Source organism: Homo sapiens, chromosome 19, assembly GCF_000001405.40.
Source record: "Homo sapiens chromosome 19, GRCh38.p14 Primary Assembly".
Taxonomy (NCBI): Eukaryota; Metazoa; Chordata; class Mammalia; order Primates; family Hominidae; genus Homo; species Homo sapiens.
In genome coordinates, this window is record NC_000019.10 from 25,522,449 (window position 1) to 25,594,537 (window position 72,089).

General features: G+C 39.2%; 1 annotated feature.

Moving 5' to 3' along the window:
* Window positions 1-72,089: part of a centromere (Linear centromere model derived predominantly from reads generated in PMID: 17803354. This region does not represent an actual centromere sequence, as long-range ordering of repeats and unmapped WGS contigs is not provided by the model. For details of model production, see http://arxiv.org/abs/1307.0035.) that runs on past both edges of the window.

Sequence of the window (72,089 nt, forward strand, 5' to 3'; positions counted from 1 at the left end):
TAGAAAAGGAAATATCTTCGTAGAAAAACTAGACAGAATGATTCTCAGAAACTCCTTTGTGATGTGTGCGTTCAACACACAGAGTTTAACCTTTCTTTTCATAGAGCAGTTCGGAAACACTCTGTTTGTAAAGTCTGCAAGTGGATATTCAGACTTCTTTGAGGCCTTCGTTGGAAACGGGATTTCTTCTTATTCTGCTAGACAGAAGAATTCTCAGTAACTTCCTTGTGTTGTGTGTATTCAACTCACAGAGTTGAATGATCCTTTACACAGAGCAGACTTGAAACTCTCTTTTTCTGGAATTTGCAAGTGGAGATTTCAGCCGCTTTGAGGTCAATGGTAGAAAAGTAAATATCTTCGTATAAAGACTAGACAGAATGATTCTCAGAAACTCCTTTGTGATGTGTGCGTTCAACTCACAGAGTTTAACTTTTCTTTTCATAGAGCAGTTAGGAAACACTCTGTTTGTAAAGTCTGCAAGTGGATATTCAGACCTCTTTGAAGCCTTCGTTGGAAACGGGATTTCTTCATATTATGCTAGACAGAAGAATTCTCAGTAACTTCCTTGTGTTGTGTGTATTCAACTGACAGAGTTGAACTTTCATTTTGAGAGAGCAGATTTGAAACACTGTTTTTGTGGAATTTGCAAGTGGAGATTTCAAGCGCTTTTGGGCCAAAGGCAGAAAAGGAAATATCTTCGTATAAAAACTAGACAGAATCATTCTCAGAAACTGCTGCGTGATGTGTGCGTTCAACTCTCAGAGTTTAACTTTTCTTTTCATTCAGCGGTTTGGAAACACTCTGTTTGTAAAGTCTGCAAGTGGATATTTTGACCACTTAGAGGCCTTCGTTGGAAACGGGATTTTTTCATGTAAGGCTAGACAGAAGAATTCCCAGTAACTTCCTTGTGTTGTGTGCATTCAACTCACAGAGTTGAACGTTCCCTTAGACAGAGCAGATTTGAAACACTCTATTTGTGCAATTTGCAAGTGTAGATTTCAAGCGCATTAAGGTCAATGGCAGAAAAGGAAATATCTTCGTTTCAAAATTAGACAGAATCATTCCCACAAACTGCGTTGTGATGTGTTCGTTCAACTCACAGAGTTTAACCTTTCCGTTCATAGAGCAGTTAGGAAACACTCTGTTTGTAAAGTCTGTAAGAGGATATTCTGACATCTTGTGGCCTTCGTTGGAAACGGGATTTCTTCATATTCTGCTAGACAGAAGAATTCTCAGTAACTTCCTTCTGTTGTGTGTATTCAACTCACAGAGTTCAACGATCCTTTACACAGAGCAGACTTGAAACACTCTTTTTGTGGAATTTGCAAGTGGAGATTTCAGCCGCTTTGAGGTCAATGGTAGAAAAGGAAATATCTTCGTATAAAAACTAGACAGAATGATTCTCAGAAACTTCTTTGTGATGTGTGTGTTCAACTCACAGAGTTTAACCTTTCTTTTCATAGAGCAGTTAGGAAACACTGTGTTTTTAAACTCTGCAAGTGGATATTCAGACCTATTTGAGGCCTTCGTTGGAAACGGGATTTCTTCATACTGTGCTAGACAGAAGAATTCTCAGTAACTTCCTTGTGTTGTGTGTATTCAACTCACAGAGTTGAACGATCCTTTACACAGAGCAGACTTGAAACACTCTTTTTGTGGAATTTGCAAGTGGAGATTTCAAGCGCTTTGAGGCCAAAGGCAGAAAAGGAAATATCTTCGTTTAAAAACTAGACAGAATCATTCTCAGAAACTGCTCTGCGATGTGTGCGTTCAACTCTCAGAGTTTAACTTTTCTTTTCATTCAGCAGTTTGGAAACACTCTGTTTGTAAAGTCTGCACGTGGATATTTTGACCACTTAGAGGCCTTCGTTGGAAACGGGTGTTTTTCCTGTAAGGCTAGACAGAAGAATTCCCAGTAACTTCCTTGTTTTGTGTACATTCAACTCACAGAGTTGAACGTTCCCTTAGATAGAGCAGATTTGAAACACTCTTTTTGTGCAATTGGCAAGTGGTGATTTCAACCGCTTTGAGGTCAATGGTAGAAAAGGAAATATCTTCGTATAAAAACTAGACAGAATGATTCCCACAAACTGCGTTGTGATGTGTTCGTACAACTCACAGAGTTTAACCTTTCTGTTCATAGAGCAGTTAGGAAACACTCTGTTTGTAAAGTCTGTAAGTGGATATTCAGAACTCTTTGAGGTCTTCGTTGGAAACGGGATTTCTTCATATTCTGCTAGACAGAAGAATTCTCAGTAACTTCCTTGTGTTGTGTGTATTCTACTCACAGAGTTGAACGATCCTTTACACAGAGCAGTCTTGAAACACTCTTTTTGTGGAATTTGCAAGTGGAGATTTCAGCCGCTTTGAGGTCAATAGTAGAAAAGGAAATATCTTCGTAGAAAAACTAGACAGAATGATTCTCAGAAACTCCTTTGTGACGTGTGCGTTCAACTCACAGAGTTTAACCTTTCTTTTCATAGAGCAGTTAGGAAACACTCTGTTTGTAAAGTCTGCAAGTGGATATTCAGACCTCCTTGAGGCCTTCGTTGGAAACGGGATTTCTTCATATTCTGCTAGACAGAAGAATTCCCAGTAACTTCTTTGTGTTGTGTGTGTTCAACTCACAGAGTTGAACTTTCATTTACACAGAGCAGATTTGAAACACTCTTTTTGTGGAATTTGCAAGTGGAGATTTCAAGCGCTTTGAGGCCAAAGGCAGAAAAGGAAATATCTTCGTATAAAAACTAGACAGAATCATTCTCAGAAACTGCTCTGCGATGTGTGCGTTCAACTCTCAGAGTTTAACTTTTCTTTTCATTCAGCAGTTTGGAAACACTCTGTTTGTAAAGTCTGCACGTGGATATTTTGAACACTTAGAGGCCTTCGTTGGAAACGGGTTTTTTTCCTGTAAGGCTAGACAGAAGAATTCCCAGTAACTTCCTTGTGTTGTGTGCATTCAACTCACAGAGTTGAACGTTCCCTTAGACAGAGCAGATTTGAAACACTCTATTTGTTCAATTTGCAAGTGTAGATTTCAAGCGCTTTAAGGTCAATGGCAGAAAAGGAAATATCTTCGTTTCAAAACTAGACAGAATCATTCCCACAAACAGCGTTGTGATGTGTTCGTTCAACTCACAGAGTTTAACCTTTCTGTTCAGAGAGCAGTTAGGAAACACTCTGTTTGTAAAGTCTGAAAGTGGATATTCAGACATCTTGTGGCCTTCGTTGGAAACGGGATTTCTTCATATTCTGCTAGACAGAAGAATTCTCACTAACTTCCTTGTGTTGTGTGTATTCAACTCACAGAGTTGAACGATCCTTTACACAGAGCAGACTTGAAACACTCTTTTTGTGGAATTTGCAAGTGGAGATTTCAGCCGCTTTGAGGTCAATAGTAGAAAAGGAAATATCTTCGTAGAAAAACTAGACAGAATGATTCTCAGAAACTCCTTTGTGATGTGTGTGTTCAACTCACAGAGTTTAACCTTTCTTTTCATAGAGCAGTTAGGAAACACTCTGTTTGTAAAGTCTGCAAGTGGATATTCAGACCTCGTTTGAGGCCTTCGTTGGAAACTGGATTTCTTCATATTCTGCTAGACAGAAGAATTCTCAGTAACTTCCTTGTGTTGTGTGTATTCAACTGACAGAGTTGAACTTTCATTTAGAGAGAGCTGATTTGAAACACTGTTTTTGTGGAATTTGCAAGTGGAGATTTCAAGCGCTTTGGGGCCAAAGGCAGAAAAGGAAATACCTTCGTATAAAAACTAGACAGAATCATTCTCAGAAACTGCTCTGCGATGTGTGTGTTCAACTCTCAGAGTTTAACTTTTCTTTTCATTCAGCAGTTTGGAAACACTCTGTTTGTAAAGTCTGCACGTGGATATTTTGACCACTTAGAGGCCTTCGTTGGAAACGGGTTTTTTTCATGTAAGGCTATACAGAAGAATTCCCAGTAACTTCCTTGTGTTGTGTACATTCAACTCACAGAGTTGAACGTTCCCTTAGACAGAGCAGATTTGAAATACTCTTTTTGTGCAATTGGCAAGTGGAGATTTCAAGCGCTTTAAGGTCAATGGCAGAAAAGGAAATATCTTCGTTTCAAAACTAGACAGAATCATTCCCACAAACTGCGTTGTGATGTGTTCGTTCAACTCACAGAGTTTAACCTTTCTGTTCATGGAGCAGTTAGGAAACACTCTGTTTGTAAAGTCTGTAAGTGGATATTCTGACATCTTGTGGCCTTCGTTGGAAACGGGATTTCTTCATATTCTGCTAGACGGAAGAATTCTCAGTAACTTCCTTGTGTTGTGTGTATTCAACTCACAGAGTTGAACGATCCTTTACACAGAGCAGACTTGAAACACCCTTTTTGTGGAATTTGCAAGTGGAGATTTCAGCCGCTTTGAGGTCAATAGTAGAAAAGGAAATATCTTCGTAGAAAAACTAGACAGAATGATTCTCAGAAACTCCTTAGTGATGTGTGCGTTCAACTCACAGAGTTTAACTTTTCTTTTCATAGAGCAGTTAGGAAACACTCTGTTTGTAAAGTCTGCAAGTGGATATTCAGACCTCTTTGAGGCCTTCGTTGGAAACGGGATTTCTTCATATTCTGCTAGACAGAAGAATTCTCAGTAACTTCCTTGTGTTGTGTGTATTCAACTCACAGAGTTGAACGATCCTTTACACAGAGCAATCTTGAAACATTCTTTTTGTGGAATTTGCAAGTGGAGATTTCAGCCGCTTTGAGGTCAATGGTAGAATAGGAAATATCTTCCTATAGAAACTAGACAGAATCATTCTCAGAAACTGCTCTGCGATGTGTGCGTTCAACTCTCAGAGTTTAACTTTTCTTTTCATTCAGCAGTTTGGAAACACTCTGTTTGTAAAGTCTGCACGTGGATATTTTGACCACTTAGAGGCCTTCGTTGGAAACGGGTTTTCTTCCTGTAAGGCTAGACAGAAGAATTCCCAGTAACTTCCTTGTGTTGTGTACATTCAACTCACAGAGTTGAACGTTCCCTTAGACAGAGCAGATTTGAAACACTCTTTTTGTGCAATTGGCAAGTGGTGATTTCAGCTGCTTTGGGGTCAATGGTAGAAAAGGGAATATCTTCGTATAAAAACTAGACAGAATGATTCTCAGAAACTCCTTTGTGATGTGTGCGTTCAACTCACAGAGTTTAACCTTTCTTTTCATAGAGCAGTTAGGAAACACTCTGTTTGTAAAGTCTGCAAGTGGATATTCAGACCTCTTTGAGGCCTTCGTTGGAAACGGGATTTCTTCATATTCTACTAGACAGAAGAATTCTCAGTAACTTCCTTGTGTTGTGTGTATTCAACTCACAGAGTTGAACGATCCTTTACACAGAGCAAACTTGAAACACTCTTCTTGTGGAATTTGCAAGTGGAGATTTCAGCCGCTTTGAGGTCAATTGTAGAATAGGAAATATCTTCCTATAGAAACTAGACAGAATGATTCTCAGAAACTCCCTTGTGATGTGTGCGTTCAACTCACAGAGTTTTAGCTTTCTTTTCATAGAGCAGTTAGGAAACACTCTGTTTGTAATGTCTGCAAGTGGATATTCAGACCTCTTTGAGGCCTTCATTGGAAACGGGATTTCTTCATATTATGCTAGACACAAGAATTCTCAGTAACTTGCCTTGTGTTGTGTGTATTCAACTCACAGAGTTGAACGATCCTTTACACAGAGCAGACTTGAAACACTCTTTTTGTGGAATTTGCAAGTGGAGATTTCAGCCGCTTTGAGGTCAATGGTAGAATAGGAAATATCTTCCTATTGAAACTAGACAGAATGATTCTCAGAAACGCCTTTGTGATGTGTGTGTTCAACTCACAGAGTTTAACCTTTCTTTTCATAGAGCAGTTAGGAAACACTCTGTTGGTAAAGTCTGCAAGTGGATATTCAGACCTCTTTGAGGCCTTCGTTGGAAACGGGATTTCTTCATACTGTGCTAGACAGAAGAATTCTCAGTAACTTCCTTGTGTTGTGTGTATTCAACTCACAGAGTTGAACGATCCTTTACACAGAGCGGAATTGAAACACTCTTTTTGTGTAATTTGCAAGTGGAGATTTCAGCCGCGTTGAGGTCAATGGTAGAAAAGGAAATCTCTTCGTATAAAAACTAGACAGAATCACTCTCAGAAACTGCTCTGCGATGTGTGCGTTCAACTCTCAGAGTTTAACTTTTCTTTTCATTCAGCAGTTTGGAAACACTCTGTTTGTAAAGTCTGCACGTGGATATTTTGACCTCTCAGAGGTCTTCGTTGGAAACGGGTTTTTTTCCTGTAAGGCTAGACAGAAGAATTCCCAGTAACTTCCTTGTGTTGTGTACATTCAACTCACAGAGTTGAACGTTCCCTTAGACAGAGCAGATTTGAAACACTCTTTTTGTGCAATTGGCAAATGGAGATTTCAAGCGCTTTAAGGTCAATGGCAGGAAAGGAAATATCTTCGTTTCAAAACTAGACAGAATGATTCTCATAAACTCCTTTGTGATGTGTGCATTCAACTCACGGAGTTTCACCTTTCTTTTCATAGAGCAGTTAGGAAACACTCTGTTTGTAAAGTCTGTAAGTGGATATTCTGACATCTTGTGGCCTTCGTTGGAAACGGGATTTCTTCATATTCTGCTAGACAGAAGAATTCTCAGTAACTTCCTTGTGTTGTGTGTATTCAACTCACAGAGTTGAACGATCCTTTACACAGAGCATACTTGAAACACTCTTCTTGTGGAATTTGCAAATGGAGATTTCAGCCGCTTTGAGGTCCATGGTAGAATAGGAAATATCTTCCTATAGAAACTAGACAGAATGATTCTCAGAAACTCCTTTGTGATGTCTGCGTTCAACTCACAGAGTTTAACCTTTCTTTTCATAGAGCAGTTAGGAAACACTCTGTTTGTAAAGTCTGGAAGTGGATATTCAGACCTCCTTGAGGCCTTCGTTGGAAACGGGATTTCTTCATATTATGCTAGATAGAAGAATTCTCAGTAACTTCCTTGTGTTGTGTGTATTCAACTGACAGAGTTGAACTTTCATTTAGAGAGAGCAGATTTGAAACACTGTTTTTGTGGAATTTGCAAGTGGAGATTTCAAGCGCTTTGGGGCCAAAGGCAGAAAAAGAAATATCTTCGTATAAAAACTAGACAGAATCATTCTCAGAAACTGCTCTGTGATGTGTGCGTTCAACTCTCAGAGTTTAACTTTTCTTTTCATTCAGCAGTTTGGAAACAATCTGTTTGTAAAGTCTGCACGTGGATATTTTGACCACTTAGAGGCCTTCGTTGAAAACGGGTTTCTTTCATGTAAGGGGAGACAGAAGAATTCCCAGTAACTTCCTTGTGTTGTGTGCATTCAACTCACAGAGTTGAACGTTCCCTTAGACAGAGCAGATTTGAAACACTCTATTTGTGCATTTTGCAAGTGTAGATTTCAAGCGCTTTAAGGTCAATGGCAGAAAAGGAAATATCTTCGTTTCAAAACTAGACAGAATCATTCCCACAAACTGCGTTGTGATGTGTTCGTTCAACTCACAGAGTTTAACCTTTCTTTTCATAGAGCAGTTAGGAAAAATTCTGTTTGTAAATTCTGTAAGTGGATATTCTGTAATCTTGTGGCCTTCGTTGGAAACGGGCTTTCTTCATATTCTGCTAGACAGAAGAATTCTCAGTAACTTCCTTGTGTTGTGTGTATTCAACTCACAGAGTTGAACGATCCTTTACACAGAGCAGACTTGAAACACTCTTTTTGTGGAATTTGCAAGTGGAGATTTCAGCCGCGTTGAGGTCAATGGTATAAAAGGAAATATCTTCGTATAAAAACTAGACAGAATGATTCTCAGAAACTCCTTTGTGATGTGTGCGTTCAACTCACAGAGTTTAACCTTTCTTTTCATAGAGCAGTTAGGCAACACTCTGTTTGTAAACTCTGCAAGTGGATATTCAGACCTCTTTGAGGCCTTCGATGGAAACGGGATTTCTTCATACTATGCTGGAGAGAAGAATTCTCAGTAACTTCCTTGTGTTGTGTGTATTCAACTCACAGAGTTGAACGATCCTTTACACAGAGCAGACTTGAAACACTCTTTTTGTGGAATTTGCAAGTGGAGATTTCAGCCGCTTTGAGGTCAATGGAAGAAAAGGAAATATCTTCGTATAAAAACTAGACAGAATCATTCTCAGAAACTGCTCTGCGATGTGTGCGTTCAACTCTCAGAGTTTAACTTTTCTTTTCATTCAGCAGTGTGGAAACACTCTGTTTGTAAAGTCTGCACGTGGATATTTTGACCACTTAGAGGCCTTCGTTGGAAAAGGGTTTTTTTCCTGTAAGGCTAGACAGAAGAATTCCCAGTAACTTCCCTTGTGTTGTGTACATTCAACTCACAGAGTTGAACGTTCCCTTAGACAGAGCAGATTTGAAACACTCTTTTTGTGCAATTGGCAAGTGGAGATTACAAGCGCTTTAAGGTCAATGGCAGAAAAGGAAATATCTTCGTTTCAAAACTAGACAGAATCATTCCCACAAACTGCGTTGTGATGTGTTCGTTCAACTCACAGAGTTTAACCTTTCTATTCATAGAGCAGTTAGGAAACACTCTGTTTGTAAAGTCTGTAAGTGGATATTCTGACATCTTGTGGCATTTGTTGGAAACGGGATTTCTTCATATTCTGCTAGACAGAATAATTCTCAGTAACTTCCTTGTGTTGCGTGTATTCAACTCACAGAGTTGAACGATCCTTTACAGAGAGCAGACTTGAAACACTCTTTTTGTGGAATTTGCAAGTGGAGATTTCAGCCGCTTTGAGGTCAATGATAGAATAGGAAATATCTTCCTATAGAAACTAGACAGAATGATTCTCAGAAACTCCTTTGTGTTGTGAGCGTTCAACTCACAGAGTTTAACCTTTCTTTTCATAGAGCAGTTAGGAAACACTCTGTTTATAAAGTCTGCAAGTGGATATTCAGACCCCTTTGAGGCCTTCGTTGGAAACGGGATTTCTTCATATTATGCTAGACAGAAGAATTCTCAGTAACTTCCTTGTGTTGTGTGTATTCAACTGACAGAGTTGAACTTTCATGTAGAGAGAGCAGATTTGAAACACTGTTTTTGTGGAATTTGCAAGTGGAGATTTCAAGCGCTTTGGGGCCAAAGGCAGAAAAGGAAATATCTTCGTATAAAACTAGACAGAATCATTCTCAGAAACTGCTCTGTGATGTGTGCGTTCAACTCTCAGAGTTTAACTTTTCTTTTCATTCAGCAGTTTGGAAACACTCTGTTTGTAAAGTCTGCACGTGGATAATTTGACCACTTAGAGGCCTTCGTTGGAAACGGGTTTTTTTCATGTAAGGCTAGACAGAAGAATTCCCAGTAACTTCCTTGTGTTGTGTGCATTCAACTCACAGAGTTGAACGTTCCCTTAGACAGAGCAGATTTGAAACACTCTATTTGTGCAATTTCCAAGTGTAGTTTTCAAGCTCTTTGAGGTCAACGGCAGAAAAGGAAATATCTTCGTTTCAAAACTAGACAGAATCATTCCCACAAACTGCGTTGTGATGTGTTCGTTCAACTCACAGAGATTAACCTTTCTTTTCATAGAGCAGTTAGGAAACACTCTGTTTGTAAATTCTGTAAGTGGATATTCTGACATCTTGTGGCCTTTGTTGGAAACGGGATTTCTTCATATTCTGCTAGACACAAGAATTCTCAGTAACTTCCTTGTGTTGTGTGTATTCAACTCACAGAGTTGAACGATCCTTTACAGAGGGCAGACTTGAAACACTCTTTTTGTGGAATTTGCAAGTGGAGATTTCAGCCGTTTTGAGGTCAATGGTAGAAAAGGAAATATCTTCGTATAAAGACTAGACAGAATGATTCTCAGAAACTCCTTTGTGATGTGTGCGTTCAACTCACAGAGTTTAACTTTTCTTTTCATAGAGCAGTTAGGAAACACTCTGTTTGTAAAGTCTGCAAGTGGATATTCAGACCTCTTTGAGGCCTTCGATAGAAACGGGATTTCTTCATATTCTGCTAGACAGAGGAATTCTCAGTAACTTCTTTGTGTTGTGTGTATTCAACTCACAGAGTTGAACGATCCTTTACACAGAGCAGACTTGAAACACTCTTTTTGTGGAATTTGCAATTGGAGATTTCAGCCGCTTTGAGTTCAAGGGTAGAATAGGAAATATCTTCCTATAGAAACTAGACAGAATGATTCTCAGAAACTCCTTTGTGATGTGTGCGTTCAACTCACAGAGTTCAACCTTTCTTTTCATAGAGCAGTTGGGAAACACTCTGTTTGTAAAGTCTGCAAGTGGATATTCAGACTTCTTTGAGACCTTCGTTGGAAGCGGGATTTCTTCATATTCTGCTAGACAGAATAATTCTCAGTAACTTCCTTGTGTTGTGTGTATTCAACTCACAGAGTTGAACGATCCTTTACACAGAGCAGACTTGAAACATTCTTTCTGTGGAATTTGCAAGTGGAGATTTCAGCCGCTTTGAGGTCAATGGTAGAATAGGAAATATTTTCCTATAGAAACTAGACAGAATGATTCTCAGAAACTCCTTTGTGATGTGTGCGTTCAACTCACAGAGTTTAACTTTTCTTTTCATAGAGCAGTTAGGAAACACTCTGTTTGTAAAGTCTGCAAGTGGATATTCAGACCTCTTTGAGGCCTTCGTTGGAAACGGGATTTCCTCATATTATGCTAGACAGAAGAATTCTCAGTAACTTCCTTGTGTTGTGTGTATTCAACTGACAGAGTTGAACTTTCATTTAGAGAGAGCAGATTTGAAACACTGTTTTTGTGGAATTTGCAAGTGGAGATTTCATGCGCTTTGGGGCCAAAGGCAGAAAAGGAAATATCTTCGTATAAAAACTAGACAGAATCATTCTCAGAAAGTGCTCTGCGATGTGTGCGTTCAACTCTCAGAGTTTAACTTTGCTTTTCATTCAGCAGTTTGGAAACACTCTGTTTGTAAAGTCTGCACGTGGATAATTTGACCACTTAGAGGCCTTCGTTGGAAACGGGTTTTTTTCATGTAAGGCTAGACAGAAGAATTCCCAGTAACTTCCTTGTGTTGTGTACATTCAACTCACAGAGTTGAACGTTCCCTTAGACAGAGCAGATTTGAAACACTCTTTTTGTGCAATTGGCAAATGGAGATTTCAAGCGCTTTAAGGTCAATGGCAGAAAAGGAAATATATTCGTTTCAAAACTAGACAGAATCATTCCCACAAACTGCGTTGTGATGTGTTCGTTCAACTCACAGAGTTTAACGTTTCCGTTCATAGAGCAGTTAGGAAACACACTGTTTGTAAAGTCTGTAAGTGGATATTCTGACATCTTGTGGCCTTCGTTGGAAACGGGATTTCTTCATATTCTGCTAGACAGAAGAATTCTCAGTAACTTCCTTGTGTTGTGTGTATTCAACTCACAGAGTTGAACGATCCTTTACACAGAGCAGACTTGAAACACTCTTTCTGTGGAATTTGCAAGTGGAGATTTCAGCCGCTTTGAGGTCAATAGTAGAAAAGGAAATGTCTTCGTAGAAAAACTAGACAGAGTGATTCTCAGAAACTCCTTTGTGATGTCTGCGTTTAACTCACAGAGTTTAACCTTTCTTTTCATAGAGCAGTTAGGAAACACTCTGTTTGTAAAGTCTGCAAGTGGATATTCAGACCTCCTTGAGGCCTTCGTTGGAAACGGGATTTCTCCATATTATGCTGGACAGAAGAATTCTCAGTAACTTTCTTGTGTTGTGTGTATTCAACTGACAGAGTTGAACTTTCATTTAGAGAGACCAGATTTGAAACACTGTTTTTGTGGAATTTGCAAGTGGAGATTTCAAGCGCTTTGGGGCCAAAGGCAGAAAAGGAAATATCTTCGTATAAAAACTAGACAGAATCATTCTCAGAAACTGCTGCGTGATGTGTGCGTTCACCTCTCAGAGTTTAACTTTTCTTTTCATTCAGCGGTTTGGAAACACTCTGTTTGTAAAGTCTGCACGTGGAAATTTTGACCACTTAGAGGCCTTCGTTGGAAACGGGTTTTTTTCATGTAAGGCTAGACAGAAGCAATTCCCAGGAACTTCCTTGTGTTGTGTACATTCAACTCACAGCAGTTGAACGTTCCCTTAGACAGAGCAGATTTGAAACACTCTTTTTGTGCAATTGGCAAGTGGTGATTTCAGCCGCTTTGAGGTCAATGGTAGAAAAGGAAATATCTTCGTATAAAAACTAGACAGAATCATTCCCACAAACTGCGTTGTGATGTGTTCGTTCAACTCACAGAGTTTAACCTTTCTGTTCATAGAGCAGTTAGGAAACACTCTGTTTGTAAAGTCTGCCAGTGGATATTCAGACCTCCTTGAGGCCTTCGTTGGAAACGGGATTTCTTCATATTCTGCTAGACAGAAGAATTCTCAGAATCTTCCTTGTGTTGTGTGTATTCAACTCACACAGTTGAACGATGGTTTACACAGAGCAGATTTGAAACACTCTTTTTGTGGAATTTGCAAGTGGAGATTTCAGCCGCTTTGAGGTCAATGGTAGAAAAGGAAATATCTTCGTATAACAACTAGACAGAATGATTCTCATAAACTCCTTTGGGATGTGTGCGTTCAACTCACAGAGTTTAACCTTTCTTTTCATAGAGCAGTTAGGAAACACTCTGTTTGTAAAGTCTGCAAGTGGATATTCAGACCTCTTTGAGGCCTTCGTTGGAAACGGGATTTCTTCATATTCTGCTAGACAGAAGAATTCCCAGTAACTTCCATGTGTTGTGTGTGTTCAACTCACAGAGTTGAACTTTCATTTACACAGAGCAGATTTGAAACACTCTTTTTGTGGAATTTGCAAATGGAGATTTCAAGCGCTTTGAGGCCAGAGGCAGAAAAGGAAATATCTTCGTATAAAAACTAGACAGAATCACTCTCAGAAACTGCTCTGTGATGTGTGCGTTCAACTCTCAGAGTTTAACTTTTCTTTTCATTCAGCAGTTTGGAAACACTCTGTTTGTAAAGTCTGCACGTGGATATTTTGACCACTTAGAGGCCTTCTTTGGAAACGGGTTTTTTTCATGTAAGGATAGACAGAAGAATTCCCAGTAACTTCCTTGTGTTGTGTGCATTCAACTCACAGAGATGAACGTTCCCTTAGACAGAGCAGATTTGAAACACTCTATTTGTGCAATTTGCAAGTGTAGATTTCAAGGGCTTTAAGGTCGATGGCAGAAAAGGAAATATCTTCGTTTCAAAACTAGACAGAATGATTCTCAGAAACTCCTTTGTGATGTGTGCGTTCAACTCACAGAGTTTAACCTTTCTTTTCATAGAGCAGTTAGGAAACACTCTGTTTGTAAAGTCTGCAAGTGGATATTCAGACATCTTTGAGGCCTTCTTTGGAAACGGGATTTCTTCATGTTCTGCTAGACAGAAGAATTCTCAGAAACTTCCTTGTGTTGTGTGTTTTCAACTCACAGAGTTGAACGATGCTTTACACAGAGTAGACTTGAAACACTCTTTTTGTGTAATTTGCAAGTGGAGATTTCAGCCGCTTTGAGAGTCAATGGTAGAAAAGGAAATATCTTCGTATAAAAACTAGGCAGAATGATTCTAAGAAACTTCTTTGTGATGTGTGCGTTCAACTCACAGAGTTTAACCTTTCTTTTCATAGAGCAGTTAGGAAACACTCTGTTTGTAAACTCTGCAAGTGGATATTCAGACCTCTTTGAGGCCTTCGTTGGAAACGGGATTTCTCCATACTGTGCGAGACAGAAGAATTCTCGGTAACTTCCTTGTGTTGTGTGTATTCAACTGACAGAGTTGAAATTTCATTTAGAGAGAGCAGATTTGAAACACTGTTTTTGTGGAATATGCAAGTGGAGATTTCAAGCGCTTTGGGGCCAAGGGCAGAAAAGGAAATATCTTCGTATAAAAACTAGACAGAATCATTCTCAGAAACTGCTGCGTGATGTGTGCGTTCAACTCTCAGAGTTTAACTTTTCTTTTCATTCAGCGGTTTGGAAACACTCTGTTTGTAAAGTCTGCACGTGGATATTTTGACCACTTAGAGGCCTTCGTTGGAAACGGGTTTTTTTTCATGTAAGGCTAGACAGAAGAATTCCCAGTAACTTCCTTGTGTTGTGTACATTCAACTCACAGAGTTGAACGTTCCCTTAGACAGAGCAGATTTGAAACACTCTTTTTGTGCAATTGGCAAGTGGAGATTTCAAGCGCTTTGAGGTCAATGGCAGAAAAGGAAATATCTTCGTTTCAAAACTAGACAGAATCATTCCCACAAACTGCATTGTGATGTGTTCGTTCAACTCACAGAGTTTAACCTTTCTTTTCATAGAGCAGTTAGGAAACAGTCTGTTTGTAAATTCTGTAAGTGGATATTCTGACATCTTGTGGCCTTCGTTGGAAACGGGATTTCTTCATATTCTGCTAGACAGAAGAATTCTCAGTAACTTCCTTGTGTTGTGTGTATTCAACTCACGGAGTTGAACGATCCTTTACACAGAGCAGACTTGAAACACTCTTTTTGTGGAATTTGCAAGTGGAGATTTCAGCCGCTTTGAGGTCTATAGTAGAAAAGGAAATATCTTCATAGAAAAACTAGACAGAATGATTCTCAGAAACTCCTTTGTGATCTGTGCGTTCAACTCACAGAGTTTAACCTTTCTTTTCATAGAGCAGTTAGGAAACACTCTGCTTGTAAAGTCTGCAAGTGGATATTCAGCCCTCTTTGAGGCCTTCGTTGGAAACGGGTTTTTTTCATATAAGGCTAGACAGAAGAATTCTCAGTAACTTCCTTGTGTTGTGTGTATTCAACTCACAGAGTTGAACGATCCTTTACACATAGCAGACTTGAAACACTCTTTTTGTGGAATTTGCAAGTGGAGATTTCAGCCGCTATGGGGTCAATGGTAGAATAGGAAATATCTTCCTATAGAAACTAGACAGAATGATTCTCAGAAACTCCTTTGTGATGTGTGCGTTCAACTCACAGAATTTAACATTTCCTTTCATAGAGCAGTTAGGAAACACTCTGTTTGTAAAGTCTGCAAGTGGATATTCAGACCTCTTTGAGGCCTTCGTTGGAAACGGGATTTCTTCATATTCTGCTAGACAGAAGAATTCCCAGTAACTTCCTTGTGTTGTGTGTGTTCAACTCACAGAGTTGAACTTTCATTTACACAGAGCAGATTTGAAACACTCTTTTTGTGGAATTTGCAAGTGGAGATTTCATGCGCTTTGAGGCCAAAGGCAGAAAAGGAAATATCTTCGTATAAAAACTAGACAGAATCATTCTCAGAAACTGCTCTGCGATGTGTGCGTTCAACTCTCACAGTTTAACTTTTCTTTTCATTCAGCAGTTTGGAAACACTCTGTTTGTAAAGTCTGCACGTGGATAATTTGACCACTTAGAGGCCTTCGTTGGAAACGGGTTTTTTTCATGTAAGGCTAGACAGAAGAATTCCCAGTAACTTCCTTGTGTTGTGTGCATTCAACTCACAGAGTTCAACGTTCCCTTAGACAGAGCAGATTTGAAACACTCTATTTGTGCAATTTGCAAGTGTAGATTTCAAGCGCTTTAAGGTCAACGGCAGAAAAGGAAATATCTTCGTTTCAAAACTAGACAGAATCATTCCCACAAACTGCGTTGTGATGTGTTAGTTCAACTCACAGAGTTTAACCTTTCTTTTCATAGAGCAGTTAGGAAACAGTCTGTTTGTCAATTCTGTAAGTGGATATTCTGACATCTTGTGGCCTTCGTTGGAAACGGGATTTCTTCATATTCTGCTAGACAGAAGAATTCTCAGTAACTTCCTTGTGTTGTGTGTATTCAACTCACAGAGTTGAACGATCCTTTACACAGAGCAGACTTGAAACACTCTTTTTGTGGATTTGCAAGTGGAGATTTCAGCCGCTTTGAGGTCAATGGTAGAATAGTAAATATCTTCCTGTAGAAACAAGAGAGAATGATTCTCAGAAACTCCTTTGTGATGTGTGCGTTCAACTCACAGAGTTTAACCTTTCTTTTCATAGAGCAGTTAGGAAACACTCTGTTTGTAAAGTCTGCAAGTGGATATTCAGACCTCTTTGAGGCCTTCGTTGGAAACGGGAATTCTTCATATTATGCTAGACAGAAGAATTCCCAGTAACTTCCTTGTGTTGTGTGTGTTCAACTCACAGAGTTGAACTTTCATGTACACAGAGCAGATTTGAAACACTCTTTTTGTGGAATTTGCAAGTGGAGATTTCAAGCGCTTTGAGGCCAAAGGCAGAAAAGGAAATATCTTCGTATAAAAACTAGACAGAATCATTCTCAGAAACTGCTCTGCGATGTGTGCGTTCAACTCTAAGAGTTTAACTTTTCTTTTCATTCAGCAGTTTGGAAACACTCTGTTTGTAAAGTCTGTACGTGGATAATTTGACCACTTAGAGGCCTTCGTTGGAAAAGGGTTTTTTTCATGTAAGGATAGACAGAAGAATTCCCAGTAACTTCCTTGTGTTGTGTACATTCAACTCACAGAGTTGAACGTTCCCTTAGACAGAGCAGATTTGAAACACTCTTTTTGTGTAATTGGCAAGTGGAGATTTCAAGCGCTTTAAGGTCAATGGCAGAAAAGGAAATATCTTCGTTTCAAAACTAGACAGAATCATTCCCACAAACTGCGTTGTGATGTGTTCGTTCAACTCACAGAGTTTAACCTTTCTTTTCATAGAGCAGTTAGGAGACACTCTGTTTGTAATGTCTGCAAGTGGATATTCAGACCTCTTTGAGGCCTTCGTTGGAAACGGGATTTCTTCATATTATGCTACACAGAAGAATTCTCAGTAACTTCCTTGTGTTTTGTGAATTCAACTCACAGAGTTGAACGATCCTATACACAGAGCAGACTTGAAACACTCTTTTTGTGGAATTTGCAAGTGGAGATTTCAGCCGCTTTGTGGTCAATAGTAGAATAGGAAATATCTTCCTATAGAAACTAGACAGAATGATTCTCAGAAACTCCTTTGTGATGTGTGCGTTCAACTCACAGAGTTTAACCTTTCTGTTCATAGAGCAGTTAGGAAACACTCTATTTGTAAAGTCTGCAAGTGGATATTCAGACCTCTTTGAGGCCTTCGTTGGAAACGGGATTTCTTCATATTCTGCTAGACAGAAGAATTCTCAGTAACTTCCTTGTGTTGTGTGTATTCAACTGACAAGAGTTGAACTTTCATTTGGAGAGAGCAGATTTGAAACACTGTTTTTGTGGAATTTGCAAGTGGAGATTTCAAGCGCTTTGGGGCCAAAGGCAGAAAAGGAAATATCTTCGTATAAAAACTAGACAGAATCATTCTCAGAAACTGCTCTGCGATGTGTGCGTTCAACTCTCAGAGTTTAACTTTGCTTTTCATTCAGCAGTTTGGAAACACTCTGTTTGTAAAGTCTGCACGTGGATAATTTGACCACTTAGAGGCCTTCGTTGGAAACGGGTTTTTTTCATGTAAGGCTGGACAGAAGAATTCCCAGTAACTTCCTTGTGTTGTGTACATTCAACTCACAGAGTTGAACGTTCCGTTAGACAGAGCAGACTTGTAACACTCTTTTTGTGGAATTTGCAAGTGGAGTTTTCAGCCGCTTTTAAGTCAATGGTAGAAAAGGTAATATCTTCCTATAAAAACTAGACAGAATGATTCTCAGAAACTCCTTTGTGATGTGTGCGTTCAACTCACAGAGTTTAACCTTTCTTTTCATAGAGCAGTTAGGAAACACTCTGTTTGTTAAGTCTGCAAGTGGATATTCAGTCCTCTTTGAGGCCTTCGTTGGAAACGGGATTTCTTCATATTATGCTAGACAGAAGAATTCTCAGTAACTTCATTGTGTTGTGTGTATTCAACTCACAGATTTCAACGATCCTTTACACAGAGCAGACTTGAAACACTCTTTTTGTGGAATTTGCAAGTGGAGATTTCAGCCGCTTTGAGGTCAATGGTAGAATAGGAAATATCTTCCTATAGAAACTAGACAGAATGATTCTCATAAACTCCTTTGTGATGTGTGCGTTCAACTCACAGAGTTTAACCTTTCCTTTCATAGAGCAGTTAGGAAACACTCTGTTTGTAAAGTCTGCAAGTGGATATTCAGACCTCCTTGAGGCCTTCGTTGGAAACGGGATTTCTTCATATTCTGCTAGACAGAAGAATTCCCAGTAACTTCCTTGTGTTGTGTGTGTTCTACTCACAGAGTTGAACTTTGATTTACACAGAGCAGATTTGAAACACTCTTTTTGTGGAATTTGGAAGTGGAGATTTCAAGCGCTTTGAGGCCAAAGGCAGAAAAGGAAATATCTTCGTATAAAAACTAGACAGAATCATTCTCAGAAACTGCTCTGCGATGTGTGCGTTGAACTCTCAGAGTTTAACTTTTCTTTTCATTCAGCAGTTTGGAAACACTCTGTTTGTAAAGTCTGTACGTGGATATTTTGACCACTTAGAGGCCTTCGTTGGAAACGGGTTTTTTTCCTGTAAGGCTAGACAGAAGAATTCCCAGTAACTTCCTTGTGTTGTGTGCATTCAACTCACAGAGTTGAACGTTCCCTTAGACAGAGCAGATTTGAAACACTCTATTTGTGCAATTTGCAAGTGTAGTTTTCAAGCTCTTTAAGGTCAACGGCAGAAAAGCAAATATCTTCGTTTCAAAACTAGACAGAATGATTCTCAGAAACTCCTTTGTGATTTGTGCGTTCAACTCACAGAGTTTAACTTTTCTTTTCATAGATCAGTTAGGAAACACTCTGTTTGTAAAGTCTGCAAGTGGATATTCAGACCTCTTTGATGCCTTCGTTGGAAACGGGATTTCTTCATATTATGCTAGACAGAATAATTCTCAGTAACTTCCTTGTGTTGTGTGTATTCAACTCACAGAGTTGAACGATCCTTTAGAGAGAGCAGACTTGAAACACTCTTTTTGTGGTATTTGCAAGTGGAGATTTCAGCCGCTTTGTGGTCAATGGTAGAAAAGGAAACTATCATCGTATAAAGACTAGACAGAATGATTCTCAGAAACTCCTTTGTGATGTGTGTGTTCAACTCACAGAGTTTAACCTTTCTTTTCATAGAGCAGTTAGGAAACACTCTGTTTGTAAAGTCTGCAAGTGGATATTCAGACCTCTTTGAGGCCTTCGTTGGAAACGGGTTTTTTTCATATAAGGCTAGACAAAAGAATTCCCAGTAACTTCCTTGTGTTGTGTGTGTTCAACTCACAGAGTTGAACTTTCATTTACACAGAGCAGATTTGAAACACTCTTTTTGTGGAATTTGCAAATGGAGATTTCAAGCGCTTTGAGGCCAAAGGCAGAAAAGGAAATATCCTCGTATAAAAACTAGACAGAATCATTCTCAGAAACTGCTCTGCGACGTGTGCGTTCAACTCTCAGAGTTTAACTTTTCTTTTCATTCAGCAGTTTGGAAACACTCTGTTTGTAAAGTCTGCACGTGGATAATTTGACCACTTAGAGGCCTTCGTTGGAAACGGGTTTTTTTCATGTAAGGCTAGACAGAAGAATTCCTAGTAACTTCCTTGTGTTGTGTACATTCAACTCACAGAGTTGAACGTTCCCTTAGACAGAGCAGATTTGAAACACTATTTTTGTGCAATTGGCAAGTGGTGATTTCAGCCGCTTTGAGGTCAATGGTATAAAAGGAAATATCTTCGTATTAAAACTAGACAGAATCATTCCCACAAACTGCGTTGTGATGTGTTCGTTCATCTCACAGAGTTTAACCTTTCTTTTCATAGAGCAGTTAGGAAACAGTCTGTTTGTAAATTCCGTAAGTGGATATTCTGACATCTTGTGGCCTTCGTTGGAAACGGGATTTCTTCATATTCTGCTAGACAGAAGAATTCTCAGAAACTTCCTTTTGTTGTGTGTATTCAACTCACAGAGTTGAACGATCCTTTACACAGAGCAGATTAGAAAAACTCTTTTTGTGGAATTTGCAAGTGGAGATTTCAGCCGCTTTGAGGTCAATGGTAGAAAAGGGAATATCTTCGTATAAAAACTAGACAGAATGATTCTCAGAAACTCCTTTGAGATGTGTGCGTTCAACTCACAGAGTTTAACCTTTCTTTTCATAGAGCAGTTAGGAAACACTCTGTTTGTAAAGTCTGCAAGTGGATATTCAGACCTCTTTGAGGCCTTCGTTGGAAACGGGTTTTTTCATATAAGGCTAGACAGAAGAATTCTCAGTAACTTCCTTGTGTTGTGTGTATTCAACTCACAGAGTTGAACTATCCTTTACACAGAGCAGACTTGAAACACTCTTTTTGTGGAATTTGCAAGTGGAGATTTCAAGCGCTTTGAGGCCAAAAGCAGAAAAGGAAATATCTTCGTATAAAAACTAGACAGAATCATTCTCAGAAACTGCTGCGTGATGTGTGCGTTCAACTCTCAGAGTTTAACTTTTCTTTTCATTCAGCGGTTTGGAAACACTCTGTTTGTAAAGTCTGCACGTGGATATTTTGACCACTTAGAGGCCTTCGTTGGGAAACGGGTTTTTTTCATGTAAGGCTAGACAGAAGAATTCCCAGTAACTTCCTTGTGTTGTGTGTGTTCAACTCACAGAGTTGAACTTTCATTTACACAGAGCAGATTTGAAACACTCTTTTTGTGGAATTTGCAAATGGAGATTTCAAGCGCTTTGAGGCCAAAGGCAGAAAAGGAAATATCTTCGTTTCAAAACTAGACAGAATCATTCCCACAAACTGCGTTGTGATGTGTTCGTTCAACTCACAGAGTTTAACCTTTCTGTTCATAGAGCAGTTAGGAAACACTCTGTTTCTAAAGTCTGTAAGTGGATATTCTGACATCTTGTGGCCTTCGTTGGAAACGGGATTTCTTCATATTCTGCTAGACAGAAGAATTCTCAATAACTTCCTTGTGTTGTGTGTATTCAACTCACAGAGTTGAACGATCCTTTACACAGAGCAGACTTGAAACACTCTTGTTGTGGAATTTGCAAGTGGAGATTTCAGCCGCTTTGAGGTCAATGGTAGAATAGGAAATATCTTCCTATAAAAACTAGACAGAATGATTCTCAGAAACTCCTTTGTGATGTGTGCGTTCAACTCACAGAGTTTAACCTTTCTTTTCATAGAGCAGTTAGGAAACACTCTGCTTCTAAAGTATGCAAGTGGATATTTAGCCCTCTTTGAGGCCTTCGTTGGAAACGGGTTTTTTTCATATAAGGCTAGACAGAAGAATTCCCAGTAACTTCCTTGTGTTGTGTGTGTTCAACTCACAGAGTTGAACTTTCATTTACACAGAGCAGATTTGAAACACTCTTTTTGTGGAATTTGCAAGTGGAGATATCAAGCGCTTTGAGGCCAAAGGCAGAAAAGGAAATATCTTCGTATAAAAACTAGACAGAATCATTCTCAGAAACTGCTCTGCGATGTGTGCGTTGAACTCTCAGAGTTTAACTTTTCTTTTCATTCAGCAGTTTGGAAACACTCTGTTTGTAAAGTCTGCACGTGGATAATTTGACCACTTAGAGGCCTTCGTTGGAAACGGGTTTTTTTCATGTAAGGCTAGACAGAAGAATTCCCAGTAACTTCCTTGTGTTGTGTGCATTCAACTCACAGAGTTGAACGTTCCCTTAGACAGAGCAGATTTGAAACACTCTATTTGTGCAATTTGCAAGTGTAGATTTCAAGCGCTTTAAGGTCAACGGCAGAAAAAGGAAATATCTTCGTTTCAAAACTAGACAGAATCATTCCCACAAACTGCGTTGTGATGTGTTCGTTCAACTCACAGAGTTTAACCTTTCTTTTCATAGAGCAGTTAGGAAACACTCTGTTGGTAAATTCTGTAAGTGGATATTCTGACATCTTGTGGCCTCCGTTGGAAACGGGATTTCTTCATATTCTGCTAGACAGAAGAATTCTCAGTAACTTCCTTGTGTTGTGTGTATTCAACTCACACAGTTGAACGATCCTTTACACAGAGCGGACTTGAAACACTCGTTTTGTGGAATTTGCAAGTGGAGATTTCAGCCGCGTTGAGGTCAATGGTAGAAAAGGAAATATCTTCGTATAAAAACTAGACAGAATGATTCTCAGAAACTCCTTTGTGATGTGTGTGTTCAACTCACAGAGTTTAACCTTTCTTTTCATAGAGCAGTTAGTAAACACTCTGTTTATAAAGTCTGCAAGTGGATATTCAGACCCCTTTGAGGCCTTCGTTGGAAACGGGATTTCTTCATATTCTCCTAGACAGAAGAATTCTCAGTAACTTCCTTGTGTTGTGTGTATTCAACTGACAGAGTTGAACTTTCATTTGGAGAGAGCAGATTTGAAACACTGTTTTTGTGGAATTTGCAAGTGGAGATTTCAAGCGCTTTGGGGCCAAAGGCAGAAAAGGAAATATCTTCGTATAAACACTAGACAGAATCATTCTCAGAAACTGCTCTGCGATGTGTGCGTTCAACTCTCAGAGTTTAACTTTTCTTTTCATTCAGCAGTTTGGAAACACTCTGTTTGTAAAGTCTGCACGTGGATAACTTGACCACTTAGAGGCCTTCGTTGGAAACGGGTTTTTTTCATGTAAGGCTAGACAGAAGAATTCCCAGTAACTTCCTTGTGTTGTGTACATTCAACTCACAGAGTTGAACGTTCCCTTAGACAGAGCAGATTTGAAACACTCTTTTTCTGCAATTGGCAAATGGAGATTTCAAGCGCTTTAAGGTCAATGGCAGAAAAGGAAATATCTTCGTTTCAAAACTAGACAGAATGATTCTCAGAAACTCCTTTGTGATGTGTGCGTTCAACTCACAGAGTTCAACCTTTCTTTTCATAGAGCAGTTGGGATACACTCTGTTTGTAAAGTCTGCAAGTGGATATTCAGACTTCTTTGAGGCCTTCGTTGGAAGCGGGATTTCTTCATATTCTGCTAGACAGAAGAATTCTCAGTAACTTCCTCGTGTTGTGTGTATTCAACTCACAGAGTTGAACGAACCTTTACACAGAGCAGACTTGAAACACTCTTTTTGTGGAATTTGCAAATGGAGATTTCAGCCACTTTGAGGTCAATGGTTGAAAAGGAAATATCTTCATATAAAAATTAGACAGAATGATTCTCAGAAACTCCTTTGTGATGTGTGCGTTCAACTCACAGAGTTCAACCTTTCTTTTCATAGAGCAGTTGGGAAACACTCTGTTTGTAAAGTCTGCAAGTGGATATTCAGACTTCTTTGAGGCCTTCGTTGGAAGCAGGATTTCTTCATGTTCTGCTAGACAGAAGAATTCTCAGTAACTTCCTTGTGTTGTGTGTATTCAACTCACAGAGTTGAACGATCCTTTACACAGAGCAGTCTTGAAACACTCTTTTTGTGGAATTTGCAAGTGGAGATTTCTGACGCTTTGAGGTCAATGGTAGAATAGGAAATATCTTCCTATAGAAACTAGACAGAATGATTCTCAGAAACTTCTTTGTGATGTGTGCGCTCAACTCACAGAGTTTAACCTTTCTTTTCATAGAGCAGTTAGGAAACACTCTGTTTGTAAAGTCAGCAAGTGGATATTCAGACCTCTTTGAGGCCTTCGTAGGAAACGGGATTTCTGCATATTATGCTAGACAGAAGAATTCCCAGTAACTTCCTTGTGTTGTGTGTGTTCAACTCACAGAGTTGAACTTTCATTTACCCAGAGCAGATATGAAACACTCTTTTTGTGGAATTTGCAAGTGGAGATTTCAAGCGCTTTGAGGCCAAAGGCAGAAAAGGAAATATCTTCGTATAAAAACTAGACAGAATCATTCTCAGAAACTGCTCTGTGATGTGTGCGTTCATCTCTCAGAGTTTAACTTTTCTTTTCATTCAGCAGTTTGGAAACACTCTGTTTGTAAAGTCTGCACGTGGATAATTTGATCACTTAGAGGCCTTCGTTGGAAACGGGTTTTTTTCATGTAAGGCTAGACAGAAGAATTCTCAGTAACTTCCTTCTGTTGTGTGTATTCAACTCACAGAGTTGAACGATCCTTTACACAGAGCAGACTTGTAACACTCTTTTTGTGGAATTTGCAAGTGGAGATTTCAGCCGCTTTGAAGTCAAAGGTAGAAAAGGAAATATCTTCCTATAAAAAATAGACAGAATGATTCTCAGAAACTTCTTTGTGATGTGTGCGTTCAACTCACAGAGTTTAACCTTTCTTTTCATAGAGCAGTTAGGAAACACTCTGTTTGTAAACTCTGCAAATGGATGTTCAGACCTCTTTGAGGCCTTCGTTGGAAACGGGATTTCTTCATACTATGCTAGACAGAAGAATTCTCAGTAACTTCCTTGTGTTGTGTGTATTCAACTCACAGAGTTGAACCGATCCTTTACACAGAGCAGACTTGAAACACTCTTTTTGTGGAATTTGCAAGTGGAGATTTCAGCCGCTTTGAGGTCAATGGTAGAAAAGGAAATATCTTCCTATAAAAACTAGACAGAATGATTCTGAGAAACTCCTTTGTGATGTGTGCGTTCAACTCACAGAGTTTAACCTTTCTTTTCATAGAGCAGTTAGGAAACACTCTGTTTGTAAAGTCTGCAAGTGGATATTCAGACCTCCTTGAGGCCTTCGTTGGAAACGGGTTTTCTTCATATTATGCTAGACAGAAGAATTCCCAGTAACTTCCTTGTGTTGTGTGTGTTCAACTCACAGAGTTGAACTTTCATTTACACAGAGCAGATTTGAAACTCTCTTTTTGTGGAATTTACAAATGGAGATTTCAAGCGCTTTGAGGCCAAAGGCAGAAAAGGAAATATCTTCGTATAAAAACTAGACAGAATCATTCTCAGAAACTGCTCTGCGATGTGTGCGTTCAACTCTCAGAGTTCAACTTTTCTTTTCATTCAGCAGTTTGGAAACACTCTGTTTGTAAAGTCTGCACGTGGATAATTTGACTACTTAGAGGCCTTCGTTGGAAACGGGTTTTTTTCATGTAAGGCTAGACAGAAGAATTCCCAGTAACTTCCTTGTGTTGTGTGCGTTCAACTCACAGAGTTGAACTTTCATTTACACAGAGCAGATTTGAAACACTCTTTTTGTGGAATTTGCAAATGGAGATTTCAAGCGCTTTGAGGCCAAAGGCAGAAAAGGAAATGTCTTCGTTTCAAAACTAGACAGAATGATTCTCAGAAAATCTTTTGTGATGTGTGCGTTCAACTCACAGAGTTTAACCTTTCTTTTCATAGAGCAGTTAGGAAACACTCTGTTTGTAAAGTCTGCAAGTGGATATTCAGACCTCCTTGAGGCCTTCGTTGGAAACGGGATTTCTTCATATTCTGCTAGACAGAAGAATTCTCAGTAACTTACCTTGTGTTGTGTGTATTCAACTCACAGGGTTGAACGATCCTTTACACAGAGCAGACTTGAAACACTCTTTTTGTGGAATTTGCAAGTGGCGATTTCAGCCTCTTTGAGGTCAATGGTAGAATAGGAAATATCTTCCTATAGAAACTAGACAGAATGATTTTCATAAACTCCTTAGTGATGTGTGCGTTCAACTCACAGAGTTTAACCTTTCTGTTCATAGAGCAATTAGGAAACACTCTGTTTGTAAAGTCTGCAAGTGGATATTCAGACCCCTTTGAGGCCTTCGTTGGAAACGGGATTTCTTCATATTATGCTAGACAGAAAAATTCTCAGTAACTTCCTTGTGTTGTGTGTATTCAACTGACAGAGTTGAACTTTCATTTAGAGAGAGCAGATTTGAAACACTGTTTTTGTGGAATTTGCAAGTGGAGATTTCAAGCGCTTTGGGGCCAAAGGCAGAAAAGGAAATATCTTCGTATAAAAACTAGACAGAATCATTCTCAGAAACTGCTGCGTGATGTGTGCGTTCAACTCTCAGAGTTCAACTTTTCTTTTCATTCAGCGGTTTGGAAACACTCTGTTTGTAAAGTCTGCACGTGGATATTTTGACCACTTAGAGGCCTTCGTTGGAAACGGGTTTTTTCATGTAAGGCTAGACAGAAGAATTCCCAGTAACTTCCTTGTGTTGTGTGCATTCAACTCACAGAGTTGAACGTTCCCTTAGACAGAGCAGATTTGAAACACTCTATTTGTGCAATTTGCAAGTATAGATTTCAAGCGCTTTAAGGTCAATGGCAGAAAAGGAAATATCTTCGTTTCAAAACTAGACAGAATCATTCCCACAAACTGCGTTGTGATGTGTTCGTTCAACTCACAGAGTTTAACCTTTCTGTTCATAGAGCAGTTAGGAAACACTCTGTTGTAAAGTCTGTAAGTGGATATTCTGACATCTTGTGGCCTTCGTTGGAAACGGGATTTCTTCATATTCTGCTAGACAGAAGAATTCTCAGTAACTTCCTTGTGTTGTGTGAATTCAACTCACAGAGTTGAACGATCCTTTACACAGAGCAGACTTGAAACACTCTTTTTGTGGAATTTGCAGGTGGAGATTTCAGCCGCTTTTTGTTCAATGGTAGAATAGGAAATATCTTCCTATAGAAACTAGACAGAATGATTCTGAGAAACTCCTTTGTGATGTGTGTGTTCAACTCACAGAGTTTAACCTTTGCTTTCATAGAGCAGTTAGTAAACACTCTGTTTATAAAGTCTGCAAGTGAATATTCAGACCCCTTTGAGGCCTTCGTTGGAAACGGGATTTCTTCATATTATGCTGGACAGAAGAATTATCAGTAACTTCCTTGTGTTGTGTGTATTCAACTCACAGAGTTGAACGATCCTTTACACAGAGCAGACTTGAAACACTCTTTTTGTGGAAATTGCAAGTGGAGATTTCAGCCGCTTTGAGGTCAATGGTAGAATAGGAAATATCTTCCTATAGAAACTAGACAGAATGATTCTCAGAAACTCCTTTGTGATGTATGTGTTCAACTCACAGAGTTTAACCTTTCTTTTCATTGAGCAGTTAGGAAACACTCTGTTTGTTAAGTCTGCAAGTGGATATTCAGACCTCTTTGAGGCCTTCGATGGAAACGGGTTTTTTTCATATAAGGCTAGACAGAAGAATTCCCAGTAACTTCCTTGTGTTGTGTGTGTTCAACTCACAGAGTTGAACTCTCATTTACACAGAGCAGATTTGAAACACTCTTTTTGTGGAATTTCCAAGTGGAGATTTCAAGTGCTTTGAGGCCAAAGGCAGAAAAGGAAATATCTTCGTATAAAAACTAGACAGAATCATTCTCAGAAACTGCTCTGCGATGTGTGCGTTCAACTCTCAGAGTTTAACTTTTCTTTTCATTCAGCAGTTTGGAAACACTCTGTTTGTAAAGTCTGCACGTGGATAACTTGACCACTTAGAGGCCTTCGTTGGAAACGGGTTTTTTTCATATAAGGCTAGACAGAAGAATTCCCAGTAACTTCCTTGTGTTGTGTGCATTCAACTCACAGAGTTGAACGTTCCCTTAGACAGAGCAGATTTGAAACACTCTATTTGTGCAATTTGCAAGTGTAGATTTCAAGCGCTTTAAGGTCAATGGCAGAAAAGGAAATATCTTGGTTTCAAAACTAGACAGAATCATTCCCACAAACTGCGTTGTGATGTGTTCGTTCAACTCACAGAGTTTAACCTTTCTTTTCATAGAGCAGTTAGGAAACACTCTGTTTGTAAACTCTGCAAGTGGATATTCAGACCTCTTTGAGGCCTTCGTTGGAAACGGGATTTCTTCATACTATGCTAGACAGAATAATTCTCAGTAACTTCCTTGTTTTGTGTGTATTCAACTCACAGAGTTGAACGATCCTTTACAGAGAGCAGACTTAAAACACTCTTTTTGTGGAATTTGCAAGTGGAGATTTCAGCCGCTTTGAGGTCAATGGTAGAATAGGAAATATCTTCCTATAGAAACTAGACAGAATGATTCTCAGAAACTCCTTTGTGATGTGTGCGTTCAACTCACAGAGTTTACCCTTTCTTTTCATAGAGCAGTTAGGAAACACTCTGTTTGTAAAGTCTGCAAGTGGATATTCAGACATCCTTGAGGCTTTCGTTGGAAACGGGATTTCTTCATATTCTGCTAGAAAGAAGAATTCCCAGTGACTTCCTTGTGTTGTGTGTGTTCAACTCACAGAGTTGAACGTTCCCTTAGACAGAGCAGATTTGAAACACTCTTTTTGTGGAATTTGCAAGTGGAGATTTCAAGCGCTTTGAGGCCAAAGGCAGAAAAGGAAATATCTTCGTATAAAAACTAGACAGAATCATTCTCAGAAACTGCTGCGTGATGTGTGCGTTCAACTCTCAGAGTTTAACTTTTCATTTCATTCAGCGGTTTGGAAACCCTCTGTTTGTAAAGTCTGCACGTGGATATTTTGACCACTTAGAGGCCTTCGTTGGAAACGGGTTTTTTGCATGTAAGGCTAGACAGAAGAATTCCCAGTAACTTCCTTGTGTTGTGTGCATTCAACTCACAGAGTTGAACGTTCCCTTAGACAGAGCAGATTTGAAGCACTCTATTTGTGCAATTTGCAAGTGTAGATTTCAAGCGCTTTAAGGTCAATGGCAGAAAAGGAAATATCTTCATTTCAAAACTAGACAGAATGATTCTCAGAAACTCCTTTGTGATGTGTGCGTTCTACTCACAGAGTTCAACCTTTCTTTTCATAGAGCAGTTGGGAAACACTCTGTTTGTAAAGTCTGCAAGTGGATATTCAGACTTCTTTGAGGCCTTCGTTGGAAGCGGGATTTCTTCATATTCTGCTAGACAGAAGAATTCTCAGAAACTTCCTTGTGTTGTGTGTTTTCAACTCACAGAGTTGAACGATCCTTTACACAGAGCAGACTTGAAACACTCCTTTTGTGGAATTTGCAAGTGGAGATTTCAGCCGCTTTGAGGCCAATGGTAGAATAGGAAATATCTTCCTATAGAAACTAGACAGAATGATTCTCAGAAACTTCTTTGTGATGTGTGCGTTCAACTCACAGAGTTTAACCTTTCTTTTCATAGAGCAGTTAGGAAACACTCTGTTTGTAAAGTCTGCAAGTGGATATTCAGACCTCTTTGAGGCCTTCGTTGGAAACGGGATTTCTTCATACTGTGCTAGACAGAAGAATTCTCAGTAACTTCCTTGTGTTGTGTGTATTCAACTCACAGAGTTGAACGATCCTTTACACAGAGCGGACTTGAAACACACTTTTTGTGGAATTTGCAAGGGGAGATTTCAGCCGCATTGAGGTCAATGGTAGAAAAGGAAATATCTTCGTATAAAAACTAGACAGAATCATTCTCAGAAACTGCTCTGCGATGTGTGCGTTCAACTCTCAGAGTTTAACTTTTCTTTTCATTCAGCAGTTTGGAAACACTCTGTTTGTAAAGTCTGCACGTGGATAAATTGACCACTTAGAGGCCTTCGTTGGAAACGGGTTTTTTTCACGTAAGGCTAGACAGAAGAATTCTCAGTAACTTCCTTGTGTTGTGTGTATTCAACTCACACAGTTGAACGATCCTTTACACAGAGCAGACTTGTAACACTCTTTTTGTGGAATTTGCAATTGGAGATTTCAGCCGCTTTGAAGTCAAATGTAGAAAAGGAAATATCTTCCTATAAAAACTAGACAGAATGATTCTCATAAACTCCTTTGTGATGTGTGCGTTCAACTCACAGAGTTTAACCTTTCTGTTCATAGAGCAGTTAGGAAACACTCTGTTTGTAAAGTCTGCAAGTGGATATTCAGACCTCCTTGAGGCCTTCTTTGGAAACGGGATTTCTTCATATTCTGATAGACAGAAGAATTCTCAGTAACTTCCTTGTGTTGTGTGTATTCAACTCACAGAGTTGAACGATCCTTTACACAGAGCAGACTTGAAACACTCTTTTTGTGGAATTTGCAAGAGGAGATTTCAGCAGCTTTGAGGTCAATGGTAGAAAAGGAAACTATCTTCGTATAAAGACTAGACAGAATGATTCTCAGAAAATCCTTTGTGATGTGTGCGTTCAACTCACAGAGTTTAACTTTTCTTTTCATAGAGCAGTTAGGAAACACTCTGTTTGTAAAGTCTGCAAGTGGATATTCAGACCTCTTTGAGGCCTTCGTTGGAAACGGGATTTCTTCATATTATGCTAGACCGAAGAATTCTCAGTAACTGCCTTGTGTTGTGTGTATTCAACTCACAGAGTTGAACGATCCTTTACACAGAGCAGACTTGAAACACTCTTTTGGTGGAATTTGCAAGTGGAGATTTCAGCCGCTTTGAGGTCAATGGTAGAATAGGAAATATCTTCCTATAGAAACTAGACAGAATGATTCTCAGAAACTCCTTTGTGATGTGTGCATTCAACTCACAGAGTTTAACCTTTCTTTTCATAGAGCAGTTAGGAAACACTCTGTTTGTAAAGTCTGCAAGTGGATATTCAGACCTCTTTGAGGCCTTCGTTGGAAACGGGATTTCTTCATATTATGCTAGACAGAAGAATTCTCAGTAACTTCCTTGTGTTGTGTGTATTCAACTCACAGAGTTGAACGATCCTTTACACAGAGTAGACTTGAAACACTCTTTTTGTGGAATTTGCAAGTGGAGATTTCAACCGCTTTGAGGTCAATGGTAGAAAAGGAAATATCTTCGTATAAAAACTAGACAGAATCATTCTCAGAAACTGCTGCGTGATGTGTGCGTTCAACTCTCAGAGTTTAACTTTTCTTTTCATTCAGCGGTGTGGAAACACTCTGTTTGTAAAGTCTGCACGTGGATATTTTGACCACTTAGAGGCCTTCGTTGGAAACGGGTTTTTTTCATGTAAGGCTAGAGAAAAGAATTCCCAGTAACTTCCTTGTGTTGTGTGCATTCAACTCACAGAGTTGAACGTTCCCTTAGACAGAGCAGATTTCAAACACTCTATTTGTGCAATTTGCAAGTGTAGATTTCAAGCGCTTTAAGGTCAGTGGCAGAAAAGGAAATATCTTCGTTTCAAAACTAGACAGAATGATTCTCATAAACTCCTTTGTGATGTGTGCGTTCAACTCACAAAGTTTAACTTTTCTTTTCATAGAGCAGTTAGGAAACACTCTGTTTGTAAAGTCTGCAAGTGGATATTCAGACCTCTTTGAGACCTTCGTTGGAAACGGGATTTCTTCATATTATGCTAGACAGAATAATTCTCAGTAACTTCCTTGTGTTGTGTGTATTCAACTCACAGAGTTGAACGATGCTTTACACAGAGCAGACTTGAAACATTCTTTTTGTGGAATTTGCAACTGGAGATTTCAGCCGCTTTGAGGTCAATGGTAGAATAGGAAATATCTTCCTATAGAAACTAGACAGAATGATTCTCAGAAACTCCTTTGTGATGTGTGTGTTCAACTCACAGAGTTTAACATTTCTTTTCATAGAGCAGTTAGGAAACACTCTGTTTGTAAAGTCTGCAAGTGGATATTCAGACCTCTTTGAGGCCTTCGTTGGAAACGGGTTTTTTTAATATAAGGCTAGACAGAACAATTCTCAGTAACTTCCTTGTGTTGTGTGTATTCAACTCACAGAGTTGAACGATCCTTTACACAGAGCAGACTTGAAACACTATTTTTGTGGAATTTGCAAGTGGAGATTTCATCCGCTTTGAGGTCAATGGTAGAATAGGAAATATCTTCCTATAGAAAGTAGACAGAATGATTCTCAGAAACTTCTTTGTGATGTGTGCGTTCAACTCACAGAGTTTAACCTTTCTTTTCATAGAGCAGTTAAGAAACACTCTGTTTGTAAAGTCTGCAAGTGGATATTCAGACATCTTTGAGACTCTCGTTGGAAACGGGATTTCTTCATATTCTGCTAGACAGAAGAATTCTCAGTAACTTCCTTGTGTTGTGTGTATTCAACTGACAGAGTTGAACTTTCATTTAGAGAGAGCAGATTTGAAACACTGTTTTTGTGGAATTTGCAAGTGGAGATTTCAAGCGCTTTGGGGCCAAAGGCAGAAAAGGAAATATCTTCCTATAAAAACTAGACAGAATCATTCTCTGAAACTGCTCTGTGATGTGTGCGTTCAACTCTCAGAGTTTAACTTTTCTTTTCATTCAGCAATTTGGAAACACTCTGTTTGTAAAGTCTGCACGTGGATATTTTGACCACTTAGAGGCCTTCGTTGGAAACGGGTTTTTTTCATGTAAGGCTAGACAGAAGAATTCCCAGTAACTTCCTTGTGTTGTGTGCATTCAACTCACAGAGTTGAACGTTCCCTTAGACAGAGCAGATTTGAAACACTCTATTTGTGCAATTTGCAAGTGTAGATTTCAAGCGCTTTAAGGTAATGGCAGAAAAGGAAATATCTTCGTTTCAAAACTAGACAGAATCATTCCCACAAACTGCGTTGTGATGGGTTCGTTCAACTCACAGAGTTTAACCTTTCTGTTCATAGAGCAGTTAGGAAACACTCTGTAAAGTCTGTAAGTGGATATTCTGACATCTTGTGGCCTTCGTTGGAAACGGGATTTCTTCATATTCTGCTAGACAGAAGAATTCTCAGAAACTTCCTTGTGTTGTGTGTTTTCAACTCACAGAGTTGAACGATCCTTTACACAGAGTAGACTTGAAACACTCTTTTTGTGGAATTTGCAAGTGGAGATTTCAGCTGCTTTGAGGTCAATGGTAGAAAAGGAAATATCTTCCTATAGAAACTAGACAGAATGATTCTCAGAAACTCCTTTGTGATGTGTGCGTTCAACTCACAGAGTTTAAACCTTTCTTTTCATAGAGCAGTTAGGAAACACTCTGGTTGTAAAGTCTGCAAGTGGATATTCAGACCTCTTTGAGGCCTTCGTTGGAAACGGGATTTCTTCATATTCTGCTAGACAGAAGAATTCCCAGTAACTTCCTTGTGTTGTGTGTGTTCAACTCACAGAATTGAACTTTCATTTACACAGAGCAGATTTGAAACACTCTTTTTGTGGAATTTGCAAGTGGAGATTTCAAGCGCTTTGAGGCCAAAGGCAGAAAAGGAAATATCTTCGTATAAAAACTAGACAGAATCATTCTCAGAAACTGCTCTGCGATGTGTGCGTTCAACTCTCAGAGTTTAACTTTTCTTTTCATTCAGCAGTTTGGAAACACTCTGTTTGTAAAGTCTGCACGTGGATATTTTGACCACTTAAAGGCCTTCGTTGGAAACGGGTTTTTTTCCTGTAAGGCTAGACAGAAGAATTCCCAGTAACTTCCTTGTGTTGTGTACATTCAACTCACAGAGTTGAACGTTCCCTTAGACAGAGCAGATTTGAAACACTCTTTTTGTGCAATTGGCAAGTGGTGATTTCAGCCGCTTTGTGGTCAATGGTATAAAAGGAAATATCTTCGTATAAAAACTAGACAGAATGATTCTCAGAAACTTCATTGTGACGTGTGCGTTCAACTCACAGAGTTTAACCTTTCTTTTCATAGAGCAGTTAGGAAACACTCTGTTTGTAAACTCTGCAAGTGGATATTCAGACCTCTTTGAGGCCTTCGTTGGAAACGGGATTTCTTCATACTGTGCTAGACAGAAGAATTCTCAGTAACTTCCTTGTGCTGTGTGTATTCAACTCACAGAGTTGAACGATCCTTTACACAGAGCAGACTTGAAACACTCTTTTTGTGGAATTTGCAAGTGGAGATTTCAGCCGCTTTGAGGTCAATAGTAGAAAAGGAAATATCTTCGTAGAAAAACTAGACAGAATGATTCTCAGAAACTCCTTGGTGATGTGTGCGTTCAACTCACAGAGTTTAACTTTTCTTTTCATAGAGCAGTTAGGAAACACTCTGTTTGTAAAGTCTGCAAGTGGATATTCAGACCTCTTTGAGGCCTTCGTTGGAAACGGGATTTCTTCATATTATGCTAGACAGAAGAATTCCCAGTAACTTCCATGTGTTGTGTGTGTTCAACTCACAGAGTTGAACTGTCATTTACACAGAGCAGATTTGAAACACTGTTTTTGTGGAATTTGCAAATGGAGATTTCAAGCGGTTTGAGGCCAAAGGCAGAAAAGGAAATATCTTCGTATAAAAACTAGACAGAAATCATTCTCAGAAACTGCTCTGCGATGTGTGCGTTCAACTCTCAGAGTTTAACTTTTCTTTTCATTCAGAAGTTTGGAAACACTCTGTTTGTAAAGTCTGCACGTGGATAACTTGACCACTTAGAGGCCTTCGTTGGAAACGGGTTTTTTTCCTGTAAGGCTAGACAGAAGAATTCTCAGTAACTTCCCTGTGTTGTGTGTATTCAACTCACAGAGTTGAACGATCCGTTACACAGAGCATACTTGAAACACTCTTCTTGTGGAATTTGCAAGTGGAGATTTCAGCCGCTTTGAGGTCAATGGTAGAATAGGAAATATCTTCCTATAGAAACTAGACAGAATGATTCTCAGAAACTCCTTTCTGATGTGTGCGTTCAACTCAAAGAGTTTAACCTTTCTTTTCGTAGAGCAGCTAGGAAACACTCTGTTTGTAAAGTCTGCAAGTGGATATTCAGACCTCTTTGAGGCCTACGTTGGAAACGGGATTTCTTCATATTATGATAGACAGAAGAATTCTCAGTAACTTCCTTGTGTTGTGTGTATTCAACTGACGGATTTGAACTTTCATTTAGAGAGAGCAGATTTGTAACACTGTTTTTGTGGAATTTGCAAGTGGAGATTTCATGCGCTTTGGGGCCAAAGGCAGAAAAGGAAATATCTTCGTATAAAAACTAGACAGAATCATTCCCAGAAACTGTGTAGTGATGTGTATGTTTAACTCACAGAGTTTAACATTTCTTTTCATAGAGCAGTTGGGAAACGCTCTGTTTGAAAAGTCTGCCTGTGGATATTTGGACCGCCATGAGGCGTTCTTTGGAAATGGTATTTCTTCATTTAAGGCTACACAGAAGAATTCTCAGAATCTTCCCTTGTGTTGTGTGTATTCAACTCACAGAGTTGAACGATCCTTTACACAGAGCAGATTTGAAACACTCTTTTTGTGGAATTTGCAAGTGGAGATTTCAGCCGCTTTGAGGTCAATGGTAGAAAATGAAATATCTTCGTATAAAAACTAGACAGAATGATTCTCAGAAACTCCTTTGTGATGTGTGCGTTGAACTCACAGAGTTTAAGCTTTCTTTTCATAGAGTAGTTAGGAAACACTCTGTTTGTAAAATCTGCAAGTGGATATTCAGACCTCTTTGAGGCCTTCGTTGGAAACGGGATTTCTTCATATTATGCTAGACAGAAGAATTCTCAGAAACTTCGTTGTGTTGTGTGTTTTCAAATCACAGAGTTCAACGATCCTTTACAGAGAGTAGACTTGAAACACTCTTTTTGTGGAATTGGCAGGGTGGAGATTTCAGCCGCTTTGAGGTCAATGGTAGAAAAGGAAATATCTTCGTATAAAAACTAGACAGAATGATTCTCAGAAACTCCTTTGTGATGTGTGTGTTCAACTCACAGAGTTTAACCTTTCTTTTCATAGAGCAGTTAGGAAACACTCTGTTTGTAAAGACTGCAAGTGGATATTCAGGCCTCTTTGAGGCCTTCTTTGGAAACGGGTTTTTTTCATATAAGGCTAGACAGAAGAATTCCCAGTAACTTCCTTGTGTTGTGTGTATTCAACTCACAGAGTTGAACTTTCATTTACACAGAGCAGATTTGAAACACTCTTTTTGTGGAATTTGCAAATGGAGATTTCAAGCCCTTTCAGGCCAAAGGCAGAAAAGGAAATATCTTCGTATAAAAACTAGACAGAATCATTCTCAGAAACTGCTCTGCGATGTGTGCGTTCAACTCTCAGAGTTTAACTTTTCTTTTCATTCAGCAGTTTGGAAACACTCTGTTTGTAAAGTCTGCACGTGGATAACTTGACCACTTAGAGGCCTTCGTTGGAAACGGGTTTTTTTCCTGTAAGGCTAGACAGAAGAATTCCCAGTAACTTCCTTGTGTTGTGTACAATCAACTCACAGAGTTGAACGTTCCCTTAGACAGAGCAGATTTGAAACACTCTTTTTGTGCAATTGGCAAATGGAGATTTCAAGCGCTTTAAGGTCAATGGCAGAAAAGGAAATATCTTCGTTTCAAAACTAGACAGAATCATTCCCACAAACTGCGTTGTGATGTGTTCGTTCAACCTACAGAGTTTAACCTTTCTTTTCATAGAGCAGTTAGGAAACAGTCTGTTTGTAAATTCTGTAAGTGGATATTCTGACATCTTGTGGCCTTGGTTGGAAACGGGATTTCTTCATATTCTGCTAGACAGAAGAATTCTCAGAAACTTCCTTGTGTTGTGTGTTTTCAACTCACAGAGTTGAACGATGCTTTACAGAGAGTAGACTTGAAACACTCTTTTTGTGGAATTTGCAAGTGGAGATTTCAGCCGCTTTGAGGTCAATGGTAGAATAGGAAATATCTTCCTATAGAAACTAGACAGAATGATTCTCAGAAACTCCTTTGTGATGTGTGCGTTCAACTCACAGAGTTTAACCTTTCTTTTCATAGAGCAGTTGGGAAACACTCTGTTTGTAAAGTCTGCAAGTAGATATTCAGACATCCTTGAGGCTTTCGTTGGAAACGGGATTTCTTCATATTCTGCTAGAAAGAAGAATTCTCAGTAACTTCCTTGTGTTGTGGGTATTCAACTCACAGAGTTGAACGATCCTTTACACAGAGCAGACTTGAAACACTCTTTTTGTGGAATTTGCAAGTGGAGATTTCAGCCGCTTTGAGGTCAATGGTAGAATAGGAAATATCTTCCTATAGAAACTAGACAGAATCATTCTCAGAAACTGCTCTGCGATGTGTGCGTTCAACTCTCAGAGTTTAACTTTTCTTTTCATTCAGCAGTTTGGAAACACTCTGTTTGTGAAGTCTGCACGTGGATATTTTGTCCACTTAGAGGCCTTCGTTGGAAACGGGTTTTTTTCCTGTAAGGCTAGACAGAAGAATTCCCAGTAACTTCCTTGTGTTGTGTGCATTCAACTCACAGAGTTGAACGTTCCCTTAGACAGAGCAGATTTGAAACACTCTATTTGTGCAATTTGCGAGTGTAGATTTCAAGCGCTTTAAGGTCAACGGCAGAAAAGGAAATATCTTCGTTTCAAAACTAGACAGAATCATTCCCACAAACTGCGTTGTGATGTGTTCGTTCAACTCACAGAGTTTAACCTTTCTGTTCATAGAGCAGTTAGGAAACACTCTGTTTGTAAAGTCTGCAAGTGGATATTCAGACCTCCTAGAGGCCTTCGTTGGAAACGGGATTTCTTCGTATTCTGCTAGACAGAAGAATTCTCAGTAACTTCCTTGTGTTGTGTGTATGCAACTCACAGAGTTGAACAATCCTTTACACAGAGCAGACTTGAAACACTCCTTTTGTGGAATTTGCAAGTGGAGATTTCAGCCGCTTTGAGGTCAATGGTAGAAAAGGAAACTATCTTCTTATAAAGACTAGACAGAATGATTCTCAGAAACTTCTTTGTGATGTGTGCGTTCAACTCACAGAGTTTAACCTTTCTTTTCATAGAGCAGTTAGGAAACACTTTGTTTGTAAAGTCTGCAAGTGGATATACAGACCTCTTTGAGGCCTTCGTTGGAAACGGGATTTCTTCATACTATGCTAGACAGAAGAATTCCCAGTAACTTCCTTTTGTTGTGTGTGTTCAACTCACAGAGTTGAACTTTCATTTACACAGAGCAGATTGGAAACACTCTTTTTGTGGAATTTGCCAGTGGAGATTTCAAGCGCATTGAGGCCAAAGGCAGAAAAGGAAATATCTTCGTATAAAAACTAGACAGAATCATTCTCAGAAACTGCTGCGTGATGTGTGGGTTCAACTCTCAGAGTTTAACTTTTCTTTTCATTCAGCGGTTTGGAAACACTCTGTTTGTAAAGTCTGCACGTGGATATTTTGACCACTTAGAGGCCTTCGTTGGAAAAGGGTTTTTTTCATGTAAGGCTAGACAGAAGAATTCCCAGTAACTTCCTTGTGTTGTGTACATTCAACTCACACAGTTGAACGTTCCCTTAGACAGAGCAGATTTGAAACACTCTTTTTGTGCAATTGGCAAATGGAGATTTCAAGCGCTTTAAGGTCAATGGCAGGAAAGGAAATATCTTCGTTTCAAAACTAGACAGAATCATTCTCAGAAACTGCTCTGCGATGTGTGCGTTCAACTCTCAGAGTTTAAATTTTCTTTTCATTCAGCAGTTTGGAAACACTCTGTTTGTAAAGTCTGCACGTGGATAACTTGACCACTTAGAGGCCTTCGTTGGAAACGGGTTTTTTTCATGTAAGGCTAGACAGAAGAATTCTCAGTAACTTCCTTGTGTTGTGTGTATTCAACTCACAGAGTTGAACGATCCTTTACACAGAGCAGACTTGTAACACTCTTTTTGTGGAATTTGCAAGTGGAGATTTCAGCCGCTTTGAAGTCAAAGATAGAAAAGGAAATATCTTCCTATAAAAACTAGACAGAATGATTCTCAGAAACTCCTTTGTGATGTGTGCGTTCAACTCACAGAGTTTAACCTTACTTTTCATAGAGCAGTTAGGAAACACTGTGTTTGTAAAGTCTGCAAGTGGATATTCAGACCTCCTTGAGGCCTTCGTTGGAAACGGGATTTCTTCATATTATGCTAGACAGAAGAATTCCCAGTAACTTCCTTGTGTTGTGTGTGTTCAACTCACAGAGTTGAACTTTCATTTACACAGAGCAGATTTGAAACACTCTTTTTGTGGAATTTGCAATTGGAGATTTCAAGCGCTTTGAGGCCAAAGGCAGAAAAGGAAATATCTTCGTATAAAAACTAGACAGAATCATTCTCAGAAACTGCTCTGTGATGTGTCCGTTCAACTCTCAGAGTTTAACTTTTCTTTTCATTCAGCAGTTTGGAAACACTCTGTTTGTAAAGTCTGCACGTGGATAATTTGACCACTTAGAGGCCTTCGTTGGAAACGGGTTTTTTTCATGTAAGGCTAGACAGAAGAATTCCCGGTAACTTCCTTGTGTTGTGTGCATTCAACTCACAGAGTTGAACGTTCCCTTAGTCAGAGCAGATTTGAAACATTCTTTTTGTGCAATTTGCAAGTGGAGAATTCAAGCGCTTTAAGGTCAATGGCAGAAAAGGAAATATCTTAGTTTCAAAACTAGACACAATCATTCCCACAAACTGCGTTGTGATGTGTTCGTTCAACTCACAGAGTTTAACCTTTCTGTTCTTAGAGCAGTTAGGAAACACTCTGTTTGTAAAGTCTGTAAGTGGATATTCTGACATCTTGTGGCCTTCGTTGGAAACGGGATTTCTTCATATTCTGCTAGACAGAAGAATTCTCAGTAACTTCCTTGTGTTGTGTGTATTCAACTCACAGAGTTGAACGATCCTTTACACAGAGCAGACTTGAAACACTCTTTTTGTGGAATTTGCAAGTGGAGATTTCAGCCGCTTTGAGGTCAATGGTAGAAAAGGAAACATCTTCGTATAAAGACTAGACAGAATGATTATCAGAAACTCCTTTGTGATGTGTGCGTTCAACTCACAGAGTTTAACCTTTCTTTTCATAGAGCAGTTAGGAAACACTCTGTTTGTAAAGTCTGCAAGTGGATATTCAGACCTCTTTGAGGCCTTCGTTGGAAACGGGATTTCTTCATATTCTGCTAGACAGAAGAATTCTCAGAGTCTTCCTTGTGTTGTGTGTATTCAACTCACAGAGTTGAACGATCCTTTACACAGAGGAGACTTGAAACACTCTTTTTGTGGAATTTGCAAGTGGAGATTTCAGCCGCTTTGAGGTCCATGGTAGAAAAGGAAATATCTTCGTATAAAAACTAGACAGAATGATTCTTAGAAACTCCTTTGTGATGTGTGCGTTCAACTCACAGAGTTTAACCTTTCTTTTCATAGAGCAGTTAGGAAACACTCTGTTTGTAAAGTCTGCAAGTGGATATTCAGACCTCTTTGAGGCCTTCGTTGGAAACGGGTTTTTTTCATATAAGGCTAGACAGAAGAATTCCCAGTAACTTCCCTTGTGTTGTGTGCATTCAACTCACAGAGTTGAACATTCCCTTAGACAGAGCAGATTTGAAACACTCTATTTGTGCAATTTGCAAGTGTAGATTTCAAGCGCTTTAAGGTCAACGGCAGAAAAGGAAATATCTTCGTTTCAAAACCAGACAGAATCATTCCCACAAACTGCGTTGTGATGTGTACGTTCAACTCACAGAGTTTAACCTTTCTGTTCATAGAGCAGTTAGGAAACACTCTGTTTGTAAAGTCTGTAAGTGGATATTCTGACATCTTGTGGCCTTCGTTGGAAACGGGATTTCTTCATATTCTGCTAGACAGAAGAATTCTCAGTAACTTCCTTGTGTTGTGTGTATTCAACTCACAGAGTTGAACGATCCTTTACACAGAGCAGACTTGAAACACTCTTTTTGTGGAATTTGCAAGTGGAGATTTCAGCCGCTTTGAGGTCAATAGTAGAAAAGGAAATATCTTCGTAGATAAACTAGACAGAATGATTCTCAGAAACTCCTTTGTGATGTGTGCGTTCAACTCACAGAGTTTAACCTTTCTTTTCATAGAGCAGTTAGGAAACACTCTGTTTGTAAAGTCTGCAAGTGGATATTCAGACCTCTTTGAGGCCTTCGTTGGAAACGGGTTTTTTTCATATAAGGCTAGACAGAAGGATTCCCAGTAACTTCCCTTGTGTTGTGTGTGTTCAACTCACAGAGTTGAACTTTCATTTACAAAGAGCAGATTTGAAACACTCTTTTTGTGGAATTTGCAAGTGGAGATTTCAAGCGCTTTGAGGCCAAAGGCAGAAAAGGAAATATCTTCGTATAAAAACTAGACAGAATCATTCTCAGAAACTGCTGCGTGATGTGTGCGTTCAACTCTCAGAGTTTAACTTTTCTTTTCATTCAGCGGTTTGGTAATACTGTGTTTGTAAAGTCTGCACGTGGATATTTTGACCACTTAGAGGCCTTCGTTGGAAACGGGTTTTTTTCATGTAAGGCTAGACAGAAGAATTCCCAGTAACTTCCTTGTGTTCTGTGCATTCAACTCACAGAGTTGAACGTTCCCTTAGACAGAGCAGATTTGAAACACTCTATTTGTGCAATTTGCAAGTGTAGATTTCAAGCGCTTTAAGGTCAATGGCAGAAAAGGAAATATCTTCGTTTCAAAACTAGACAGAATCATTCCCACAAACTGCGTTGTGATGTGTTCGGTTCAACTCACAGAGTTTAACCTTTCTTTTCATAGAGCAGTTAGGAAACAGTCTGTTTGTCAATTCTGTAAGTGGATATTCTGACATCTTGTGGCCTTCGTTGGAAACGGGATTTCTTCATATTCTCCTAGACAGAAGAATTCTCAGTAACTTCCTTGTGTTGTGTGTATTCAACTCACAGAGTTGAACGATCCTTTACACAGAGCAGACTTGAAACACTCTTTTTGTGAAATTTGCAAGTGGAGATTTCAGCCGATTTGTGGTCAATGGTAGAATAGGAAATATCTTCCTATAGAAACTAGACAGAATGATTCTCAGAAACTTCTTTGTGATGTGTGCGTTCAACTCACAGAGTTTAACCTTTCTTTTCATAGAGCAGTTAGGAAACACTCTGTTTGTAAACTCTGCAAGTGGATATTCAGACCTCTTTGAGGCCTTCGTTGGAAACCGGATTTCTTCATACTGTGCTAGACAGAAGAATTCTCAGTAACTTCCTTGTGTTGTGTGTATTCAACTCACAGAGTTGAACGATCCTTTACACAGAGCAGACTTGTAACACTCTTTTTGTGGAATTTGCAAGTGGAGATTTCAGCCGCTTTGAGGTCAATGGTAGAAAAGGAAATATCTTCCTATAAAAACTAGACAGAATCATTCTCAGAAACTGCTCTGCGATGTGTGCGTTCAACTCTCAGAGTTTAACTTTGCTTTTCATTCAGCAGTTTGGAAACACTCTGTTTGTAAAGTCTGCACGTGGATAATTTGACCACTTAGAGGCCTTCGTTGGAAACGGGTTTTTTTCATGTAAGGCTAGACAGAAGAATTCCCAGTAACTTCCTTGTGTTGTGTGCATTCAACTCACAGAGTTGAACGTTCCCTTAGACAGAGCAGATTTGAAAAACTCTATTTGTGCAATTTGCAAGTGTAGATTTCAAGCGCTTTAAGGTCAACGGCAGAAAAGGAAATATCTTCGTTTCAAAACTAGACAGAATGATTCTCAGAAACTCCTTTGTGATGTGTGCGTTCAACTCACAGAGTTTAACTTTTCTTTTCATAGACCAGTTAGGAAACACTCTGTTTGTAAAGTCTGCAAGTGGATATTCAGACCTCTTTGAGGCCTTCGTTGGAAACGGGATTTCTTCATATTATGCTAGACAGAATAATTCTCAGTAACTTCCTTGTGTTGTGTGTATTCAACTGACAGAGTTGAACGATCCTTTACACAGAGCAGACTTGAAACACTCTTTTTGTGGAATTTGCAAGTGGAGATTTCAGCCGCTTTGAGGTCAATAGTAGAAAAGGAAATATCTTCGTAGAAAAACTAGACAGAATGATTCTCAGAAACTCCTTTGTGATGTGTGCGTTCAACTCACAGAGTTTAACCTTTCTTTTCATAGAGCAGTTAGGAAACACTCTGTTTGTAAAGTCTGCAAGTGGATATTCAGACTTCCTTGAGGCCTTCGTTGGAAACAGGATTTCTTCATATTTCTGCTAGACAGAAGAATTCCCAGTAACTTCCCTTGTGTTGTGTGTGTTCAACTCACAGAGTTGAACTTTCATTTACACAGAGCAGATTTCAAACACTCTTTTTGTGGAATTTGCAAGTGGAGATTTCAAGCGCTTTGAGGCCAAAGGCAGAAAAGGAAATATCTTCGTATAAAAACTAGACAGAATCATTCTCAGAAACTGCTCTGTGATGTGTGCGTTCAACTCTCAGAGTTTAACTTTTCTTTTCATTCAGCAGTTTGGAAACACTCTGTTTGTAAAGTCTGCACGTGGATAATTTGACCACTTAGAGGCCTTCATTGGAAAAGGGTTTTTTTCATGTAAGGCTAGACAGAAGAATTCTCAGTAACTTCCTTGTGTTGTGTGTATTCAACTCACAGAGTTGAACGTTCCCTTAGACAGAGCAGATTTGAAACACTCTATTTGTGCAATTTGCAAGTGTAGTTTTCAAGCTCTTTAAGGTCAACGGCAGAAAAGGAAATATCTTCGTTTCAAAACTAGACAGAATCATTCCCACAAACTGCGTTGTGATGTGTTCGTTCAACTCACAGAGTTTAACCTTTCTGTTCACAGAGCAGTTAGGAAACACTCTGTTTGTAAAGTCTGTAAGTGGATATTCTGACATCTTGTGGCCTTCGTTGGAAACGGGATTTCTTCATATTCTGCTAGACAGAAGAATTCTCAGAAACTTCGTTGTGTTGTGTGTTTTCAACTCACAGAGTTCAACGATCCTTTACACAGAGTATACTTGAAACACTCTTTTTGTGGAATTGGCAGGGTGGAGATTTCAGCCGCTTTGAGGTCAATGGTAGAAAAGGAAATATCTTCGTATAAAAACTAGACAGAGTGATTCTCAGAAACTCCTTTGTGATGTCTGCGTTCAACTCACAGAGTTTAAACTTTCTTTTCATAGAGCAGTTAGGAAACACTCTGTTTGTAAAGTCTGCAAGTGGATATTCAGACCTCCTTGAGGCCTTCGTTGGAAACGGGATTTCTTCATATTCTGCTATACAGAAGAATTCCCAGTAACTTCCTTGTGTTGTGTGTGTTCAACTCACAGAGTTGAACTTTCATTTAGACAGAGCAGATTTGAAGCACTCTTTTTGTGGAATTTGCAAGTAGAGATTTCAAGCGCTTTGAGGCCAAAGGCAGAAAAGGTAATATCTTCGTTTCAAAACTAGCCAGAATCATTCTCAGAAACTGCTCTGCGATGTGTGCGTTCAACTCTCAGAGTTTGACTTTTCTTTTCATTCAGCAGTTTGGAAACACTCTGTTTGTAAAGTCTGCACGTGGATAATTTGACCACTTAGAGGCCTTCATTGGAAACGGGTTTTTTTCATGTAAGGCTAGACAGAAGAATTCCCAGTAACTTACCTTGTGTTGTGTACATTCAACTCACAGAGTTGAACGTTCCCTTAGACAGAGCAGATTTGAAACACTCTTTTTGTGCAATTGGCAAGTGGAGATTTCAAGCGCTTTAAGGTCAATGGCAGAAAAGGAAATATCTTCGTTTCAAAACTAGACAGAATCATTCCCACAAACTGCGTTGTGATGTGTTCGTTCAACTCACAGAGTTTAACCTTTCTTTTCCTAGAGCAGTTAGGAAACAGTCTGTTTGTCAATTCTGTAAGTGGATATTCTGACATCTTGTGGCCTTCGTTGGAAACGGGATTTCTTCATATTCTGCTAGACAGAAGAATTCTCAGTAACTTCATAGTGTTGTGTGTATTCAACTCACAGATTTCAACGATCCTTTACAAAGAGCAGACTTGAAACACTCTTTTTGTGGAATTTGCAAGTGGAGATTTCAGCCGCTTTGAGGTCAATGGTAGAATAGGAAATATCTTCCTATAGAAACTAGACAGAATGATTCTCAGAAACTTCTTTGTGATGTGTGCGTTCAACTCACAGAGTTTAACCTTTCTTTTCATAGAGCAGTTGGGAAACACTCTGTTTTTAAAGTCTGCAAGTGGATATTCAGACCTCTTTGAGGCCTTCGTTGGAAACGGGTTTTTTTCATGTAAGGCTAGACAGAAGAATTCTCAGTAACTTCCTTGTGTTGTGTGTATTCAACTGACAGAGTTGAACTTTCATTTAGAGAGAGCAGATTTGAAACACTGTTTTTGTGGAATTTGCAAGTGGAGATTTCAAGCGCTTTGGGGCCAAGGGCAGAAAAGGAAATATCTTCGTATAAAAACTAGACAGAATCATTCTCAGAAACTGCTGCGTGATGTGTGCGTTCAACTCTCAGAGTTTAACTTTTCTTTTCATTCAGCGGTTTCGAAACACTCTGTTTGTAAAGTCTGCACGTGGATATTTTGACCACTTAGAGGCCTTCGTTGGAAACGGGTTTTTTTCATGTAAGGCTAGACAGAAGAATTCTCAGTAACTTCCTTGTGTTGTGTGTATTCAACTCACAGAGTTGAACGATCCTTTACACAGAGCAGACTTGAAACATTCTTTTTGTGGAATTTGCAAGTGGAGATTTCAACCGCTTTGAGGTCAATGGTAGAATAGGAAATATCTTCCTATAGAAACTAGACAGAACGATTCTCAGAAACTCCTTTCTGATGTGTGCGTTCAACTCACAGAGTTTAACCTTTCTTTTCATAGAGCAGTTAGGAAACACTCTGTTTGTAAAGTCTGCAAGTGGATATTCAGACCTCTTTGAGGCCTTCGTTGGAAACGGGATTTCTTCATATTCTGCTAGACAGAAGAATTCTCAGTAACTTCCTTGTGTTGTGTGTATTCAACTCACAGAGTTGCACGACCCTTTACACAGAGCAGACTTGAAACACTCTTTTTGTGGAATTTGCAAGTGGAGATTTCAGCCGCTTTGAGGTCAATAGTAGAAAAGGAAATATCTTCGTAGAAAAACTACACAGAATGATTCTCAGAAAATCTTTTGTGATGTGTGCGTTCAACACACAGAGTTTAACTTTTCTTCTCATAGAGCAGTTAGGAAACACTCTGTTTGTAAAGTCTGCAAGTGGATATTCAGACCTCTTTGAGGCCTTCGTTGGAAACGGGATTTCTTCATATTATGCTAGACAGAAGAATTCTCAGGAACTTCCTTGTGTTGTGTGTATTCAACTGACAGAGTTGAACTTTCATTTAGAGAGAGCAGATTTGAAACACTGTTTTTGTGGAATTTGCAAGTGGAGATTCCAAGCGCTTTGGGGCCAAAGCCAGAAAAGGAAATATCTTCGTAGAAAAACTAGACAGAATCATTCTCAGAAACTGCTCTGCGATGTGTGCGTCCAACTCTCAGAGTTTAACTTTTCTTTTCATTCAGCAGTTTGCAAACACTCTGTTTGTAAAGTCTGCACGTGGATATTTTGACCACTTAGAGGCCTTCGTTGGAAACGGGATTTCTTCATACTATGCTAGACAGAAGAATTCTCAGTAACTTCCTTGTGTTGTGTGTATTCAACTCACAGAGTTGAACGATCCTTTACAAAGAGCAGACTTGTAACACTCTTTTTGTGGAATTTGCAAGTGGAGATTTCAGCCGCTTTGAAGTCAAAGATAGAAAAGGAAATATCTTCCTATAAAAACTAGACAGAATGATTCTCAGAAACTCCTTTGTGATGTGTGCGTTCAACTCACAGAGTTTAACCTTCCTTTTCATAGAGCAGTTAGGAAACACTCTGTTTGTAAAGTCTGCAAGTGGATATTCAGACCTCCTTGAGGCCTTCGTTGGAAACGGGATTTCTTCATATTATGCTAGACAGAAGAATTCTCAGTAACTTCCTTGTGTTGTGTGTATTCAACTCACAGAGTTGAACGATCCTTTACACAGAGCGGACTTGAAACACTCGTTTTGTGGAATTTGCAAGTGGAGATTTCAGCCGTGTTGAGGTAAATGGTAGAAAAGGAAATATCTTCGTATAAAAACTAGACAGAATGATTCTCAGAAACTCCTTTGTGATGTGTTCGTTCAACTCACAGAGTTCAACCTTTCTTTTCATAGAGCAGTTGGGAAACACTCTGTTTGTAAAGTCTGCAAGTGGATATTCAGACTTCTTTGAGGCCTTCGTTGGAAGCGGGATTTCTTCATATTCTGCTAGACAGAAGAATTCCCAGTAACTTCCTTGTGTTGTGTGTGTTCAACTCACAGAGTTGAACTTTCATTTACACAGAGCAGATTTGAAACACTCTTTTTGTGGAATTTGCAAATGGAGATTTCAAGCGCTTTGAGGCCAAATGCAGAAAAGGAAATATCTTCGTATAAAAACTAGACAGAATCATTCTCAGAAACTGCTCTGCGATGTGTGCGTTCAACCCTCAGAGTTTAACTTTTCTTTTCATTCAGCAGTTTGGAAACACTCTGTTTGTAAAGTCTGCACGTGGATATTTTGACCACTTAGAGGCCTTCGTTGGAAACGGGTTTTTTTCCTGTAAGGCTAGACAGAAGAATTCCCAGTAACTTCCTTGTGTTGTGTACATTCAACTCACAGAGTTGAACGTTCCCTTAGACAGAGCAGATTTGAAACACTCTTTTTGTGCAATTAGCAAGTGGAGATTTCAAGCGCTTTAAGGTCAATGGCAGAAAAGGAAATATCTTACTTTCAAAACTAGACAGAATCATTCCGACAAACTGCGTTGTGATGTGTTCGTTCAACTCACAGAGTTTAACCTTTCTGTTCATAGAGCAGTTAGGAAACACTCTGTTTGTAAAGTCTGTAAGTGGATATTCTGACATCTTGTGGCCTTCGTTGGAAACGGGATTTCTTCATATTCTGCTGGACAGAAGAATTCTCACTAACTTCCTTGTGTTGTGTGTATTCAACTCACAGAGTTGAACGATCCTTTACACAGAGCAGACTTGAAACACTCTTTTTGTGGAATTTGCAAGTGGAGATTTCAGTCGCTTTGGGGTCAATAGTAGAAAAGGAAATATCTTCGTAGAAAAACTAGACAGAATGATTCTCAGAAACTCCTTTGTGATGTGTGCGTTCAACTCACAGAGTTTAACCTTTCTTTTCATAGAGCAGTTAGGAAACACTCTGTTTGTAAAGTCTGCAAGTGGATATTCAGACCTCCTTGAGGCCTTCGTTGGAAACGGGATTTCTTCATATGATGCTAGACAGAAGAATTCCCAGTAACTTCCTTGTGTTGTGTGTGTTCAACTCACAGAGTAGAACTTTCATTTACACAGAGCAGATTTGAAACACTCTTTTTGTGGAATTTGCAAGTGGAGATTTCAAGCGCTTTGAGGCCAAAGGCAGAAAAGGAAATATCTTCGTATAAAAACTAGACAGAATCATTCTCAGAAACTGCTCTGCGATGTGTGCGTTCAACTCTCAGAGTTTAACTTTTCTTTTCATTCAGCAGTTTGGAAACACTCTGTTTGTAAAGTCTGCACGTGGATATTTTGACCATTTAGAGGCCTTCGTTGGAAACGGGTTTTTTTCTTGTAAGGCTAGACAGAAGATTTCCCAGTAACTTCCTTGTGTTGTGTACATTCAACTCACAGAGTTGAACGTTCCCTTAGACAGAGCAGATTTGAAACACTCTTTTTGTGCAATTGGCAAGTGGAGATTTCAAGCGCTTTAAGGTCAATGGCAGAAAAGGAAATATCTTCGTTTCAAAACTAGACAGAATCATTCCCACAAACTGCGTTGTGATGTGTTCGTTCAACTCACAGAGTTTAACCTTTCTGTTCATAGAGCAGTTAGGAAACACTGTGTTTGTAAAGTCTGTAAGTGGATATTCAGACCTCCTTGAGGCCTTCGTTGGAAACGGGATTTCTTCATATTCTGCTAGACAGAAGAATTCTCACTAACTTCCTTGTGTTGTGTGTATTCAACTCACAGAGTTGAACGATCCTTTACACAGAGCAGACTTGAAACACTCTTTTTGTAGAATTGGCAAGTGGAGATTTCAGCCGCTTTGAGGTCAATGGTAGAAAAGGAAATATCTTCGTATAAAGACTAGACAGAATGATTCTCAGAAACTCCTTTGTGATGTGTGCGTTCAACTCACAGAGTTTAACTTTTCTTTTCATAGAGCAGTTAGGAAACACTCTGTTTGTAAAGTCTGCAAGTGGATATTCAGACCTCTTTGTGGCCTTTGTTGGAAACGGGATTTCTTCATATTATGCTAGACAGAAGAATTCTCAGTAACTTCCTTGTGTTGTGTGTATTCAACTGACAGAGTTGAACTTTCATTTAGAGAGAGCAGATTTGAAACACTGTTTTTGTGGAATTTGCAAATGGAGATTTCAAGCGCTTTGGGGCCAAAGGCAGAAAAGGAAATATCTTCGTATAAAAACTAGAAAGAATCATTCTCAGAAACTGCTCTGCGATGTGTGCGTTCAACTCTCAGAGTTTAACTTTTCTTTTCATTCAGCAGTTTGGAAACACTCTGTTTGTAAAGTCTGCACGTGGATATTTTGACCACTTAGAGGCCTTCGTTGGAAACGAGATTTTTTCCTGTAAGGCTAGACAGAAGAATTCCCAGTAACTTCCTTGTGTTGTGTGCATTCAACTCACAGAGTTGAACCTTCCCTTAGACAGAGCAGATTTGAAACACTCTATTTGTGCAATTTGCAAGTGTAGATTTCAAGCGCTTTAAGGTCAATGGCAGAAAAGGAAATATCTTCGTTTCAAAACTAGACAGAATCATTCCCACAAACTGCGTTGTGATGTGCTCGTTCAACTCACAGAGTTTAACCTTTCTGCTCATAGAGCAGTTAGGAAACACTCTGTTTGTAAAGTCTGTAAGTGGATATTCTGACATCTTGTGGCCTTCGTTGGAAACGGGATTTCGTCATATTCTGCTAGACAGAAGAATTCTCAGTAACTTCCTTGTGTTGTGTGTATTCAACTCACAGAGTTGAACGATCGTTTACACAGAGCAGACTTGTAACACTCTTTTTGTGGAATTTGCAAGTGGAGATTTCAGCCGCTTTGAAGTCAAAGGTAGAAAAGGAAATATCTTCCTATAAAAACTAGACAGAATGATTCTCATGAACTCCTTTGTGATGTGTGCGTTCAACTCACAGAGTTTAACCTTTCTTTTCATAGAGCAGTTAGGAAACACTCTGTTTGTAAAGTCTGCAGGTGGATATTCAGACCTCCTTGAGGCCTTCGTTGGAAACGGGATTTCTTCATATTCTGCTAGACAGAAGAATTCCCAGTAACTTCCCTTGTGTTGTGTGTGTTCAACTCACAGAGTTGAACTTTGATTTACACAGAGCAGATTTGAAACACTCTTTTTGTGGAATTTGCAAGTGGAAATTTCAAGCGCTTTGAGGCCAAAGGCAGAAAAGGAAATATCTTCGTATAAAAACTAGACAGAATCATTCTCAGAAACTGCTCTGCGATGTGTGCGTTCAACTCTCAGAGTTTAACTTTTCTTTTCATTCAGCAGTTTGGAAACACTCTGTTTGTAAAGTCTGCACGTGGATATTTTGACCACTTAGAGGCCTTCGTTGGAAACGGGTTTTTTTCCTGTAAGGCTAGACAGTAGAATTCCCAGTAACTTCCTTGTGTTGTGTACATTCAACTCACAGAGTTGAACGTTCCCTTAGACAGAGCAGATTTGAAACACTCTTTTTGTGCAATTGGCAAATGGAGATTTCAAGGGCTTTAAGGTCAATGGCAGGAAAGGAAATATCTTCGTTTCAAAACTAGACAGAATCATTCCCACAAACTGCGTTGTGACGTGTTCGTTCAACTCACAGAGTTTAACCTTTCTGTTCATAGAGCAGTTAGGAAACACTCTGTTTGTAAAGTCTGCAAGTGGATATTCAGACCTCCTTGAGGCCTTCGTTGGAAACGGGATTTCTTCATATTATGCTAGACAGAGGAATTCTCAGTAACTTCCTTGTGTTCTGTGTATTCAACTGACAGAGTTGAACGATCCTTTACACAGAGCAGACTTGAAACACTCTTTTTGTGGAATTTGCAAGTGGAGATTTCAGCCGCTTTGAGGTCAATGGTAGAAAAGGAAACTATCTTCGTATACAGACTAGACAGAATGTTTCTCAGAAACTGCTTTGTGATGTGTGCGTTCAACTCACAGAGTTCAACCTTTCTTTTCATAGAGCAGTTGGGAAACACTCTGTTTGTAAAGTCTGCAAGTGGATATTCAGACTTCTTTGAGGCCTTCGTTGGAAGCGGGATTTCTTCATATTCTGCTAGACAGAAGAATTCCCAGTAACTTACCTTGTGTTGTGTGTGTTCAACTCACAGAGATGAACTCTCATTTACACAGAGCAGATTTGAAACACTCTTTTTGTGGAATTTGCAAGTGGAGATTTCAAGCGCTTTGAGGCCAAAGGCAGAAAAGGAAATATCTTCGTATAAAAACTAGACAAAATCATTCTCAGAAACTGCTGCGTGATGTGTGCGTTCAACTCTCAGAGTTTAACTTTTCTTTTCATTCAGCGGTTTGGAAACACTCTGTTTGTAAAGTCGGCACGTGGATATTTTGACCACTTAGAGGCCTTCGTTGGAAACGGGTTTTTTTCATGTAAGGCTAGACAGAAGAATTCCCAGTAACTTCCTTGTGTTGTGTGCATTCAACTCACAGAGTTGAACGTTCCCTTAGACAGAGCAGATTTGAAACACTCTATTTGTGCAATTTGCAAGTGTAGATTTCAAGCGATTTAAGGTCAATGGCAGAAAAGGAAATATCTTCGTTTCAAAACTAGACAGATAATCATTCCCACAAACTGCGTTGTGATGTGTTCGTTCAACTCACAGAGTTTAACCTTTCCGTTCATAGAGCAGTTAGGAAACACACTGTTTGTAAAGTCTGTAAGTGGATATTCTGACATCTTGTGGCCTTCGTTGGAAACGGGATTTCTTCATATTCTGCTAGACAGAAAGAATTCTCAGTAACTTCCTTGTGTTGTGTGTATTCAACTCACAGCAGTTGAACGATCCTTTACAGAGAGCAGACTTGAAACACTCTTTTTGTGGAATTTGCAAGTGGAGATTTCAGCCGCTTTGAGGTCAATGGTAGAATAGGAAATATCTTCCTATAGAAACTAGACAGAATGATTCTCAGAAACTCCTTTGTGATGTGTGCGTTCAACTCACAGAGTTCAACCTTTCTTTTCATAGAGCAGTTGGGAAACACTCTATTTGTAAAGTCTGCAAGTGGATATTCAGACTTCTTTGAGGCCTTCGTTGGAAGCGGGATTTCTTCATATTCTGCTTGACAGAAGAATTCCCAGTAACTTCCCTTGTGTTGTGTGTGTTCAACTCACAGAGTTGAACTTTCATTTACACAGAGCAGATTTGAAATACTCTTTTTGTGGAATTTGCAGGTGGAGATTTCAAGCGCTTTGAGGCCAAAGGCAGAAAAGGAAATATCTTCGTATAAAAACTAGACAGAATCATTCTCAGAAACTGCTCTGTGATGTGTGCGTTCAACTCTCAGAGTTTAACTTTTCTTTTCATTCAGCAGTTTGTAAACACTCAGTTTGTAAAGTCTGCACGTGGATATTTTGACCACTCAGAGGCCTTCGTTGGAAACGGGTTTTTTTCATGTAAGGCTAGACAGAAGAATTCCGAGTAACTTCCTTGTCTTGTGTGCATTCAACTCACAGAGTTGAACGTTCCCTTAGACAGAGCAGATTTGAAACACTCTTTTTGTGCAATTTGCAAGTGGAGATTTCAAGCGATTTAGGGTCAATGGCAGAAAAGGAAATATCTTCGTATAAAAACTAGACAGAATCATTCCCACAAACTGCGTTGTGATGTGTTCGTTCAACTCACAGAGTTTAACGTTTCTGTTCATAGAGCAGTTAGGAAACACTCTGTTTGTAAAGTCTGCAAGTGGATATTCAGACCTCCTTGAGGCCTTCGTTGGAAACGGGATTTCTTCATATTCTGCTAGACAGAAGAATTCTCAGTAACTTCTTTGTGTTGTGTGTATTCAACTCACAGAGTTGAACGATCCTTTACACAGAGCAGTCTTGAAACACTCTTTTTGTGGAATTTGCAAGTGGAGATTTCTGCCGCTTTGAGGTCAATGGTAGAATAGGAAATATCTTCCTATAGAAACTAGACAGAATGATTCTCAGAAACTCCTTTGTGATGTGTGCGTTCAACTCACAGAGTTCAACCTTTCTTTTCATAGAGCAGTTGGGAAACACTCTGTTTGTAAAGTCTGCAAGTGGATATTCAGACTTCTTTGAGGCCTTCGTTGGAAGCGGAATTTCTTCATGTTCTGCTAGACAGAAGAATTCTCAGTAACTTCCTTGTGTTGTGTGTATTCAACTCACAGAGTTGAACGATCCTTTACACAGAGCAGACTTGGAACACTCTTTTTGTGGAATTTGCAAGTGGAGATTTCAGCCGCGTTGAGGTCAATGGTAGAAAAGGAAATATCTTCCTATAAAAACTAGACAGAATGATTCTCAGAAACTCCTTTGTGATGTTTGCTTTCAAATCACAGAGTTTAACCTTTCTTTTCATAGAGCAGTTAGGAAACACTCTGGTTGTAAAGTCTGCAAGTGGATATTCAGACCTCTTTGAGGCCTTCGTTGGAAACGGGATTTCTTCATATTCTGCTAGACAGAAGAATTCCCAGTAACTTCCTTGTGTTGTGTGTGTTCAACTCACAGATTTGAACTTTCATTTACACAGAGCAGATTTGAAACACTCTTTTTGTGGAATTTGCAAATGGAGATTTCAAGCGCTTTGAGGCCAAAGGCAGAAAAGGAAATATCTTCGTATAAAAACTAGACAGAATCATTCTCAGAAACTGCTCTGCGATGTGTGCCTTCAACTCACAGAGTTTAACTTTTCTTTTCATTCAGCAGTTTGGAAACACTCTGTTTGTAAAGTCTGCACGTGGATATTTTGACCACTTAGAGGCCTTCGTTGCAAACGGGTTTTTTTCCTGTAAGGCTAGACAGAAGAATTCCCAGTAACTTCCTTGCGTTGTGTACATTCAACTCACGGAGTTGAACGTTCCCTTAGACAGAGCAGATTTGAAACACTCTTTTTGTGCAATTGGCAAGTGGAGATTTCAAGCGCTTTGAGGTCAATGGTAGAAAAGGAAATATCTTCGTTTCAAAACTAGACAGAATCATTCCCACAAACTGCGTTGTGATGTGTTCGTTCAACACACAGACTTTAACCTTTCTTTTCATAGAGCAGTTAGGAAACAGTCTGTTTGTAAATTCTGTAAGTGGATATTCTGACATCTTGTGGCCTTCGTTGGAAACGGGATTTCTTCATATTCTGCTAGACAGAAGAATTCTCAGTAACTTCCTTGTGTTGTGTGTATTCAACTCACAGAGTTGAACGATCCTTTACACAGAGCAGACTTGAAACACTCTTTCTGTGGAATTTGCAAGTGGAGATTTCAACCGCTTTGAGGTCAATAGTAGAAAAGGAAATATCTTCGTAGAAAAACTAGACAGAATGATTCTCAGAAACTCCTTTGTGATGTGTGTGTTCAACTCACAGAGTTTAACCTTTCTTTTCATAGAGCAGTTAGTAAACACTCTGTTTATAAAGTCTGCAAGTGGATATTCCAACCCCTTTGAGGCCTTCGTTGGAAACGGGATTTCTTCATATTATGCTAGACAGAAGAATTCCCAGTAACTTCCTTGTGTTGTGTGTGTTCAACTCACAGAGTTGAACTTTCATTTACACAGAGCAGATTTGAAACACTCTTTTTGTGGAATTTGCTAATGGAGATTTCAAGCGCTTTGAGGCCAAAGGCAGAAAAGGAAATATCTTCGTATAAAAACTAGACAGAATCATTCTCAGAAACTGCTGCGTGATGTGTGTGTTCAACTCTCAGAGTTTAACTTTCCTTTTCATTCAGCGGTTTGGAAACACTCTGTTTGTAAAGTCTGCACGTGGATATTTTGACCACTTAGAGGCCTTCGTTGGAAACGGGTTTTTTTGTATGTAAGGCTAGACAGAAGAATTCCCAGTAACTTCCTTGTGTTGTGCGCATTCAACTCACAGAGTTGAACGTTCCCTTAGACAGAGCAGATTTGAAACACTCTATTTGTGCAATTTGCAAGTGTAGATTTCAAGCGCTTTAAGGTCAAGGGCAGAAAAGGAAATATCTTCGTTTCAAAACTAGACAGAATGATTCTCAGAAACTCCTTTGTGATGTGTGCGTTCAACTCACAGAGTTTAACCTTTCTGTTCATAGAGCAGTTAGGAAACACTCTGTTTGTAAAGTCTGCAAGTGGATATTCAGACCTCCTTGAGGCCTTCGTTGGAAACGGGATTTCTTCATATTCTGCTTGACAGAAGAATTCTCAGTAACTTCCTTGTGTTGTGTTTATTCAACTCACAGAGTTGAATGATCCTTTACACAGAGCAGACTTGAAACACTCTTTTTGTGGAATTTGCAAGTGGAGATTTCAGCCGCTTTGAGGTTAATGGTAGAAAAGTAAATATCTTCGTATAAAGACTAGACAGAATGATTCTCAGAAACTTCTTTGTGATGCGTGCGTTCAACTCACAGAGTTTAACCTTTCTTTTCATAGAGCAGTTAGGAAACACTCTGTTTGTAAACTCTGCAAGTGGATATTCAGACCTCTTTGAGGCCTTCGTTGGAAACGGGATTTCTTCATACTATGCTAGACAGAAGAATTCTCAGTAACTTCTTTGTGTTGTGTGTATTCAACTGACAGAGTTGAACTTTCATTTAGAGAGAGCAGATTTGGAACACTGTTTTTGTGGAATTTGCAAGTGGAGATTTCAAGCGCTTTGGGGCCAAAGGCAGAAAAGGAAATATCTTCGTATAAAAACTAGACAGAATCATTCTCAGAAACCGCTCTGTGATGTGTGCGTTCAACTCGCAGAGTTTAACTTTTCTTTTCATTCAGCAGTTTGGAAACACTCTGTTTGTAAAGTCTGCACGTGGATATTTTGACCACTTAGAGGCCTTCGTTGGAAACGGGTTTTTTTTCATGTAAGGCTAGACGGTAGCATTCCCAGTAACTTCCTTGTGTTGTGTGCATTCAACTCACAGAGATGAATGTTCCCTTAGACAGAGCAGATTTGAAACACTCTATTTGTGCAATTTGCAAGTGTAGATTTCAAGCGCTTTAAGGTCAATGGCAGAAAAGGAAATATCTTCGTTTCAAAACTAGACAGAATCATTCCCACAAACTGCGTTGTGATGTGTTCGTTCAACTCACAGAGTTTAACCTTTCTGTTCATAGAGCAGTTAGGAAACACTCTGTTTGTAAAGTCTGCAAGTGGATATTCAGACCTCCTTGAGGCCTTCGTTGGAAACCGGATTTCTTCATATTCTGCTAGACAGAAGAATTCTCAGTAACTTCCTTGTGTTGTGTGTATTCAACTCACAGAGTTGAACGATGCTTTACACAGAGCAGACTTGAAACACTCTTTTTGTGGAATTTGCAAGTGGAGATTTCAGCCGCTTTGAGGTCAATGGTAGAAAAGGAAATATCTTCGTATAAAGACTAGACAGAATGATTCTCAGAAACTCCTTTGTGATGTGTGTGTTCAACTCACAGAGTTTAACCTTTCTTTTCATAGAGCATTTAGTAAACACTCTGTTTATAAAGTCTGCAAGTGGATATTCAGACCCCTTTGAGGCCTTCGTTGGAAACGGGATTTCTTCATATTATGCTAGACAGAAGAATTCCCAGTAACTTCCTTGTGTTGTGTGTGTTCAACTCACAGAGTTGAACTTTCATTTACACAGAGCAGATTTGAAACACTCTTTTCGTGGAATTTGCAAATGGAGATTTCAAGCGCTTTGAGGCCAAAGGCAGAAAAGGAAATATCTTCGTATAAAAACTAGACAGAATCATTCTCAGAAACTGCTCTGCGATGTGTGCGTTCAACTCTCAGAGTTTAACTTTGCTTTTCATTCAGCAGTTTGGAAACACTCTGTTTGTAAAGTCTGCACGTGGATAATTTGACCACTTAGAGGCCTTCGTTGGAAACGGGTTTTTTTCATGTAAGGCTAGACAGAAGAATTCCCAGTAACTTCCTTGTGTTGTGTGCATTCAACTCACAGAGTTGAACGTTCCCTTAGACAGAGCAGATTTGAAACACTCTGTGCAATTTGCAAGTGTAGATTTCAAGCGCTTTACGGTCAATGGCAGAAAAGGAAATATCTTCGTTTCAAAACTAGACAGAATCATTCCCACAAACTGCGTTGTGATGTGTTCGTTCAACTCACAGAGTTTAACCTTTCTTTTCATAGAGCAGTTAGGAAACAATCTGTTTGTAAATTCTGTAAGTGGATATTCTGACATCTTGTGGCCTTCGTTGGAAACGGGATTTCTTCATATTCTGCTAGACAGAAGAATTCTCAGTAACTTCCTTGTGTTGTGTGTATTCAACTCACAGAGTTGAACGATCCTTTACACAGAGCAGACTTGTAACACTCTTTTTGTGGAATTTGCAAGTGGAGATTTCACCCGCTTTGAAGTCAAAGGTAGAAAAGGAAATATCTTCCTATAAAAACTAGACAGAATGATTCTCAGAAACTCCTTTGTGATGTGTGCGTTCAACTCACAGTGTTTAACCTTTCTTTTCATAGAGCAGTTAGGAAACACTCTGTTTGTAAAGTCTGCAAGTGGATATTCAGACCTCCTTGAGGCCTTCGTTGGAAACGGGATTTTTTCATATAAGGCTAGACAGAAGAATTCCCAGTAACTTCCTTGTGTTGTGTGTGTTCAACTCACAGAGTTGAACTTTCATTTACGCAGAGCAGATTTGAAACACTCTTTTTGTGGAATTTGCAAGTGGAGATTTCAAGCGCTTTGAGGCCAAAGGCAGAAAAGGAAATATCTTCGTTTCAAAACTAGACAGAATGATTCTCAGAAACTCCTTTGTGATGTGTGCGTTCAACTCACAGAGTTTAACTTTTCTTTTCATTCAGCGGTTTGGAAACACTCTGTTTGTAAAGTCTGCACGTGGATATTCAGACCTCTTTGAGGCCTTCGTTGGAAACGGGTTTTTTTCATGTAAGGCTAGACAGAAGAATTCCCAGTAACTTCCTTGTGTTGTGTACATTCAACTCACAGAGTTGAACGTTCCCTTAGACAGAGCAGATTTGAAACACTCTTTTTGTGCAATTGGCAAGTGGTGATTTCAGCCGCTTTGAGGTCAATGGTAGAAAAGGAAATATCTTCGTATAAAAACTAGACAGAATCATTCCCACAAACTGCGTTGTGATGTGTTCGTTCAACTCACAGCAGTTTAACCTTTCTGTTCATAGAGCAGTTAGGAAACACTCTGTTTGTAAAGTCTGTAAGTGGATATTCTGACATCTTGTGGCCTTCGTTGGAAACGGGATTTCTTCATATTCTGCTAGACAGAATACTTCTCAGTAACTTCCTTGTGTTGTGTGTATTCAACTCACAGAGTTGAACGATCCTTTACAGAGAGCAGACTTGAAACACTCTTTTTGTGGAATTTGCAAGTGGAGATTTCAGCCGCTTTGAGCTCAATGGTAGAATAGGAAATATCTTCCTATAGAAACTAGACAGAATGATTCTCAGAAACTCCTTTGTGATGTGTGCGTTCAACTCACAGAGTTTAACCTTTCTTTTCATAGAGCAGTTAGGAAACACTCTGTTTGTAAAGTCTGCAAGTGGATATTCAGACATCTTTGAGGCGTTCGTTGGAAACGGGATTTCTTCATGTTCTGCTAGACAGAAGAATTCCCAGTAACTTCCTTGTGTTGTGTGTGTTCAACTCACAGAGTTGAACTTTCATTTACCCAGAGCAGATTTGAAACACTCTTTTTGTGGAATTTGCAAGTGGAGATTTCAAGCGATTTGAGGCCAAAGGCAGAAAAGGAAATATCTTCGTTTCAAAACTAGACAGAATCATTCTCCGAAGCTGCTGCGTGATGTGTGCGTTCAACTCTCAGAGTTTAACTTTTCTTTTCATTCAGCGGTTTGGAAACACTCTGTTTGTGAAGTCTGCACGTGGATATTTTGACCACTTAGAGGCCTTCGTTGGAAACGGGTTTTTTGCATGTAAGGCTAGACAGAAGAATTCCCAGTAACTTCCTTGTGTTGTGTACATTCAACTCACAGAGTTGAACGTTCCCTTAGACAGAGCAGATTTGAAACACTCTTTGTGCAATTGGCAAGTGGAGATTTCAAGCGCTTTAAGGTCAATGGCAGAAAAGGAAATATCTTCGTTTCAAAACTAGACAGAATGATTCTCAGAAACTCTTTTGTGATGTGTGCGTTCAACTCACAGAGTTTAACCTTTCTTTTCATAGAGCAGTTAGGAAACACTCTGTTTGTAAAGTCTGCAAGTGGATATTCAGACATCCTTGAGGCTTTCGTTGGAAACGGGATTTCTTCATATTATGCTAGACAGAAGAATTCTCAGTAACTTCCTTGTGTTGTGTGTATTCAACTCACAGAGTTGAACGATCCTTTACACAGAGCAGACTTGAAACACTCCTTTTGTGGAATTTGCAAGTGGAGATTTCAGCCGCTTTGAGGTCAATGGTAGAATAGGAAATATCTTCCTATAGAAACTAGACAGAATGATTCTCATAAACTCCTTTGTGATGTGTGAGTTCAAATCACAGAGTTTAACTTTTCTTTTCATAGAGCAGTTAGGAAACACTCTGTTTCTAAAGTCTGCAAGTGGATATTCAGATCTCTTTGAGGCCTTCGTTGGAAACGGGATTTCTTCATATTATGCTAGACAGAAGAATTCTCAGGAACTTCCTTGTGTTGTGTGTATTCAACTCACAGAGTTGAACTTTCATTTACACAGAGCAGATTTGAAACACTCTTTTTGTGGAATTTGCAAATGGAGATTTCAAGCGCTTTGAGGCCAAAGGCAGAAAAGGAAATATCTTCGTATAAAAACTAGACAGAATCATTCTCAGAAACTGCTGCGTGATGTGTGCGTTCAACTCTCAGAGTTTAACTTTTCTTTTCATTCAGCGGTTTGGAAACACTCTGTTTGTAAAGTCTGCACGTGGATATTTTGACCAGTTAGAGGCCTTCGTTGGAAACGGGTTTTTTTCATGTAAGGCTAGACAGAAGAATTCTCAGTAACTTCCTTGTGTTGTGTGTATTCAACTCACAGAGTTGAACGATCCTTTACACAGAGCAGACTTGAAACAATCTTTTTGTGGAATTTGCAAGTGGAGATTTCAGCCGATTTGAGGTCAATGGTAGAAAAGGAAATATCTTCGTATAAAAACTAGACAGAATGATTCTCAGAAACTCCTTTGTGATGTGTGCGTTCAACTCACAGAGTTTAACCTTTCTTTTCATAGAGCAGTTAGGAAACACTCTGTTTGTAAAGTCTGCAAGTGGATATTCAGACCTCCTTGAGGCCTTCGTTGGAAACGGGATTTCTTCATTTTATGCTAGACAGAAGAATTCTCAGTAACTTCCTTGTGTTGTGTGTATTCAACTCACAGAGTTGAACGATCCTTTACACAGAGCATACTTGAAACACTCTTGTTGTGGAATTTGCAAGTGGAGATTTCAGCCGCTTTGAGGTCAATGGTAGAATAGGAAATATCTTCCTATAGAAACTAGACAGAATGATTCTCAGAAACTCCTTTGTGATGTGTGCGTTCAAGTCACAGAGTTTAACCTTTCTTTTCATAGAGTAGTTAGGAAACACTCTGTTTGTAAAGTCTGCAAGTGGATATTCAGACCTCTTTGAGGCCTTCGTTGGAAACGGGTTTTTTTCATATAAGGCTAGACAGAAGAATTCCCAGTAACTTCCTTGTGTTGTGTGTGTTCAACTCACAGAGTTGAACTTTCATTTACCCAGAGCAGATTTGAAACACTCTTTTTGTGGAATTTGCAAATGGAGATTTCAAGCGCTTTGAGGCCAAAGGCAGAAAAGGAAATATCTTCGTTTCAAAACTAGACAGAATGATTCTCAGAAACTCCTTTGTGATGTGTGCGTTCAACTCACAGAGTTTAACCTTTGTTTTCATTCAGCGGTTTGGAAACACTCTGTTTGTAAAGTCTGCACGTGGATATTCAGACCTCTTTGAGGCCTTCGTTGGAAACGGGTTTTTTTCATGTAAGGCTAGACAGAAGAATTCCCAGTAACTTCCTTGTGTTGTGTGCATTCAACTCACAGAGTTGAACGTTCCCTTAGACAGAGCAGATTTGAAACACTCTATTTGTGCAATTTCCAAGTGTAGATTTCAAGCGCTTTAAGGTCAACGGCAGAAAAGGAAATATCTTCGTTTCAAAACTAGACAGAATCATTCCCACAAACTGCGTTGTGATGTGCTCGTTCAACTCACAGAGTTTAACCTTTCTTTTCATAGAGCAGTTAGGAAACAGTCTGTTTGTAAATTCTGTAAGTGGATATTCTGACATCTTGTGGCCTTCGTTGGAAACGGGATTTCTTCATATTCTGCTAGACAGAAGAATTCTCAGAATCTTCCTTGTGTTGTGTGTATTCAACTCACAGAGTTGAACGATCCTTTACACAGAGCAGACTTGAAACACTCTTTTTGTGGAATTTGCAATTGGAGATTTCAGCCGCTTTGAGGTCCATGGTAGAAAAGGAAATATCTTCGTATAAAAACTAGACAGAATGATTCTCAGAAACTCCTTTGTGATGTGTGCGTTCAACTCACAGAGTTTAACCTCTCTTTTCATAGAGCAGTTGGGAAACACTCTGTTTGTAAAGTCTGCAAGTGGATATTCAGACATCCTTGAGGCTTTCGTTGGAAACGGGATTTCTTCATATTCTGCTAGAAAGAAGAATTCTCAGTAACTTCCTTGTGTTGTGTGTATTCAACTGACAGAGTTGAACTTTCATTTAGAGAGAGCAGATTTATAACACTGTTTTTGTGGAATTTGCAAGTGGAGATTTCAGCCGCTTTGGGGCCAAAGGCCGAAAAGGAAATATCTTCGTATAAAAACTAGACAGAATCATTCTCAGAAAATGCTCTGTGATGTGTGCGTTCAACTCTCAGAGTTTAACTTTTCTTTTCATTCAGCACTTTGGAAACACTCTGTTTGTAAAGTCTGCACGTGGATATTTTGACCACTTAGAGGTCTTTGTTGGAAACGGGTTTTTTTCACGTAAGGCTAGACAGAAGAATTCCCAGTAACTTCCTTGTGTTGTGTGCATTCAACTCACAGAGTTGAACGTTCCCTTAGACAGAGCAGATTTGAAACACTCTATTTGTGCAATTTGCAAGTATAGATTTCAAGCGCTTTAAGGTCAACGGCAGAAAAGGAAATATCTTCGTTTCAAAACTAGACAGAATCATTCCCACAAACTGCGTTGTGATGTGTTCGTTCAACTCACAGAGGTTAACCTTTCTGTTCATAGAGCAGTTAGGAAACACTCTGTTTGTAAAGTCTGCAAGTGGATATTCAGACCTCCTTGAGGCCTTCGTTGGAAACGGGATTTCTTCATATTCTGCTAGACAGAAGAATTCTCAGTAACTTCCTTGTGTTGTGTGTATTCAACTCACAGTGTTGAACGATCCTTTACACAGAGCAGACTAGAAACACTCTTTTTGTGGAATTTGCAAGTGGAGATTTCAGCCGCTTTGAGGTCAATGGTAGAAAAGGAAATATCTTCCCTCCTATAAAAACTAGACAGAATGATTCTCAGAAACTCCTTTGTGATGTGTGCGTTCTACTCACAGAGTTTAACCTTTCTTTTCATAGAGCAGTTAGGAAACACTCTGTTTGTAAAGTCTGCAAGAGAATATTCAGACATCTTTGAGACTTTCGTTGGAAACGGGATTTCATCATATTCTGCTAGACAGAAGAATTCCCAGTAACTTCCTTGTGTTGTGTGTGTTCAACTCACAGAGTTGAACTTTCATTTACCCAGAGCAGATTTGAAACACTCTTTTAGTGGAATTTGCAAGTGGAGATTTCAAGCGCTTTGAGGCCAAAGGCAGAAAAGGAAATATCTTCGTTTCAAAACTAGACAGAATCATTCTCAGAAACTGCTGCATGATGTGTGCGTTCAACTCTCAGAGTTTAACTTTTCTTTTCATTCAGCGGTTTGGAAACACTCTGTTTGTAAAGACTGCACGTGGATATTTTGACCACTTAGAGGCCTTCGTTGGAAACGGGTTTTTTTTCATGTAAGGCTAGACAGAAGAATTCCCAGTAACTTCCTTGTGTTGTGTACATTCAACTCACAGAGTTGAACGTTCCCTTAGACAGAGCAGATTTGAAATACTCTTTTTGTGCAATTGGCAAGTGGAGATTTCAAGAGCTTTAAGGTCAATGGCAGAAAAGGAAATATCTTCGTTTCAAAACTAGACAGAATCATTCCCACAAACTGCGTTGTGATGTGTTCGTTCAACTCACAGAGTTTAAACTTTCTGTTCATAGAGCAGTTAGGAAACACTCTGTTTGTAAAGTCTGTAAGTGGATATTCTGACATCTTGTGGCCTTCGTTGGAAACGGGATTTCTTCATATTCTGCTTGACAGAAGAATTCTCAGTAACTTCCTTGTGTTGTGTGTATTCAACTCACAGAGTTGAACGATCTTTTACACAGAGCAGACTTGAAACACTCTTTTTGTGGAATTTGCAAGTGGAGATTTCAGCCGCTTTCAGGTCAATAGTAGAAAAGGAAATATCTTCGTAGAAAAACTAGACAGAACGATTGTCAGAAACTCCTTTATGATGTGTGCGTTCAACTCACAGAGTTTAACCTTTCTTTTCATAGAGCAGTTAGGAAACACTCTGTTTGTAAATTCTGCAAGTGGATAATCAGACCTCTTTGAGGCCATCGTTGGAAACGGGATTTCCTCATATTCTGCTAGACAGAAGAATTCCCAATAACTTCCTTGTGTTGTGTGTGTTCAACTCACAGAGTTGAACTTTCATTTACACAGAGCAGATTTGAAACACTCTTTTTGTGGAATTTGCAAGTGGAGATTTCAAGCGCTTTGAGGCCAAAGGCAGAAAAGGAAATATCTTCGTTTCAAAACTAGACAGAATCATTCTCAGAAACTGCTCTGCGATGTGTGCGTTCAACTCTCAGAGTTTAACTTTTCTTTTCATTCAGCAGTTTGGAAACACTCTGTTTGTAAAGTCTGCACGTGGATAATTTGACCACTTAGAGGTCTTCGTTGGAAACGGGTTTTTTTCATGTAAGGCTAGACTGAAGAATTCCCAGTAACTTCCTTGTGTTGTGTACATTCAACTCACAGAGTTGAACGTTCCCTTAGACAGAGCAGATTTGAAACACTCTTTTTGTGCAATTGGCAAATGGAGATTTCAAGCGCTTTAAGGTCAATGGCAGAAAAGGAAATATCTTCGTTTCAAAATTAGACAGAGAATCATTCCCACAAACTGCGTTGTGATGTGTTCGTTCAACTCACAGCAGTTTAACCTTTCTTTTCATAGAGCAGTTAGGAAACAGTCTGTTTGTAAATTCTGTAAGTGGATATTCTGACATCTTGTGGCCTTCGTTGGAAACGGGATTTCTTCATATTGTGCTAGACAGAAGAATTCTCAGAATCTTCCTTGTGTTGTGTGTATTCAACTCACAGAGTTGAACGATGGTTTACACAGAGCAGATTTGAAACACTCTTTTTGTGGAATTTGCAAGTGGACATTTCAGCCGCTTTGAGGTCAATGGTAGAAAAGGAAATATCTTCGTATAAAAACTAGACAGAATGATTCTCAGAAACTCCTTTGTGATGTGTGCGTTCTACTCACAGAGTTTAACCTTTCTTTTCATAGAGCAGTTAGGAAACACTCTGTTTGTAAAGTCTGCAAGTGGATATTCAGACATCTTTGAGACTTTCGTTGGAAACGGGATTTCATCATATTCTGCTAGACAGAAGAATTCTCAGTAACTTCCTTGTGTTGTGTGTATTCAACTGACAGAGTTGAACTTTCATTTAGAGAGATCAGATTTGAAACACTGTTTTTGTGGAATTTGCAAGTGGAGATTTCAAGCGCTTTGGGGCCAAAGGCAGAAAAGGAAATATCTTCGTATAAAAAGTAGACAGAATCATTCTCAGAAACTGCTGCGTGATGTGTGCGTTCAACTCTCAGAGTTTAACTTTTCTTTTCATTCAGCGGTTTGGAAACACTCTGTTTGTAAAGTCTGCACGTGGAAATTTTGACCACTTAGAGGCCTTCGTTGGAAACGGGTTTTTTTCATGTAAGGCTAGATAGAAGAATTCCCAGTAACTTCCTTGTGTTGTGTACATTCAACTCACAGATTTGAACGTTCCCTTAGACAGAGCAGATTTGAAACACTCTTTTTGTGCAATTGGCAAATGGAGATTTCAAGCGCTTTAAGGTCAATGGCAGAAAAGGAAATATCTTCGTTTCAAAACTAGACAGAATCATTCCCACAAACTGCGTTCTGATGTGTTCGTTCAACTCACAGTAGTTTAACCTTTCTGTTCATAGAGCAGTTAGGAAACACTCTGTTTGTAAAGTCTGTAAGTGGATATTCTGACATCTTGTGGCCTTCGTTGGAAACGGGATTTCTTCATATTCTGCTAGACAGAAGAATTCTCAGTAACTTCCTTGTGTTGCGTGTATTCAACTCACAGAGGTTGAACGATCCTTTACACAGAGCAGACTTGAAACACTCTTTTTGTGGAATTTGCAAGTGGAGATTTCAGCCGCTTTGAGGTCAATATGTAGAAAAGGAAATATCTTCGTAGAAAAACTAGACAGAAATGATTCTCAGAAACTCCTTTGTGATGTGTGTGTTCAACTCACAGAGTTTAACCTTTCTTTTCATACAGCAGTTAGGAAACACTCTGTTTGTAAATTCTGCAAGTGGATATTTTGACCGCTTTGAGGCCTTCGTTGGAAACGGGTTTTTTTCATGTAAGGCTAGACAGAAGAATTCTCAGCAACTTCCTTGTGTTGTGTGTATTCAACTGACAGAGTTGAACTTTCATTTAGAGAGAGCAGATTTGAAACACTGTTTTTGTGGAATTTGCAAGTGGAGATTTCAAGCGCTTTGGGGCCAAAGGCAGAAAAGGAAATATCTTCGTATAAAAACTAGACAGAATCATTCTCAGAAACTGCTCTGTCATGTGTGCGTTCAACTCTCAGAGTTTAACTTTTCTTTTCATTCAGCAGTTTGGAAACACTCTGTTTGTAAAGTCTGCACGTGGATATTTTTACCACTTAGAGGTCTTCGTTGGAAACGGGTTTTTTTCATGTAAGGCTAGACAGAAGAATTCCCAGTAACTTCCTTGTGTTGTGTGCATTCAACTCACAGAGTTGAACGTTCCCTTAGACAGAGCAGATTTGAAACACTCTATTTGTGCAATTTGCAAGTGTAGATTTCAAGCGCTTTAAGGTCAACGGCAGAAAAAGGAAATATCTTCGTTTCAAAACTAGACAGAATGATTCTCAGAAACTTCTTTGTGATGTGTGCGTTCAACTCACAGAGTTTAACCTTTCTTTTCATAGAGCAGTTAGGAAACACTCTGTTTGTAAAGTCTGCAAGTGGATATACAGACCTCTTTGAGGCCTTCGTTGGAAACGGGATTTCTTCATACTATGCTAGACAGAAGAATTCTCAGTAACTTCCTTGTGTTGTGTGTATTCAACTCACAGAGTTGAACTATCCTTTACACAGAGCAGACTTGAAACACTCGTTTTGAGGAATTTGCAAGTGGAGATTTCAGCCGCTTTGAGGTCAATGGTAGAAAAGGAAATCTCTTCGTATAAAAACTAGACAGAATGATTCTCAGAAACTCCTTTGTGATGTGTGCGTTCAACTCACAGAGTTTAACTTTTCTTTTCATAGAGCAGTTAGGAAAAACTCTGTTTGTAAAGTCTGCAAGTGGATATTCAGACCTCTTTGAGGCCTTCGTTGGAAACGGGATTTCTTCATATTCTGCTAGACAGAAGAATTCCCAGTAACTTCCTTGTGTTGTGTGTGTTCAACTCACAGAGTTGAACTTTCATTTACACAGAGCAGATTTGAAACACTCTTTTTGTGGAATTTGCAAGTGGAGATGTCAAGCGCTTTGAGGCCAAAGGCAGAAAAGGAAATATCTTCGTTTCAAAACTAGACAGAATCATTCTCAGAAACTGCTGTGTGATGTGTGCGTTCAACTCTCAGAGTTTAACTTTTCTTTTCATTCAGCGGTTTGGAAACACTCTGTTTGTAAAGTCTGCACGTGGAAATTTTGACCACTTAGAGGCCTTCGTTGGAAACGGGTTTTTTTCATGTAAGGCTCGACAGAAGAATTCCCAGTAACTTCCTTGTGTTGTGTGCATTCAACTCACAGAGTTGAACGTTCCCTTAGACAGAGCAGATTTGAAACACTCTCTTTGTGCAATTTGCAAGTGTAGATTTCAAGCGCTTTAAGGTCAATGGCAGAAAAGAAAATATCTTCGTTTCAAAACAAGACAGAATGATTCTCAGAAACTCCTTTGTTATGTGTGCATTCAACTCACAGAGTTTACCCTTTCTTTTCATAGAGCAGTTAGGAAACACTCTGTTTGTAAAGTCTGCCAGTGGATATTCAGACATCCTTGAGGCTTTCGTTGGAAACGGGATTTCTTCATATTCTGCCAGAAAGAAGAATTCTCAGTAACTTCCTTGTGTTGTGTTTATTCAACTCACAGAGTTGAATGATCCTTTACAGAGAGCAGACTTGAAACACTCTTTTTGTGGAATTTGCAAGTGGAGATTTCAGCCGCTTTGAGGTCAATGGTAGAAAGGTAAATATCTTCGTATAAAGACTAGACAGAAATGATTCTCAGAAACTTCTTTGTGATGTGTGCGTTCAACTCACAGAGTTTAACCTTTCTTTTCATAGAGCAGTTAGGAAACACTCTGTTTGTAAACTCTGCAAGTGGATATTCAGACCTGTTTGAGGCCTTCGTTGGAAACGGGATTTCTTCATACTATGCTAGACAGAAGAATTCTCAGTAACTTCCTTGTGTTGTGTGTATTCAACTGACGGAGTTGAACTATCATTTAGAGAGAGCAGATTTGAAACACTGTTTTTGTGGAATTTGCAAGTGGAGATTTCAAGCGCTTTGGGGCCAAAGGCAGAAAAGGAAATATCTTCGTATAACAACTAGACAGAATCATTCTCAGAAACTGCTGCGTGATGTGTGCGTTCAACTCTCAGAGTTTAACTTTTCTTTTTATTCAGCGGTTTGGAAACACTCTGTTTGTAAAGTCTGCACGTGGATATTTTGACCACTTAGAGGCCTTCGTTGGAAACGGGTTTTTTTCATGTAAGGCTAGACAGAAGAATTCCCAGTAACTTCCTTGTGTTGTGTGCATTCAACTCACAGAGTTGAACGTTCCCTTAGACAGAGCAGATTTGAAACACTCTGTTTGTGCAATTTGCAAGTGTAGATTTCAAGCGCTTTAAGGTCAATGGCAGAAAAGGAAATATCTTCGTTTCAAAACTAGACAGAATCATTCCCACAAACTGCGTTGTGATGTGTTCGTTCAACTCACAGAGTTTAACCTTTCTGTTCATAGAGCAGTTAGGAAACACTCTGTTTGTAAAGTGTGTAAGTGGATATTCTGACATCTTGTGGCCTTCGTTGGAAACGGGATTTCTTCATATTCTGCTAGACAGAAGAATTCTCAGTAACTTCCTTGTGTTGTGTGTATTCAACTCACAGAGTTGAACGATCCTTTACAGAGAGCAGACTTGAAACACTCTTTTTGTGGAATTTGCAATTGGAGATTTCAGCCGCTTTGAGGTCAATAGTAGAAAAGGTAATATCTTCGTAGAAAAACTAGACAGAATGATTCTCAGAAACTTCTTTGTGATGTGTGCGTTGAACTCACAGAGTTTAACCTTTTTTTTCATAGAGCAGTTAGGAAACACTCTGTTTGTAAACTCTGCAAGTGGATAATCAGACCTCTTTGAGGCCTTCGTTGGAAACGGGATTTCTTCATACTATGCTAGACAGAAGAATTCTCAGTAACTTCCTTGTGTTGTGTGTTTTCAACTCACAGAGTTCAACGATGCTTTACACAGAGTAGACTTGAAACACTCTTTTTGTGTAATTTGCAAGTGGAGATTTCAGCCGCTTTGAGGTCAATGGTAGAAAAGGAAATATCTTCGTATAAAAACTAGACAGAGTGATTCTCAGAAACTCCTTTGTGATGTCTGCGTTTAACTCACAGAGTATAACCTTTCTTTTCATAGAGCAGTTAGGAAACACTCTGTTTGTAAAGTCTGCAAGTGGATATTCAGACCTCCTTGAGGCCTTCGTTGGAAACGGGATTTCTTCATATTATGCTAGACAGAAGAATTCTCAGTAACTTCCTTGTGTTGTGTGTATTCAACTCACAGAGTTGAAGGATCCTTTACACAGAGCAGACTAGAAACATTCTTTTTGTGGAATTTGGAAGTGGAGATTTCAGCCGCTTTGAGGTCAATGGTAGAATAGGAAATATCTTCCTATAGAAACTAGACAGAATGATTCTCAGAAACTCCTTTGTGATGTGTGCGTTCAACTCACAGAGTTTAACCTTTCTTTTCATAGAGCAGTTAGGAAACACTCTGATTGTAAAGTCTGCAAGTGGATATTCAGACCTCCTTGAGGCCTTCGTTGGAAACGGGATTTCTTCATATTATGCTAGACAGAAGAATTCCCAGTAACTTCCTTGTGTTGTGTGTGTTCAACTCACAGAGTTGAACTTTCCTTTACACAGAGCAGATTTGAAACACTCTTTTTGTGGAATTTGCAAGTGGAGATTTCAAGCGCTTTGAGGCCAAAGGCAGAAAAGGAAATATCTTCGTTTCAAAACTAGACAGAATCATTCTCAGAAACTGCTCTGTGATGTGTGCGTTCAACTCTCAGAGTTTAACTTTTCTTTTCATTCAGCAGTTTGGAAACACTCTGTTTGTAAAGTCTGCACGTGGATATTTTGACCACTTAGAGGCCTTCGTTGGAAACGGTTTTTTTCATGTAAGGCTAGACAGAAGAATTCTCAGTAACTTCCTTGTGTTGTGTGTATTCAACTCACAGAGTTGAACGATCCTTTACACAGAGCAGACTTGTAACACTCTCTTTGTGGAATTTGCAAGTGGAGATTTCAGCCGCTTTGAAGTCAAAGGTAGAAAAGGAAATATCTTCCTATAAAAACTAGACAGAATCATTCCCACAAACTGCGTTGTGATGTGTTCGTTCAACTCACAGAGTTTAACCTTTCTGTTCATAGAGCAGTTAGGAAACACTCTGTTTGTAAAGTCTGTAAGTGGATATTCTGACATTTTTTGGCCTTCGTTGGAAATGGGATTTCTTCATATTCTCCTAGACAGAATTCTCAGTAACTTCCTTGTGTTGTGTGTATTCAACTCACAGAGTTGAACGATCCTTTGCACAGAGCAGACTTGGAACACTCTTTTTGTGGAATTTGCAAGTGGAGATTTCAGCCGCTTTGAAGTCAAAGGTAGAAAAGGAAATATCTTCCTATAAAAACTAGACAGAATGATTCTCAGAAACTTCTTTGTGATGTGTGCGTTCAACTCACAGAGTTTAACCTTTCTTTTCATAGAGCAGTTAGGAAACACTCTGTTTGTAAACTCTGCAAGTGGATATTCAGACCTCCTTGAGGCCTTCGTTGGAAACGGGATTTCTTCATACTGTGCTAGACCAGAAGAATTCTCAGTAACTTTCCTTGTGTTGTGTGTATTCAACTGACAGAGTTGAACTTTCATTTGGAGAGAGCAGATTTGAAACACTGTTTTTGTGGAATTTGCAAGTGGAGATTTCAAGCGCTTTGGGGCCAAAGGCAGAAAAGGAAATATCTTCGTATAAAAACTAGACAGAAATCATTCTCAGAAACTGCTCTGCGATGTGTGCATTCAACTCTCAGTAGTTTAATTTTTCTTTTCATTCAGCAGTTTGGAAACACTCTCTTTGTAAAGTCTGCACGTGGATATTTTGACCACTTAGAGGCCTTCGTTGGAAACGGGTTTTATTCTTGTAAGGCTAGACAGAAGAATTCCCAGGAACTTCCTTGTGTTGTGTACATTCAACTCACAGAGTTGAACGTTCCCTTAGACAGAGCAGATTTGAAACACTCTTTTTGTGCAATTGGCAAGTGGTGATTTCAGCCGCTTTGTGGTCAATGGTAGAAAAGGAAATATCTTCGTATAAAAACTAGACAGAATCATTCCCACAAACTGCGTTGTGATGTGTTCGTTCAACTCACAGAGTTTAACCTTTCTTTTCATAGAGCAGTTAGGAAACAGTCTGTTTGTCAATTCTGTAAGTGGATATTCTGACATCTTGTGGCCTTCGTTGGAAACGGGATTTCTTCATATTTGGCTAGACAGAAGAATTCTCAGTATCTTCCTTGTGTTGTGTGTATTCAACTCACAGAGTTGAACGCTCCTTTACACAGAGCAGACTTGAAACACTCTTTTTGTGGAATTTGCAAGTGGAGATTTAAGCCGCTTTGAGGTCAATGGTAGAAAAGGGAATATCTTCGTATAGAAACTAGACAGAATGATTCTCAGAAACTCCTTTGTGATGTGTGCGTTCAACTCACACAGTTTAACCTTTCTTTTCATAGAGCAGTTAGGAAACACTCTGTTTGTAAAGTCTGCAAGTGGATATTCAGACCTCCTTGAGGCCTTCGTTGGAAACGGGATTTATTCATATTATGCTAGACAGAAGAATTCCCAGTAACTTCCTTGTGTTGTGTGTGTTCAACTCACAGAGTTGAACTTTCATTTACACAGAGCAGATTTGAAACACTCTTTTTGTGGAATTTGCAAGTGGAGATTTCAAGCGCTTTGAGGCCAGAGGCAGAAAAGGAAATATCTTCGTTTCAAAACTAGACAGAATGATTCTCAGAAACTGCTGCGTGATGTGTGCGTTCAACTCTCAGAGTTTAACTTTTCTTTTCATTCAGCGGTTTGGAAACACTCTGTTTGTAAAGTCTGCACGTGGATATTTTGACCACTTAGAGGCCTTCGTTGGAAACGGGTTTTTTTCATGTAAGGCTAGACAGAAGAATTCCCAGTAACTTCCTTGTGTTGTGTACATTCTACTCACAGAGTTGAACGTTCCCTTAGACAGAGCAGATTTGAAACACTCTTTTTGTGCAATTGGCAAGTGGTGATTTCAACCGCTTTGAGGTCAATGGTAGAAAAGGAAATATCTTCGTATAAAAACTAGACAGAATGATTCTCAGAAACTCCTTTGTGATGTGTGCGTTCAAATCACAGAGTTTAACTTTTCTTTTCATAGAGCAGTTAGGAAACACTCTGTTTGTAAAGTCTGCAAGTGGATATTCAGACCTCTTTGAGGCCTTCGTTGGAAACGGAATTTCTTCATATTATGCTAGACAGAAGAATTCTCAGTAACTTCCTTGTGTTGTGTGTATTCAACTCACAGAGTTGAACGATCGTTTACACAGAGCAGACTTGAAACATTCTTTTTGTGGAATTTGCAAGTGGAGATTTCAGCCGCTTTGAGGTCAATGGTAGAATAG